This window comes from Mytilus trossulus, chromosome 9 (genome assembly GCF_036588685.1).
Source record: "Mytilus trossulus isolate FHL-02 chromosome 9, PNRI_Mtr1.1.1.hap1, whole genome shotgun sequence".
Lineage (NCBI taxonomy): Eukaryota > Metazoa > Mollusca > Bivalvia > Mytilida > Mytilidae > Mytilus > Mytilus trossulus.
In genome coordinates, this window is record NC_086381.1 from 69,213,640 (window position 1) to 69,285,728 (window position 72,089).

Genomic DNA, 72,089 nt, shown 5'->3' on the forward strand with positions numbered 1-72,089 from the left:
TTAGACCGTTGGTTTTACACTAGTAATTTTTGTGGCCCTTTATAGCTTGCTGTTCGGTGTGAGACTACGCTCCGTGTTGAACACCGTACCTTGACCTATAAAGGTTTATTTATACAAATTGTGACTTGGATGGAGAGTTGTCTCATTGGCACTCATACCACAGCTTCCTATATACCTGGTACCTCAAGAATTCGAAATGTTTTTCATTTTATTTAATTTCAAACATTCATCGACAGTTCAAAATTATTAAATTTAACAGTATACTTTGAGTGCGGATACAACACAATTCCTCGAGTAAAATAAAGTGTTGTTGGTTAATGTCGGTCATATTTTTTTTCGTAAATTGTTTTGTTATGAATGTAGTCTTCTCAATTGAATAGTTTTATATTTTTTCATGTTGGGTCCTTTTATAGCCGATTAAATGGTATGTGTTTCTCATTGCTGAAGGCCGTACGGTTGCCTATAATTAAATACGTCCACTTCATTTGAACTTTGGAGGATAGTTGTCTTATTGGCAATCATACCACATCTCTTTGTTTTTTTTTTAAATATTTTTTGGGATGTGTACTGGTGGATAATTTATCTTCAAATCGGTACTTTAGATCTTTTGTATTCTGTAGATAAGTTTCGTACCAATCTGACATGGAAGCCTTTTCTACTAATTTCAAGTTTGTCGTGTGTTGTGCTTTCATACCACAGATATATTTGAGCACTCACAAACATTTTAACCCCGCTGAATATCACGGTTTCTAGTTCCGTTTTATAAAGCCAGGAACAAATTACTTGTAACTATATATGTGGTTGTCGTTTCTTGAAGTTGCTGTCTGAAATATTTATTTTCTTGGTGTTATTGATTAAGCATATACCTGTTCGTTTAATTGGGCCGTTTCCCCCTATTTTCATTGTTTCGACATTTAACATGAGATCTGTTATATAGCACGTTTCACCCACCGCATTTTTGTGCTTGTCCCAAGTAAGGAACATCTGGCCTTTGTTAGTCTTGTGTGCGTGCGTGCAAGTTTTTTTTTTTTAAACTTTGGTTCATTTATGTTACGGAGTTACATGTGGCGTTCTTTTTGATGAAATATAGTTAACTTTGTGTATAGGGGCAAACTAGCGCACGCGGAATATTCTTGTGTTGCATTTAAGACCAATTTGTGGATTTGGGCTATTTTTTGCTCTTTGGTCGGATTGTTGACTATCTTTTTTACACATTTTTCGTTTCCATTCTCATTGCCAATCATACCACCTCGTCTTATTTTGTAAATTATCGTATTAACTTCTAGGTTAAACCAGAGATATAAATAAGTAGATATACATATATCTATGAATATCTATGGCTCTGTTTATATCATTTATGAAGGAAAAGAAAGTGTTTCATACATTATGACAGCCAAATTATTCAATTAAAGTTTACAGAACCCTATATAGTAGTAGCCTGTGAATTTCGTGGGTGGAGAGTAGGTCATCCCGTTAAAATTACATAATTAATATCTCAATAGAGACGTAAAAAATAATCAGAACAAAGGACGAAACAGATTTTTGTCAAACAACATTTTATATATGTATATGAAATAATTATGTACATTAATAATAGAGTATATATCATGGAGGACAACTTTTCAAAATAAATCATACATGCATTAAGATGATAATTTCATTTACAATGATCTATTAGAATTAAATTGTAAATTTTACGATCCTGATGATTTTTTAAATGAATATCAATACAAAATAAACAAAAAAAAAGTCTAAAATATTTATTGTTAACGTTTAAAAAGCCAACCTCACCACTTCCTTATATATATACAAATATTAAAATCCGAAAATGTCTTTTAAATTTCCAAACGCATTTAATCCCATTAATTAAAAAAAGAAGTGATTGTGTATTGATAATTAAAACAATTCGTTTAGATTACGATTGTATCCTCATACTTTATTTAATATCGGTTATAAGCACGTGAAAACAGACACAGACAAAAACTTTGATTATAAATAACTTCAATTATAAAAACGTGAATTTCATATTATTTAGTGTTTTGTAATTCCTTCAGCCCTAAAAATAGTTAATACAAAACGTCGTTTAAACTATATCACATGAATTATTATGTCTCAGCGTGACTGTATAAATAAGATTGTGTAACAGGCTGTTATCTGTTTACACAAACAATGTATCCTGTTGTCAAATAAAAGTTGATAGAATAAAAACTTAAAATCGCATACTTTTAAATCAAATTTGGTGCAAGTAGACAATAACCAATTTAAAAATAAACTACACCACATTAAACTATAACTTTTCATCTTTCTCTTGGTCTCAACAGGTAAGGAATGTCATCAGTAAAAGTATTTATTTTTATTTTTTCAAAACTAACCACTTTCCCTAAAAATGACATTTTCTGCAAGAATAACGGCAAATGTAAGCCATTTGACATCCCTTTATGAAAAATCTAAATTTGTTGCATTAAGTTTAAACATTAATTTAAAATAATTTATATCATTAAAAAGAAGACACATTAAGGATTATGGTGATCTCAACAGTAAAGAAAAGAACTGAGAAGAAAATCGAATATCGTCTGTTAAAGATTATTTTCCATACAACTTCTATATAACATATACATTGTATCCATGTAGGGCATCTGAATTCACGCATGCGCAATGTCGACCGGACTGATTCTTGACAATGAGAGAATTTAATTTAAACTGTCAAATAATGTGTCATGCCTAGTATGCTAGTTTGTTTGTCGCAATGCGCTTCTTTCAGTCCGGAGAAGATTTCTCTTCCAAATTTGGTGTCCATGCAGCGTCTTATTATAATTAATATTTTAAAAACTTGTGGTATCAGGTTTGCCACTCCCCGAACGTTTCGTGAATGATTCAGGCCTCATCTTGTTGGAAATAGAGCCAAGAGTTTCCAAAAAATAGGACTTACCTAAAGCTAAAGTCATTTATGCTTTAGTGAAAACTGTTGTCGTGTAACTACGATTGGCGTGAACGGCGTCAACAATTTTATATAAAAAAGAAGATGTGGTATGATTGCCAATGAGACAACTCTCCACAAGAGACCAAAATGACACAGAAATTAACAATTATATGTAACCGTACGCTCTAAACGGCCCCGGAATGACAATGTAAAACAATTCAAACAAGGAAACTAACGGCCTTATTTATACAAAAAAATGAACGAAAAACAAATATGTAAAACATAAACAAACGACAGGCTCCTGACTTGGGACAGGCCGCACATTTATACATAATGTGGCGGGGTTAAACATGTTAGCGGGATCCCAGCTATCCCGACCTCTTACCTGGGACAGTGGTATAACAATACATCATAAGAACGAACTATAAAATTCAGTTGAAAAAGGCTTAACTCATCAGATGGACAAAAATACACGAGAACGTGGCCGGGTATTTGTACATCCCAACAACAAAAAGACACTAGGAACAGATCTGAAAGTACTCGCAGTTCACTGACAGGAACAGATCTGAGAGTACTCGCAGTTAACTGACAGCTAGTTCAAAGCCACTAACAAACAATAATCTGTTCATACTTTTAGTATCCGAAACAGAGTATCAAATTTACGGGTATAAAACATTTTTAGGAAAGAACCAGGACTATTTGTCCGGCCAGTTCAATGCGCATGTCACTATTTGTGTGTGCGTGTAATATTATCTTCAGTAGCACCAGGGGGTAGCATATATGTTTGTAATCTTTATTGTAAGGGCCTTATCTTGTTACTGGTAATTGTAATAGTTTTTTCTTTCTTAATTTATATACTAGTACATAGTCCAATCTGGATTACGAATAATAAAAACAAATCATATATATTCCATATTTATTACTTCATCTATTTTATTTCCGTGATGTGGTCGAGGTGACACGGTGTGCTCTTTTTCCCAAATACCTCTTTTCTTTTTTCTCCAAACCCCACCTTTAATGTCCCCTATATGTCATAACCCACTTTTTATAATTATATATCCAACATCCCCACTTTTTGCACATGTATCCTCAAACCCCTCCCCTTAATATATATCCCATTCCAAGGGCTACTTGCAATATTCATTTTTGGAATATAATTATATTTTATTAAGTTAGACATGCCATTGTTAAGGCCTTTCTCAACAACTAGTACTCTTGATTTGAAAATCATTTCCACCATTCATTCGGCTGATTCGAGTCGAATTATTTAGTAAAACTATAGTTCTACGAGCAATTACATTTTATTTCCCATATTCCTTGTGATTTCAATTATTCTTGAGTCTCTCTCTTTTTTTTTTTTATAGATTATATCATTCTTTGAAGTTCATACTTTCGTATGCCGTTGTCAAATTCTGAAAACTGCAAAATTTATCACAAACGTTGATATCGCCGAATTCAGTCGTGATCTTAAAATTGAAAATCAGTGATCGAATTAAGCGCGCCCCTCCTTGTGCTACTGAAGATAATATCACAAATGTCAAACGCACTCCCAAACGCACATAATATGCCATGCGCATTCCAATGGCCGGACAAATAGCCCTGGCATTATTCGTCCGGCTAGCTGGATAAATAGCCACTCCGTTTAGGAAACAATTGCGCTTTTTGGCGCATCTGTTAGTATGATTGACATGAAACTTTACATGAATTGTGGGATTAATATAGTGTTGCGTTATACTTTCTCAAAATGCGCGGAATACGCAAAACAATTTTCTACAAGTGAAAATTCTTCTTATTGTGTACCAAAAAAGGGAAGGGGTATTTTTAGAGATATAGTTTTTAATATTACATCAAATATGAATTTTCTCTACATTAATATCTTCCTTCGTTTATACAACTAATTTTTTGTTTGTATGTTTTTTTTTTTATCGATAAACAATAAAGTGTTATAGATATGATATTAAATTTTCAACTATAACCACCTACATTTGTATGTTTATATACATTAGGTACCTTCGGAAAACCGAAAATTTCATGAAAGTTGTCTTATTACAACATGTACAAATTGTTTACGACCCTCTCTAATAGAAAATATAGACATCTTCAATAGAGTGAGCATAATTTTATCCATATTATTGCGGTACAATACTCCGAATGTATGCATCTTTCCAGACATCATCCAATCAGGTTTGACATAAAACTCTCATATTACTGCAGTGGTGTTCGCATAACACGTGATATTTGTAACATTCAAAGCTACGTTGTTTTGAACACACGACAGTTAATTATTGATATTTGCTTTTTTGTGAGACTTTTATCCGAATATTTCTGAAATTTGTGTGAAAGTTAGAAGAAAAGGTTTTTGTGAATATCCAAAATGTGAGTATTTATTAATTTATCAATCCATTGTTCATTACTCTTCATTGGTTGCATAGTACACTATAAAACTATTTCACGAAATTGGTGAACCAATGTATCCTGAGCTCATAGATCAAACTGTATCACATTTATGCATTTTATTCTCTTTTGAATTTATTTTTCACTTAGACAAATTAGAGATGTTGTTTGTATGTGCCAATAAATAGCAGCACATGACCTACAAATATATGTTTTCGGATAGTTAAACACGATTCCTGCTTTTTAAAAGTTAACTTTTGAGAGAATTATAAGAACGGGTAGAAAAACATTTATTCAACATTTGAACAAAAGAGGCAGATACCTTTGTAAAGCAAGAAAGGTTCGTTCTATTGATACATGTAGTTGTTCTTAGTAGTGAAAATATAATGCGTAGAAATCTTAAAAGCTAGACACAGGACGCTAACACCACTCCTTTGAATTCTATAAACCACCCTCCAAGGGTGATAAAGAGACGTCAAACCTTAGTGATTCATTCACCATTCTACCATCTAAAATGGACACGACAAGGACGCGACTAGTGACCGCCAAAGGTAGACACGAATAGTCACGTCATATGATATCCTATTCATACCCGTAGCCAGGGGGGTTCGGTTCGTTCGGACGAACCCCCCCTTGAAAACAAATAAGCACTGTTAAAGTCGATGTTCTGTTCGAATTGTGACTGTTAAAGTCGAGTTTGTGAGTCAAACGAACCCCCCTTTGGAAATTCCTGGCTACGGGCCTGCTATTGCTGGAACATCCAAGTTGGGTGGACACCTTTGAAAGTTGACGTAAAAAAAACAAGTCATCGGGAATTTAGATAGCAGCTTCGTGGATTTATGAACTCCCTGACGACATCCCAGTGGTACGAGTTAACTTTTTTGGTACGAGTTAACTTGCTTCTGTTTAACATGTGTTCAGGCTCGTTCATTTCATGATCATTAAAATCGGAAAAAATGCCAGTTCGGATCGACCATCCTTCACGACGTTTGGCTCTGAAATTACGTACCAATTCATCATTTCCGACATCTCCTACCCCGTTGATATGCAAAGCCAAAGGGTCTAAGACCCATCACGCAAGTACTAGATTAGGTAGTTCAATATGATGCTCATTAAAACATACGGATCTCCTGTAATTGGTGATCTTCTTCTTCATTTTCTGATATACAGTTACAGCTTCATTATTATTGAAGATTACGAACTGTTGCATGCGCGGAGTATATGATATGAACAAAAAATTATCTTTTACTTAGTAGAATACTTGGTGATATTTACATGAAAGAAAACAACAAGTGATTAAAAATATGTACATTGTTATTTATAGAATTAAATTATGTTGTGGAGAACAGTTGGTGTCAACTGATCTCTGTAAATTTCAATGGTTTGACTTGCTACCACAACTTGTGGCAACATGTTCCATTGAATGATTGTTTGCGGAAAGAATGACCATTTGTAAATGTCTTTAGAGGTGGACATTTGCCGAAATGTTTGAGTATGGAATTTTCTTGTTCTAGTATCTGTAGTCCGAGATTACTCTGACGTCCTACGGCTGTTTAGCCAGACAAGCTGGGGCCGTGGGACGTCAGAGCTTGTACCATATCAAAAAGTGGATATTTGCCCACCCAAAATAGATGCGCTACTTCCTCGTTTCTGGAGCCGACTGAGGGCCTCTGAATTATATAAATCGGGCATCAATCTCTTCAGTTTTCATTTATCTCTTCATTTATGTAAGTTTCACCTACCTGCCAAACCTTTAATTTTCTATATTTTAACATTTTTCAAAGAGACCCATGATTTCTCCATGTTGCCTTTCATTTTCAAAGATTATCACGTGACCACGAGAAAACAATGCAAATGACCATAATGTAACACCTCTCGTTCATTTACGCTGTAAGTTACCTAAATGTCCGATAGTTGCCGATTGTTATCGTGGTCGGAACTAAATGCTAGTTACCGATCTTCTGAAAAGAGGTGAAAAAACGTGGTTGCTTCTAAATGTTATTCATCGATCTCATATAAAGGAGGTAACAAAATATAAATATTTGCATATTTGAGTCTCGAGGCCACGAAATCTCTCGTAACTTGACATCCATTTGAAAGTGAAAGTCAAAAATGGAGAAATCTTGGGTCTCTGTGAAAAATGTTAAAATATAGAAAATTAAAGGTTTGGCAGGTAGGTGAAACTTACATAAATGAAGAGATAAATGAAAACTGAAGAGATTGATGCCCGATTTATATAATTCCAAGGCCCTCAGTCGGCTCCAGGAACGAGGAAGTAGCGCATCTATTTTTGGTGGGCAAATATCCACTTTTTGATATGGGACAAGCTCTGACGTCCCACGGCCCCAGCTTGTCTGGCTAAACAGCCGTAGGACGTCAGAGTAATCTCGGACTATAGTATCTGATGGTATGAGGACTAGTGATGGGATTCAGGGATCTCCATGGATGAAAATTGAACCATGGAGGAACTTTCACCATCATAAATTGTATCTACGCCGTACAGTGTAGCGGTATCGAAAGTATTTCATTCCTCCACATAAGGATAGGTGAACATGCTAATTCATTGCTTATTTAAATTATATTTTCATTATAAATACTATATATAGAAGTATATGTATTTTCCATAATTGCCGTTTGTAACTCTTCAAAGGACAAGCCCTCATGCCCCCTCCCTTTCCCTTAGAATGACAAATAACTATCACAAAGGTCACCATGTAGTTTTCTTGCTATTTTTGGTAATTGGTATGGGGGTTAAAAATCATGTGGAGATTATTTTTCACGGACACTGTCAAATTCAGAAGTCATGAAACCATTACCGGTATGGTTGATTTGCAGCAACGACAAAACGAGTCGTACGGGTTAAAAAAAAATGTATTTTTTAACAAACGTTGTCAAATGAAAAGGTTTTTAATGACTTTATTTAGCAAATCCATGCTATGCAACATGCATCTTTCAAGTCTGAATAGAAACCGGAAATGCGGATGTATCATTTTCATTGTAAACTACGAAATGAATTTGGAATTACGATACGATATTTCTTTACAGGAAATATTAAAAGTTTATAATTTTTAACTTTTAAAGTAATTCTATATTATCGTTACAATACAGCAGTACTTGAGCTATTTGAAATGAAATAATAATTACTGTTTTACGTTTTATTTTGTAAATTTTAAAAAGGGGGATGCTGATTGCGTAAGTCAAAACAAAAGCACGTGTTCGACTTGTTAAAATTTGTAACTGGATTATTAATTTATTTATTTAATCTAAATTATCATAAGCATTTGCAGAAACTTAGTTAAATAATTCGACAAATGAATCGTCTATCTTCAGATAATATTCTCCTTTCTGGTTTGTTGATCTACCTGTACAAGCTCAGGTACAAATGATTAGCAATTTTAATCCGGATATCCCCTAGGCGTGAGAACTGTATTGGATTATACTATAAAAAAAAGCCTGAGTGTTATGCAATTACATGCATTTGATTAAAATTGCTACAAAAATGGCGTGAGGCTATAAAAACGACCACAGTTTCGAACGATGGCGGAAGACAATTGAACGATGGAGCAAGTCATTTGACCATGGCGGAAGACATTTGAACGATGGCGGGGCGCCATCGTTAAACAGGTCATGGAGATCCCTGGGATTGCAATGAGTCCATGGATGACCTTGTACAATGTAGAACATGATAAGTCTGGTTTTGAGACGGCGGTCACTGAGTGAGGGCCATTGTAGTTCATTTAACATGGATGTTACACTACTGGTGTTGTGGTAATTGTTACATACATATCGGGCCGCACACCTGTCCTCTGTACCATTTCTAGCTTATTTTTATAATCTGCTGTGTGTGGATCCTATAGACTACAGGCATATTCAAGTTTTGGTCTCACTATTGATTGGTAAGCACGGGATTTGATACTGGAGTTAGAAATTTTTAAGTTTCGCCTAAGAAAGCCAAGAGATTTATTTGCATTTGATACGATGTTGTTGTAGTGAATGTTCCATTTTAAGTTAGACTGTAGGGTTACGCCAAGATATTTTGCAGATGTTACTAATTCTAAAGTATGGTTATGAAGGATGTTATCGTGTTTAAATGGTTGTTTTTGTTGTGTGATGGTTAAGATAGTGCATTTTCCAGGATGGAAGGCCATGAGCCAATCAGCCTCCCATTTCGCTGCTGCATTAAGATCTTTTTGTAAATTTGTGCAGTCTTGTTGACATGTAATTTCTCGGTATATAATACTGTCATCAGCGAAGAGTCGTAGTTTGCTGTGTTCCAGGTATTCTAGAAAATCATTAATGTATATTAAAAAGAGTATAGGCCCAAGGACAGTTCCTTGGACAGATCACAATACTGGTATACCTTGTATAATGTATATATAATATTGGTGCCAGTATCGTAACTTTAAAAAAACCATCCCAGAGCATTGCCAGACATCATTATTATTTCATGTATTTGGTCTAACTCTATCTGTATTTAATCCATACTGAAAATTGTAGTTTTTGGTAAGTACTATTTCTTGATACATTAAAATACATGTAGGTTTGACAGTGATAAACTAAATACTACAAAATGACAAATGAGTAATTACTTTGTAATTTGTAAGAATAGTACATGTACATGTATATATAATATTGATGAAAGGCAAGTTTTAATTCATGACATTTGTGGCAGGATTGCTTCCCTTAGAAAACGTAGTAGATACTTAGTCAGCCGTAAGCGGTTGAGCTAAGGAAGTACTTCTTTAGCTCAGTCGGTTAGCGCGCTGCCTTGTACCACAGATGTCCCGGGTTCGAGTCCCGATGGAGACAAGCAATTTTGTAATGAAATTCGTGCTCTCCGGTTACACAATCAAAGATGATTTGACAAAGTTATTTTGTCTGTGACATGCTTCAAAAAGATAAGATCTTAATATTGCCTTAGACTATAAAATATATCTTTCAAATTATGAACCAAAGTTTATATTTCCCAGGTATTCATATGTTTTGCACACATTTTTTTTTACCCACCTACACTGTATGATAGAAGAGGGACATTATGTTTTCTCGTCTGTGCGTCTGTTTATCCGTCTATTTGTTTGTCTATCCAGCTTCAGCCAAGTTCAGGTTAAAGTCACTGCTTCATACTTTGTTCATATGATGTCTCATGTTAAGAAGTTTCTGTCAGTCACATGTCCAATGTCCTTGACCTCATTTTCAGGATAACTATATTAGGCATGTGTGTACCTTGCAAGGTCCATGTCCATCAGACAGTTTTCACTTGACCTCAACCTCATTTCATGGAGCAGTGAACAAGGTTAAGTTTTGGTGGTCAAGTCTCATATCTCAGATACTTCAAGCAATATTTATAGTGTATTTGGTGTATGGAAGCACTGTAAGATGTACATGTCCAAATGACAGGTGCCATCTGACCTTGACCTCATTTTCATGGTTCAGTGGAATAATAGTTTTTGTGTTTTGGTCTGTTTTTCCTTTATGCAATAGGTCTACTATATTTGGTGAATGGAATGATGGTAAGGTGTACATGTCTAACTAGCAGTTGTCATCTAATCTTGACCTCATTTTCATGATGAAAGCTAAGTTTTAAAAAAATTGTCTTTTTTATGATACTGAAAATTACTATCATATAAAAAAGAAGATGTGGTATTATTGCCAATGAGACAACTATCCTCAAAAGACCAAAATGACACAAACATTAACAACTATAGGTAACTGTATGGCCTTCAACAATGAGCAAAGCCCATACCACATAGTCAGCTATAAAAGGCCCAGATAAGACAATGTAAAACAATTCAAACAAGAAAACTAACGGCACTTCATACTATATATATATCCAATAGGTCAACTGTATTTGGTGTATGGAAATATTTAAAGATCTCTATGTCCATGATGTCAGTCGTGTAGGTTTTATTTGACCTCGACCCCATTTTCACGGTTCATTGCTCATTGTTAAGTTTTTATAAGACTCCAAAAAAATTTTTGGATTGTATAATGGTATGATGTTGTGTGTCTGACTGTGTGGTCGCTGTCCGGAGACACATTGGTTTAATAACTTTAGTTTGAGTGAATAGATCTTCATGAAATTTTTTCAGAAGATTCAATACCACAAAAATATGTTGGAATTAGGGGCCAAAAAGAAGCATGTTTCTGGTTCCAAAACAATCAAGACAATAACTTGTGTTTTAAGTGTATGGATCTCTCTGAAATTGTACTACAAGGTTCAATCCTGCAATGGATTTTTACCATTTTTGAAGGGCTTCCTTTTTTTAAATTTTTAAAAATTTTGAACTTCGTTTTAAGAAGAAATCTTTAATTGTGCACATAGTTTTTTTTAGATCTTTGACCACATAAATTTTGTGACAAAAACCTATATTATGTCAAAAATTTTATCACAATCCAAATTCAGACAGAATCAAGCTTGAATATTGTGACCAAATTTGCCCCAACTGTACAAGGTTCAACCACTGGGGTCTTATAAAGCTGTGCCCTGCGGAGCACCTGGTTGTCTTTTGGTCTGTTAAACTATAAGTAGTAGGTCAACTATATTTGTTGTTACTTGTATGGAGGAATTGTTAGCTGTAAATGCCTGTCTGGCATGGTTCATTTGACCTTGACCTCATTTTCATGGTTCATTTGTCAATGTTTGATTTTCTTGGTTGATGTTAAGTTTATGTGACAGTTGTAATAAAACCTTTATATTTATGACCATCAACATAATATCAGTGATTAGTTAAGAAGGAGAGACATTTCAATGTGTACATGTGCACTCTTGTATCATTTCATGATGGTCATTTGAGACTTTGAATTACCTATTTTTACAAGAATTGTAAACTTGTACAACACCTGCCCTGGGTGTATTAGTTGCTATAAAAGTCTTCTGAACTTAAAGGTAACTGACAGTGACACTATGTAAAAAGGTAATTGCTGTAAATTGAAACAACAGCTGCTAACATGGCTAATGCAAATATATCAAGAAATTTTCCAGAATTTTTCTTTTGTAATTTACAAAGTTTCATCGTAAGATTAAGCTGGTTATGCTTCATTTGTCATGTTTATATTTCTTTCCTGTAGTCATATAGCATTTAATAGTACCCTTAAGAATTTACTAATCTGTATCAGCTAGAATATTTTCTTTAACCTTTGGTTTAATAGATAAAATACATGACATCTTTTGTTTTGTTGCCATCTAAGACATCGTTCAGCAGGTTTTGAGCTAATTTGGCACAAACTTAAACCCTCTACAACCCTATTAATGGTCAAAAGGCAAAGATGGAAGAGTCAAAATATTTACACTGTGAACAGAACCCACCTCCTCTTTGTTGAAAACTTTTAAACTAGCAATTACTTATTTTAAACATCAGTTAATTTATACCAAATATATAAAAAAAATCTTATACAAAGTTTCCTTATCTTTTGAGCTTCCAGCTTACCAATCGAAAGATTTTGCAATGTTTTATGACCAGTAAATGAAAATAGCACTCTCCATACAAGTCACAATTGTATTTGAAGTAAGGTTACCACAGGAAGATCTTCAACACAGAGCCCTGGCTCACATCAACAGTAATTAAGCTATACCAGGGCCCCAAAATGGAAAGTGTAAAAACTAGCTCTTTATGTCTGCTTACTAACAATTAATATATATACAAAATATGTGCCTATACATGAATATACATTGTAGTATTAAGCCTATCAATTAAATTTGTAGATTATGATAACTTATTGATTATTCCAGGGAAAGAAGAAGTACAAGATTAAATAACACAGCAAATCAGAATACTGTAAGTTTGATCATTTCACAATTTCTTTTCTAACTAAAATTGTGCCCACTTTTTGGCAATTCTTTAATTTTCTTATAATTAAAATTGGTTTTCAGCACACTTCCAGCTGACATTTAAGATTATCTGTGAATGAGTTTTTTGTATTCGTTTCTGGATAAAAGTAATGATTATCAAATGTTAAGTTCATTTTTTTCTGCCATTCTTGTCAGACTTTCTATTTGAAAGATATGCACATTGACAAAAAGTTGAACTTTCAAAATCTTTTAATGAATACTTGAAAGATCACTGACATTATGGAATTTCTGTTGATAAAATTGTGATCATGTAATCTTTTTAATGTAAAATTTGGTGCAAATGTCAAAAATAATTGTATTTATAGCATCTATGTCTAGTTTCAGTGGAAATACCACATCAGAAAATGAAGAAAGATTAATTGGTTTGACAAATATATATGCCTTTCTAAAGGTGGTTTAACTGTATTTAAAATGTATACTGACATCTGATAAGTTTCAGATACTTATGCATGTTATGATAAAATCGAGCAATGGAAAAATTTCTCACCCTTTTCACAGTGTATCCTAAACTCTGTCAGACCGACAAAATGTCATACAAAAATCATTCGAAATTGCTATGAGGATGGATATAAAAAAAATCTTAAAATGCACAAAAGAGCTGCAAGTATTATTATACTTGATAGTACATGTATAGCATTTTCTTGGTTTTCGCACAATGACTTTAGTTTAAGTAAATAGAAATCTATGAAATTTTGACACAAGGTTTATGACCACAAAAGGAAGGTTGGTAGTAATTTGGGGAATTTTTGTCCTAACAGTTTAGGAATAAGGGGCCCAAAGGGTCCAAAATTAGACTTTGTTTGATTTCATCAACATTTGAATAATTTGGGTTGTTTGATATGCCAATTCTAACTGTGTATGTAAAATCTAAATGTTTGGTCCTGTTTTCAAATTGGTCTACATTAAGGTCCAAAGGGTCCAAAATTAAACTTAGTTTGATTTTGACAAAAAATGAAGCCTTGGGGTTCTTTAATATGCTGAATCTAAAAATGTACTTAAATTTTTGATTATTGGCCCAGTTTTCAAGTTGGTCCAAATAGGGGTCCAAAATTAAACTTTGTTTGATTTCTTCAAAAATTGAATAAATGGGGTTCTTTTGATATGCCAAATCTAACTGAGTATGTAGATTCTGAATTTTTGGTCCTGTTATCAAATTGGTCTACATTAAAGTCCAAAGGGTCCAAAATTAAACTTAGTTTGATTTTAACAAAAATTGAAAACTTGGGGTTCTTTGATATGCTGAAATCAAACATGTACTTAGATTTTTGATTATGGGCCCAGTTTTCAAGTTGGTCCAAATCATGATCCAAAATTGTTATATTAAGTATTGTGCAATAGCAAGAAATTTTCAATTGCACAGTATTGCCCAATAGCAAGAAATCTTCAATTGCACAGTATTGTGCAATAGCAAGTATTTTCAATTGCACAGTATTGCGCAATAGCAAGAAATATCTAATTGCACAATATTGTGCAATAACAAGAAACTTCAAATTGAGTTATCTTTCTTTGTCCAGAATAGTAGTTGAATCAACTTAAATCATTGTTTTATACAATATACAATGTATATTCACTTTTACTACCAAATGATAAATTCAAACAATCTTTACCATTCAGTGATAACAAGCACTTTCTTTTACATTTTAATATTTTATGATGTATTTAAATGAGTAATTATTGTTGCAAACTCCATTAGAAATTTGAATTGAGATTGGTTTTGGAATAAAGGAAAGGGGGATGTAAAAAAAAATGGGGGGTCAATTTTACTCATTTGAAATTTCATAAATAAAAAGAAAATTTCTTCAAACATTTTTTTGAAAAGATTAATATTCAACAGCATAGTGAATTGCTCAAAGGTAAAACGAAAATTTTAAGTTCATTAGACCACATTCATTTTGTGTCAGAAACCTATGCTGTGTCAACTATTTAATCACAATCCAAATTTAGAGCTGAAACCTCTTTATTCTAGTGGACCAGTCTATTATGTTTTTTACATAAATGCATGTTAAAAATTATTTCTGTACAACATGTTTGCATTTTTTATCAGTTTTTGTTCTTGAATATTATTACTCACTTTAGTTTCCTGAAATTGACAATGAGCAACCTCAGTCTGATCTGTTTAGGAAATAATGGTTTAATTTCTTCTTTGTCCGTGGACACGATGTAATGCAATGTTTATGATAGCTGAGCAATAATATTTCATCTAAATAAAAATTTAAGAAATGTCATGAATTCAGAATAGCATATCAAACATTTTGTTAGAAAGGTGAAATATATATTTTTTGGAAGATTTTTTTTTCTTTTCTTTTTTGAACTGACCAACCTGAGTTTTTCATAGGAAAAATCCGTAAACCAAAAAGTTTAAAAACCCTGGCCTTATTGTGCATTTACATTTTGGACCCTGAATTGAAATTAGTCCATATGAAGCTTTGAAGAGTTAAAAATTAAACTTTGTTTGAATTCAACTAAATTTCAGGGCTGTAACTAGCCCCTTTTATTACTGAGGCAAAATATATTTGCCAAGCATGGTGAGGCGAAATTTTTTTGGTAAGGGGAAGCTCTGAGAAAAATAACTCAAAATCGTGTATTCTAAGCGTTTCCCTGACTCCTTCTTAAATAGAAATGCAAATCATTTTTAGTAATTTTTTCGACAATATTATGGTCTCAAAGCAAATAAAATAGATTCATTGTTATTCAAGACTTTAAAGTTTTACAGAAATTAAAAAAACATTAAAAGACTGATATGTAGGATAAAGCAAAAATCGTAATTTTCATAATCATTAATACTTTAATTTTATAGAATATTTGTTTTTATTTGAAGGTTGAGGAACAGCTTTGTAGAAATTTCTATTTCTAAACTATTTGATGAATAAAAAGCTTTTAATTCTCTATCTTTTTATAGGAAACATTTCCTGAAAATCAGGCTGAACAATACATCAGGTTGAAGAAAGACAAAGACGGTTTTGTTGTAAGATATATAGATGATACAATTGGTAAGGATATATATTTTCATTGGTTGTAGTTATTAGCTCACCTTTCGTGAAAGGACTTGTGAGCTTTTTCAATCACTTGGTGTCCGTTGCCCTTGTCCATCATCCGTCCAGTGTTAACAATTTTAAAGACTTTCTCCTTTAAAAACTTCTGAACCAATTTTAACCAAACTTTAGTTAAATGATTCTTAGGGTATCTAGTTTAACTGTTTTGTCAAAAAGCATGGCAGTTATGGCTAAAAATAGAAGATAGGGGTAAAACTGATTTTTTTGGGGTATTGCCTTTGAATTGATAATTTTAGAAAGTTTTGCAGTTTTTAGTTATAATCTTGAATATTATTATAGATAAAGATGAACTGTAAACACCAAACATGTTCAGCAAAGTTAAGATCTACAAATAAGTCAGTATGAAACAAAATTGTTGATTAACATCTTAAGGAGTTATTGTACTTTTAAAGTAGATTATTTTTATGTTGCCTTAATGGAGTCTAAAAGTGAGACATAGGTATGCTGTTTCCAGCGTCAGCGGCGACGTAATGGTGTCAACAATGTATAAGTTTGTGATTTTAGTTTAGTTTATGAAGAACGGCAAGGGTTAGGTCAACCAAATTTGGTATGCAGTTGTATAAGCATTGGCACATCTCATTTCCATGGAGATTATTTGACCCTGCCCCCTCAGTTATGGTTTATTGACTTCAAAACTTTTGCTTATTTTACATGTACAAATGTATTAGTTAGTGATAAGGTCAGTTTATGGGGAACCACAAATGGTAGGTCAATGATATTTGGTATGCAGTTGTATACGCTTTGGCACATCTCATTTCCATGGAGAATATATGGCCTTGCCCCTTAGTCCAAGAATTTTGGAACTTATCTTAGTTTACATGTATTAGTTTGTGATTAGATCAGTTTAAGATACACTGCTGATGGATTTTTTTGCACCAAAGGGAGATAATTTAGAGCTTTTATCATGTTATAACATTTTAAAAGTCATCTAGGTCCAATTGATTCTTTTGGTTAATATTTGTTCCATATCATAAAGTTATTACTGATGGTGTAATAGATAAAATTTGTAATGAAAAAGAAATGTTTAGCTTTTTGCTGCAATTTTTGCACCCGCAAACCTCCTTAAGACAATTTTTCTTAATTTGAAAAAAAATGATGGAGTATAAGAAGGAAAATTAAATGTGAGCAATTCAGGCTCTTGAGAGCCTCTTGATTTCTTTTTACTGTAAGGTTGGTAAAGGTTGAGATTTTATATATATTTTGTTAAACACTTGTTACCACTTAGTCATATTACCACCTTTACCTTATTTATCCTGTGTCAGAAACTATGCTGTGTAACTATATTCAGAGATATATCAAGCTTGGACAATTATTAGAGTCTGTACATTTTCTTTTTGTTCATCTATACCCCTAATGCTTAATCATTAAGGAACCTTTTGGATTTCCCTTTCTTAACACCTTTTCAATTCTATGGTTTTTAAACAGGAAAAGGGGTGTTTGCTGAAAGATCTTTTAGCAAAGGTGAATTTCTTTTGGAATATGATGGGGATCTTGTTTCGAACAAAGAGGGAACTAGGAGATTGGAGGAACACAGCAATACCTTTGGCTGCTATGTGTTTTTTTTCAAGTATGGAGGCAAAAGTTTAAGGTAGGTGTTTAGCCTTTTTTACTTTTAGCTTTCCTGAAAGGAAATGTGAGCTTTTGCCATCACTTGGCGTCCATGGAATATACCTGTCGTCTGTCGAGTGTCAAACATCTCCTCTGCTACATGTGAGTCTACCATGATGAGTTACAGATAAAGTTTATGTTTTGTTCTGCTCTGATGAATTTTGCCAAATATGTAGGCTTTGTTTTGCTTTGAAGATTTTAACAGAAACTACGGGATTTAGACTGAAGTATATTTTGAAAAAATAGTTGTACATACTTTTCCTGTAGGCCAACATAATTTAATTTGTATAAAGAATATTTCATTACATATTAAAGAAATAGTGTTTATCTGTTAGGTTTATTATTTAGCTAACAATTTGTTTCAATATGCAGTGATCATGGCAATCAGAAAACATAAAAAAACAGTATTTGAATAATGATACTCAGACACTTTATGCATGAAACTAGGGGTAAAAATGAGATTGAAATATTCACAATTTTACCGCAACCATTGTTAATCATGCATATATTTAGGAGCAGTGAAGACACCTTTATTTGAATTTGTTTTTGATTAGTCAGCAGGTCAAATGGTCATGGTCACACTTACTGGATGAAATACAATGTTTCTTTTGAAAATTTGTTTCAGATGCATAAGTTCTTTAAGCCTTTGTTACACAGCAAAATTGTTCTTGAATATTATGACATAAAGAAAACATCCCACTTACTATCATTCTTTTTCTATATAGTTCTTTTATGATATCACTGAATAAACTATGAATTACTTTGGGAAAGTTTAAGTAAACTACATGTAGTATGCTTTGTTCTGAATTCTTGCAATTGTTTTACTAGTCATTTAAGTTCATTCTCTTCATTAAAATGTTAAGCAGTCATAATTTTTTGCTTATATAAATCTTATTAGAAATGATTTTAGATACAAAAGTAGAATAGTTTAATTTTCAGTTCTAACAGTCTTCATCATGTTCATGGCTAATAAGAAAATTACATAGGCATGATAGGTGAGGACTTTTAGGTAGGGAAGAGGACTGTTGATTTTTGGATTTTGGTGTCAGTAGTTATATATAGGTCAAAGGTCAATGTCACCCATACTGACATACAAGTAGTCATCTGAAAATTTTGAATTTTACCTTGAAACAAACATTGTCATTTTTGTATCTCAATCATTATTTTAGCATAGATGCTACTTTTTCTAAACAAATGGGAAGGTTTGTTAATGATGGAGTTGGAGCAGATGAGAATGCTTTAATGAAAAGAATTGTTGTGGATGGGAGCCCACATTTAGTTTTATTTGCCAGAAGGGATATATATATAGGAGATGAAATCAGATATGACTATGGTGATGTTAGTCGAAACCTCCCATGGAGAAAGAGACCACTAACAGATGAAAAAAAAAATACGGTAATTTCAATTTGAATTGAAAAAAACGGTCCCATATAAATATGTTTCTGTTACCGCCAAACAAAGATGAAGACTTACAGTCCTTTTATAATCATTTGTCATTCTTTTTTACATCATAAGTGGTGTAGATATTATATACAAATTGGTACTTAGGTTTCAGTTATAACAGACACACAGTTTTTGTCTACCCTGCAACTGTAGTTGCAAAAGCAAGACATAGCCATCCTACATTCCATTGTTGTCCACAAATATTCACTCTGTGGTGAAAGTTTTTTAAATTAAAATAACTTTTTTCAACTATCCCAGATTTCTACAAATCTTGCAGTAGGTGAGACACAGGGTTCACGGAACCCTTGTGGAACCCTTGTGATTTTTTTTATGAATTTATCTTTCTTTAAGTGTTTACTCTTAGATCGATTGTGATTTTTCTGAGAGTGAAAGTGTTATACTTAGATATAAAAATAAATCTACATACGGTTGCGTTGGTATATATATTCTCTGAAATGACGGCCTTTTGGGGTTTCATCCATATTCTCAAATAATTTGGCAGAACTTGAAGATAAAAAACAAAGAAATATATTCCATGTTTTCATGTCATTTTTCTGAAAAGATAAATCCTGTTTCCCTTGTCTTCAATCAAAATTTTATTTTCACATTTCTTTGGTTAATGACTTGTGACATGTGGGTATTATGTTTTCTGGTCTGTACGTCCGTTCCTCTGTCTGTCTGTTTGTCTGTTTCAGGTTAAAGTTTTTGGTTGAGGTAGTTTTTTATGTAGTTTAAGTCCAATCAACTTGAAACTTAGTACACATGCTCCCTATGATATGATCTTGCTAATGTTAATGCCAAATAAGAAATTTTCCCCTATTTTCACAGTCTGCTGAATATAGAAAATGATAGTGTGGATGGGACATCCTTGTACTGGGGACACATTCTTGTTTGTTATTGAAATTGTTAAACCTATCATTTTAAGATAAAATTGCAATGTTAAGGCACTAGTTCCCGATCTATCTTGATTGTTCAAATTTAAACGCAAGCTGTTTTTTTTAAAGATCAATTTAATTCAGAGCAAGTGATAACAGGCTCTAACATTTCTCCAATATGAATGTGTGTTAAGCAATCATCCATTTATTTATCTGCATTTGCTGTGTGGCAGAGTGATTTCATGTGTATTACAAAGTTACTTAAGTAAGACATAGTTCAATTCTTTACTTATACTCTCAGTTCTGCACTGTTAACAGGATTCTGAAAATGTGTGTTTACATTTTATTATTTCCCTATAATATGTGTCATTCTCATGCAAGCTGGGCTTTTTCAAAGTATGCAGGTATTCACTTGTATGAATTGTGTTATATCCCAACAAATGATACTTTGTTGATATTTACTTTATTTATGTGTAAACTTTGTAAACTTTGTAAAATTAAATGTATATCTTACAGACATTGAAAGAATGTTGTGTTTCAATAAGAAGACTGGAGATTAAAGATGATAGTCATAAAGTGGCATGTATGTTATATGAATTTGTATAGAAGTTCTGAGCTAAAGAATGTACTTGGGTGAAATTTAAAAAGTCTAGAATTTAGAATTGATAATATAAAGCAGAAGAGCATTAAACAAGGAACAAGACAATAGCAATCAAAACCAAGGAGTAAACAAAGACTCACAAAACCAAAGGACATTAAATAATAATTAAGAAAAAACATGATCTCCACTAAAAACCGAGAGTGAAATCAGGTGCTCTGGAAGGGTAGGCATTTCCTGTACCGTACATGGCACCTGTCATGTTATTTCTTTGTTCAGTTCGGTTATGATTGAAGGTTATTATGAAACATTACAATATAACAATATCAATATTTTTTTCCGAAGTACTGGCTACAAGGGTACTGGTGATAAATATTACAAAATGTAAAATTCTAACATACAAGTTTCACTGATGAGAAATCTAAAAGTTAATGAGTTACACATAACACATATTTTGCACATATTATTTATTTTGTTCTTAAAAAGATTGAGTTTGGTTAGGTTAAATTGATATGTTGAGTAAAACAGCATGCATATATTGTTAATTCTTTCATAATCTCAATTATTCATAGGCAATAGAGAGGCATATTCTGACAGTGATAGTGATATTGAGAACTTGACAAGGAAACATAGAGGTATGTCTTTTATTATCATATACTTAGACTAAATAACATATGATTTTTACTGTATGATAATATCATTGAATTACCGTAAATTCCATATTTTTCGAATTGGTCCTTAGCGGGCTGATATGAAAAGTTCCGGAAAATACACTTCAATGCTACGTTTTTTTGTGAAAACTATTACAAAGTAGTGTACAAAACAATCATTTGGATACTGGAAAGTATATTTTGTGAAATAATAAAAACAAAAATAAAAAAACCCAACAAATTATTAAATAAATGCATTGTTTAAAAGTTTCAAACATAATTTAGAAAGTTACTTTAAAAAGTTGCCAAACAGTCTTCATTATGTGTATTGTTAATTTTTGTTTGTTTTTGTCGATTCGTCCATATTAAAATGTTTTTCTTCTCTATTGAGGCAAATGATAGAAAAATTTCATATCAAATTTACTAAATTTGGGGTCTGACGTCCGTGAACTTTTCAATCTTTAAACTTCTATTACAGAACCATGTAAAAGGATCAATATACGAATCAGTTATTTTTTCTCCATGGTTGAAGCATATGATAAAAAGATCATAACATGTCATTTTGCCAATCGCATGTATTATCAGCCATCGGTCAATATCAGCCCTCGAGCCATGCAACTCTTGGGCTGATATTGAACCTAGGGCTGATAATACATGCGATATGAAAAATGCCATGTGATAATCTGATAATACCACATTCCTTTTGAAATTGTATTCAATATCAATGCGCTATAGGTCCAGGTTGAATCCACCATTTTTTTACATTTGAAAATGTCTGTACAAAGTCAGGAATATGACAGTTCTTGTCCATTCGTTTTTGATGTGTTTTTTTTTTTGTGATTTTACTTTTTGGTATTGGACCTAGTTAGAAGCATAGTAATTGTATGCCCCAGTGAAAGTTATTTAGTAATAACCTTTTGCATTTGTACACATAACACTGAATGTTTAAGGAATAATTAATCCAAGAATTAAAATTAAGAAAAACATTCAATATGTGACCAACCAACACATAAATGCATGAATGTGCCTACCACATGAGTTAATCATCAGAGTTTTTCAGTCAAGCTTTTATTTTTATGCCCCACCTAGGATAGTAGAGGGGCATTATGTTTTCTGGTCTGTGTGCCTGTTTGTTCATTCGTTCAGTCTGTCTGTTTACATGTCTTTATAGCTTGTTGTTCTGTGTGAGCCAATGCTCGATTTTGAAGGCTGTTCCTTGACCTATAATAGTTTACTTTTATAAATTGTTATTTGGATGGAGAGTTGTCTCATTGGCACTCATACTACATCTTCCTACATCTTGCTAATGACTTGAGTTACTTTCATATGAAAGAGTATATTATATATTGTTAATATCAAGTTTTTAGCTTACCTGGTTAAAATCTCCAGGTGGCAATTGAGATAAATAGAGGTGGATTTAGAGGGGGCCGCTCCTCCTTTTCTAGGAAAATTTTGGTTGACTATATTGAAAATCACTGAAGCATGACTGTAGACTGTAGCACTTATGAAAACTTCTGGATCTGCCACTAATGAATTTTTCAGATAACTTGAAAATACTTACATAAAGGAAAAAAAAAAAAAAAAGAAAATACTTACATGTAGATAGCAAATGGAATATTATCTTCCATAGTACTATAAAAATCAAGTAACTCATGCAACTAGTTGATTTCATTTAAGAATATAAATATTCAAAATATAAAACCTTAACCTTAAAAGCTTTAAATTTTCTTTCATGTGAAAAGCGTATCATAAGATTGGAATAAAGCTTTGACATTGGGATGTCTCCTATTTTCAAACTGCCAGACCCCATATTTATTTTTGATTAGTTTTAATTGAGATAAACCCTTAGCAAAACATTGCATACACTCTTGTTTTTTAGTTTTGAAACTACCATCTGATGATGAAGATGAGGAGAAACAAGAATTAGACCTAAGTAATGAGAATAAACAAGGTAACTTTGAATAATTAAGTGTATCCATACATCTTTCCTACATGGTTCAATTAATTCACGAAATCTAGAGAACATTTCATAGAATATTTACAGAATTCGTTCGAAGCAATAGCATCATTTGCTGAGCTTGTTTAAGATGTTTTACTATATCATATATATGCATGTTCTTCCTGTTAATTGAGTGTAAAGTTTGAATTTTTGTGTTCTTTTTTTGTATCATTTTCAATCATCTACATCCTAAAAATCATTATCACACTGCAGGTTAATTATCATGTTGTGATTGGTTAAACACTGTCACATGGTTACCCCCTATGGATTTGTAGGGGGTTAGCTACGTTGTAACTTCTGTCAATGGTGACTTCATCTATTGATGTTGTTGGGTTTCATTGTTTATTTTTCTTTGGAACCCAGCAGGAAAAGTCCTGTTTGCAATATTTTCTTCATACAGTTTACTACTGACCTGTACAAAACCATAGAGGGATATTAAATCCGCCTGCCTCATCACCTATGTATTTTACTAACCCTCTTTGGATCAGTAGGGAGTCAGTAACAAACCATATAACTTATAATATTGGGACTGATAAGTGTGCTATCCTTGTTCAAGGCCACATTTATATTTGAATCTGGAGCCATGATTTATCATATGTCATTATATTTCTCCTGTTTAATTTTAGTATTGAATCAACCACCAGAAGATGAGGAAGTTGGTAGTAATATTGGGGTTAGAGAAGGTAATGTGAACTTTGTAAAAATCATGCTCAAATTTTATTTTGGGAACAATGAATTTTGTATTGCTATGCAATACTCTCAGTGTGCTGGATACTATCCATGCCATTCTGTTTCCACCCTTATTATCTTAAACATTATCATAGATGTAGATAAACTGTAAAACGCAAAAATGTTCAGCAAAGTATGATTTACAATTCAGTCAATATAACTTAAATTGTTAATTTGCCTTAAAGAGTTATTAGCGTTTAAAGACAATTTTAAACAATTTGTTCATCATGTTTGTTAACTTTAGATAATCTTCTCCTCTGAAACTACTGAACATTTTGCAGCCAAACTTATTTTAAATGATCCTTAGGATGTTTCCTGTTTTATTTTAGTTTTGATACAACCATTAGAAGATGAGGAAGAGGGCAGTAATATTGAGGTTGAAGAAGGTAATGTGAACTGTTGTTCAGGTATATTTCCGATTGTGAATGGGTTTCGGACATTAATTGTCTAAATCAAGCCAGAGCTTTGTCCTTAGTATAAATTTGCTTGGCTGTATTTACTTTTTTTATGACCCTGTCACAAAGTGGTTTGGGCCATATAGTTTACCCTTGTCTGTCTTTCTGTCATTCAAACAGCAAACCATTATACTGGCTTTTAAGCTCAGGGGGGCCATAATTTGACATCTGTCGTCTTTGTCGTCTGTCATCGTAAACTATTTAAAAAATCTTCTTCTCTGGAACTACTGGGCCAAATACCTTCAAACCTTAACTAAATATTCTTAGGGTATCTTGTTTATAAATTGTATCCAAAGTTTTGATCCATCGACAAACATGGTTGTCATGGCTAAAAATAGAACATAAGTGTAAAATGCAGTTTTTGGCTTATATCTAAAAAAAATCGATTTCACAGGCTGATATATTTTTATGCCCCACCAACGATAGTAGAGGGGCATTATGTTTTCTGGTCTGTGCCTCCGTTCGTCTGTTCGTCCATTCGTTCATTCGTCCTGCTTCAGGTTAAAGTTTTTGGTCGAGGTAGTTTTTGATGAAGTTGAGGTCCAATCAATTTGAAACTTAATACACATGTTCCCTATGATATGATCTTTCTAATTTTAATGTCAAATTAAAGTATTGACCCCAATTTCATGGTCCACTGAACAAAGAAAAAGATAGTGTGAAGCTCAGGTTAAAGTTTTTGGTCAAGGTAGTTTTTGATGAAGTTGAAGTCCAATCAACTTGAAACTTAGTACACATGTTCCTTATGATATGATCTTTCTAATTTTAATGCCAAATTAAAGTATTGACCCCAATTTCACGGTCCAAGGAACATGTAAAATGATAGTGCGAGTGGGGCATCCGTGTACTATGGACACATTCTTGTTTTGGGTTTATTTGAAGGAAAGATAAAGTTGGGTATTAAGAGTTGCAGCTCATATATATGGATAACAATAAAAAAAAATATACTGGAAGACATGTACTCAAATTCATATGAAAATCAAACTTCAGATAAATTTAACTGCTAGTATACTGTTGACAATATATGCCAAAATTTCAGAACCTCACTTAAAAAACAATGATTGGTACATGAAGAGTTGTAAAGCCAGACTGTACAAAACATCACTTTAATGATCAATTGACATGGTAAAGGACATATGCATGATGTTAGGTACTCACACTTCAAAGGCACATGTTATTTTACAGAGTCATTTTACTATGTTTGATTTGTTCTTCATGAATTGAGATTATTCTAAGTGGCATTCCTTATTTTGTTTTCCAAAATTTTGTAAAACAATTATAGAAGCATTATTTATTTTTTCTTTTGTTATTTATTGCAGAAAAATCTGAAGGGGAAACTGAAAAGCTATTTGTATGTGCCCTATGTGATAAAAAACTAAGAAGTAGAGAATCATTTCTGAGCCATATGGGTGTGCATTTCACTGGTAAGAATTTGGTGTATTTAGATTTTTTTATGCCCCACCTACAATAGTAGAGGGGTCATTATGTTTTCTGGTCTGTGCCTCCATTCGTTCGTCCGTCTGTGCGTCTGTCCATCTGTCCCGCTTCAGGTTAAAGTTTTTGGTCAAGGTAGTTTTTGATGAAGTTGAAGTCCAATCAACTCGAAACTTAGTATACATGTGCCTTATGATATGATCTTTCTTATTTAAATGCCAAATTAGAGTCTTAACCCCAATTTTACGGTTCACTGAACATAGAAAATGATAGTGCAAATTTCAGGTTAAAGTTTTTGGTCAAGGTAGTTTTTGATAAAGTAGAAGTCCAATCAACTTGAAACTTAGTGTACATGTTCCTTTGATAACATCAGTCAAATTTTAATGCCAAATTAGAGAATTTTTCCAATTTCATGGTCCACTAAACATATAAAATGATAGTGCAAGTGGGGCATACGTGTACTGTGGACACATTCTTGTTTAATGTGAAATGAATTAAGAATTTAACGCTAGGTTTACTTTAAGTTGCAACTTACACTGTCATTGATTTAATGTGAGAGTGGGACATTTATGATTTGAAAAATAAGAATAACTGTATTTTGCAAATTGGAACAAAAATGTATTTGATATTTGAGGTATGTGTGAAAGTGTAATATTTTATTAGAAAAATCAACATATGTTGACACTGGTGACAAAATGGAGGTCAAGATCAGTATTGATGATTTTCACTATTACTGTTCAGCAGTTTTGGTTCTTGTGTTATTGAAAAATTTGGGGACTCAAATAAATGTTATAAAAGCCAGTTTATTGTCAGACAGCTCTTGTTTGAACTGTATACAAAATGTTATTCTTTAAAGTTTTTACATCAATAGGTATGAAGTTTTAGCCACTTTTACAAAAGTCTTTAATTTTAGACTTTTGTAAAAGTGACTCAATTAGATAATATTTCATTATGATAAACTAATTTAATACTGCTCATATAGGATATTTTACATTTCTTTGAAGCCCCTGAGGCCAATCTTGGTAAGGGTATAGAGTTAATTAAAGTTTGTAATATTCTTCTGAACATTAAGTCAATTGATATGTTGTGTAATGTCATGGTAACACAAATATTTCACTTTGAAAGCACCAACAAAAATGTCTTATTTCCAATATTTGCACTGTTTTTAAAGATACCCAATTTAGAGGGCCATGTCAGGAACCTTTAGTTGTATATTGGTATCATGTTGGCGGCGTCCTCGTCCGAAAACATTTGGTTTTCACACTCTAACTTTAGTTAAAGAAAATAGAAATCTATGAAATGTTAACACAAGGTTTATGACCATAAAAGGAAGGTTAGGATTGATTTTGGGTGTTTTGGTCCCAACAGTTTAGGAATTAGAGGCCAAAAACAGGTCCCAAATAAGCATTTTTCTTCGTTTTTGCACAATAACTTTAGTATAAGTCAATAGAAATCTATGAAACTTTAACACAAGGTTTATGACCATAGAAGGAAAGTTTGGATTGATTTTGGGAGTTTTGGTCCCAACGAATTAGGGGCCCAAAGGGTCCAAAATTAAACTTTTTTGTTTGATTTCATCAAAAAAATGAATTATTGGGGTTCTTTGATATGCCAAATTTAACTGTGTGTTCAGATTGTTAATTTTTGGGGTTCTTTGTTATGCTAAATCTAAACATGTACTTAGATTTTTGATTATGGGCCCAGTTTTCAAGTTGGTCCAAATCATGGTCCAAAACTAATATGTTAAGTATTGTGCAATAGCAAAAAAATTTCAAATGCACAGTACTCAGCAATAACAAGAAATCTTCAATTGCACAGTATTCCGCAACAGCAAGTAATCTTCAATTGCACAGTATTGCGCAATAGCAAGAAATATCTAATTGCACAATATTGCGCAATAGCAAGAAATTTCTAAGAGCACAGTTTTGCTATATAGTAAGAAATATTCAATTGCACAGTATTGTCTCATTTTCAAATTGGTCTGCATAAGGTCCAAAGGGTAAAAAATTAAACTTTGTTGGATTTCAACAAAAATTGAATATATGGGGTTCTTCAATGTGCTTAATCTAACCATGTATTTAGATTTTTAATATTTGGGCCCAGATCAAATTGGTCCACATTGAGGACCTCAATTTGAGATCATTAGGGTCTAAAATAGAACATTATTTGATTTCATTAAAATTGAATTCTTAGGGTTTTATAATATGCTGAATCTAACCATGTGTTTAGATTTTGGATATTGGACTTAATAGGTAAATATCTAATTTAAATTTTTTAAGTTTTTAAGTTTAAAGTTCTCAGACCACACTCATTTTGTGTCAGAAACCTATGTTGTGTCAACTTTTTAATCACAATCCAAATTCAGAGCTGTATCAAGCTTAAATGTTATGTTCATACATGCCCAAACTGTTCAGGGTTTCGACCTCTATGGTCGTATCAAGCTGTGCCCTGTGAAGCATCTGAATACTGTTTAGATTAGAGATGTTGTGTTTTTGAAACATTTATCTGATTTCACTTTTTATTCTAAAGATAATAGTTTGTATGACAGCCGCTATCCTGGAAATAAGGCATTCAGCTTAAATCCTTAGCAATAAAGTAGCACCTAGGCAGTGAGTTTATTGCCTACATAATGTTAGGCATTAGTCTTAAATCCTGAAAAATATGTGCAGGCATATAACTCAATTCCTAGGTGTTAGCTTATTGACTACGATTTAGGCTTCATACTTAAGATCACTTTTTGCCACTACCATATACATGTACAAAACAATAAATAACAATAGCTATTGATTTTATATTTCTATAGATAATGTAAAGAGAATGCTACCCAAATCAAATGATACTACAGAACACATACCTGCTCAAATTGAAATGAATAGTCAAGAGAAAGCCAGTTGCAGTGAAGGACCAAAAAAGGATAGAGGCCCACCACTTAAATCCTCTATGGGTATATTTATTTGAATCATTTTTTATGTAGGGTTTGTAGAACATTAAGAGTAGATTTTAGTAATTATCTAAACTAGGCTTTTTTATGAAGTTAAGAATGTATTTTTTTCAGTGATCTGAATTTATGAATTTATTTAATGAATAATGTAAACAAGTCCAAATCTTTGTGTTCTTGAAATTTCATAACAAATTGACAACATATTGTTGGGTTACCGACCCTGTAATGATGATTATTTTACAGTTTCAATTATTGTCTTGAATTTATCTACAGGAAAAGTGAAATTGAAAAAAGTAAAAAAAAAATAAGCAATTAAAATCTACAAAAAAGTAAGAATGACTGAAATTGTCAACCATCTTTTATAAGAGTTATTGCCCTTTTAAGAAGATATTTAGACAATTTTTGGGTGTAATCCTAGTTTTTACAATTATTTGTGTAGCTTATTTGCAAAATTTCAGTGATTTATAATATTTTTTTTTTTATGGCAGTTGGTTTAGATGCAGGAGATGCCAGTCAAAATGAAAGTTACAGTAAAGATGGAGGTAAACAAATTTATGCTTTTTTGTCAATTTTGCAGTGATTTCAATTGTATTGATTAATATTAACAGAGTTCCTTGAAAGCTTTTTAGCTCACCTTTCCCTTAATATAATTAGACCGTTGGTTTTCCCTTTTGAATGGTTTTACATCAGTAATTTTAGGGCCCTATATAGCTTGTTGTTTATGTGAGCCAAGGCTCCATGTTGAAGGCCGTACATTGACCTATAATGGTTTATTTTTTTTATGAATTGTTATTTGGATGGAGAGTTGTCTCATTGGCACTCACACCACATCATCCTATATCTATTAAGTTTTTGCAATAACTTGGTGTCTTTTGTCGCTTCTGTTGTCCGTCCTTCAGTGTAGACTATTTCAAAGATCTTTTACTCTCAAACTACTTTACCAATTAAAGCTGAATAGTTTTTAATTGATTCGCTAATAGGGTCTTTGCATCGGAACTTAACACTTTTACTATAATATACCAGTTGTTGGCATGACACGGGTTATGTTCTTCTCATATATGTTATGATGGTATAATTGTGTGCAGTGGAAATGCACAAGTTCTTTCAAACTGACATAACATTTATTTTTTATTTTATAGAACATAGAATAAAAAACTGTTCTACTTATTCCAAGCAATCATATTTTCTTTTCTTTTAACTTTGATGTCACATCTATCTCTGAAACAATTTTAAATTGAATAAATCTATTGTTACAAAAAAGAATAGATTTTTACCACAGGGTGTGAAGAGCAGGGTTTCTCGAAACACTTGCTTCTACATCCAGAAAGTACAGTCCATTGTTATTCATAACAATAAATTTTTTTTAATAGCATAAACAGAAGTGATTACTAGGATAGTGTTCATTACAATTGCATAAAACATTCAACAGCTATTTAGATTTGGATATTGGGCTCTGTTTTTAAGTTGATCCACATTAGGGTCCAAAGGGTCAAAATTAATATTGTGAGAGGCTATTTAATTTTGGGCCTGTTTTCAAATTGTCATCTTTGAGGTCCAACATACAAATGTCTTCTTTTAGAGAATCACTGAATGGAATTAAACCAAACATAGCAGGAATGTGCCTTATGAGGGTGACCAGATTATTTTTTTTTATCTAGGACAATTAAAGTACATCTTCCCCAAGTCACTTATTCTTAAAAATGTCAAATTGTTTTAAATGACAGTCAATGTCCAAAATATCTGTTTGATATATTTTTATTTTCATACAGATAATATTGAAAGAATATCACCTGCATTCAATGATACTTCAATACGCATACCTGCACAAAATAAGATGAATTGTCAGGAGACAGCCAGTTGCAGTGAAGGACCAAAGAAAGCTAGAGGCAGACCAGTGAAATCATCTACTGGTATATTTATTTCATTAGATTGGATGGTCTGTTTGCGAAGCAATAAATTTGAGATATTTGATATACTACAGAAATGAATTTGAAATTGATAACATATACTTTTATAGCCTATAATATGAACACAAAAAATATGTTGTAATGATGAAAGAACCCTCCATCCAAGATCCAAAAGTAGTGAATATAAGCAATATAGATCATACTGACTTGGGACAGGTATAAAAAACCGCTCAACAATACGCACAATATGCACAGTAAAACTAGTAAGAGAGGTCTGAATTTGATGTCAGAATATGAAACAAAAGAAAATAAACAAAATGACTTTAATATTTTTCCTTAATCTGTAGACTATCTGCCTTGTGAAATTAGCTTTCGTAATGATGATTTTACTTATCATTTTTTGGACCACAAGGGTTGTCCTGCCATTTTTGAAGTTATAAATGAATACTGTACGCAATTGAGTAATTCACTTACAGAAAAAAGAGGGGGGTGTCATGAACCATCATTCCAAATTTATATGTTGGGTCATAGTATGATAATTTGAAGTATGTATGTAATCTTTTATAAAAAAATCTTCTTCTCTGAAACATATGTGTCAAATTTATCCACAATTCTCATTAGGTTATTTGGTTTTAAAAATGTGTCGAATGACCCCACCTGCCAACAATAATGGTGGCCATAGCTAAGATCAGAACATAGGGGGAAAATGTAGATTTTAGTTTATCTCCAAAGCATTTGGAGTAAACACTGACCAGTTCTACAACACATTGTTTGGTTGCTGCCCCTGAGCTAGTAATTAACAGTAATTTTGTAGTTTTTTTTAGCTCACCTGGCCCAAAATAATCTATGGTAATCTTTTCCTGAAGGTAGAAAATCCTAAGTTAAACCTATCTTACTGTTAAGTGCAATGTCTTTGTTTTTGGTAAAAAAGCACATGCTCAACAATTATTTTTAAGCTTAGAAACAGTTTTATTTTTGTAGGCGGAATACAGTCCTCAGCACATCTCCTGCTTTCATTATTCCCTAAACAGAAAAATTAAATTAAAGTCATGAGTGGCTCTCTTTTATTGAATGAGTTTTTATTAACTTGATTCTTTTAAATGTTTCTTTCAGGAGAAAAAAGCAAATCAACAAGGTCAAAACCTTACAGACCCTGCCCTTTCTGTGGTCTCCTTATGGCTAGATTGTCCAATCACATCCTTCGCAAACACAAAGATATTCCTGAGGTCAAAGTTTTAAAAAGGCTGCCCCATCAAGATCAAGTAAAGCAAATGGCTAACCTGAGGAAAGAAGGTATTTGGAAAGCTAATTTAGACCAGGTGAAAAAAATGGAGGATGAAGGATCTCAAGCAGAAGTAAAATATTTTAAAGAGAGGGAGCATGGAGCAGGTCAACTTGCTTACTGTTCTTTATGTAAAGGTTTTTTAACAAAGTCTTACTATAAGAGACACAGATCCACATGCACTGCAGTTGAATCTACAACAACTACAGCGAAAGCCTTAGATCCAGTGCATATTGCATCTCCAAAGTTTACTTCTTCATTTAACTTTGATGTTCTAGCAAAATTCCATAATTCTGAGGTAGGAAATTTATGTAGAACAGACAATCTTATAACATCATTTGGGCTGCAGATGTATAGAAATGTGGAGGCTAAGAAAAGTAAAAAAGAAGAAAAAAGAAAATCAGTTATGTCAGATATGAGGAGACTGGCACATTTATTGTTAGAATTTAGAAAACAATGTGAGATAAATGGTGATGCTGAGGCTAAATCAGCTGTAAACATGTTTGACAGAGGCAATTTTCATTCGTTGGAGTCATCCATTTTAGCCCTAACAATAAATGAAGAAACTGGGCACACAAAAGCAGGGCTAAAAATCGGATATGGCTATCTCATAAAGAGAGTTATCAAATATCTCACTGGAGAATTTCTCATCCAAAAAAAAGATGCTGAAGTTGATGAGATTAAGCGCTTCGGAGATCTATTGGAATTTTGCTGGCCAGGTATATTTGGGGATGCAGAATATAAAATAACTGTACTAAGACAGAAAGAATTGAGGATGCCATCTCGCCTTCCAGATGAGGATGATGTTAAGATGTTGAAAGAATGGCTGGAAAATAAAATTAAAGACATTAAAACGAAATTCCAATTTATAACTTCTAATGAATATGCTGAGATTAGAGATTTACTTGTATGCAGATTAACACTATTTAATGCTCGAAGAGGAGGCGAACCTGCTAGGCTTTTACTATCAGAATGGGATGATGCAGAAAATGGGGTCTGGTTTTCGCAAGATTCAGTGGAAAAGGTGGAGGACCCCATTGAGCAAAAATTATTATGTGAATTAAAGATTGCATACCAAGCAGGAAAAAGAAAGCTTGTGTCACTGTTAATACCCCAGGATTGTTGGGATGCCATTAGAATCCTTGCAGATGAAAAAGTTCGAGATGATGCCGGCATTGGGAAAGGAAATAAATTTTTATTTCCCACAACTGCTGGTAAAGATGAACATGTAATTGGATGGAGTTGTGTAAAAAAATGTTGCAAAAAAGCCAGACTTAGCAAGGACATCACTGCTACTGATATGCGACACAGGGCTGCAACTTTATATGCTGCAATGGACATCCCAGAAAAAGAGCGCCGATTATTTTATTTACACATGGGGCACAGTGCAGACATGAATAGAGATGTATACCAGTGCCCTGAATCCGTGAGGATAACAACATCTGTTGGGAAAGCTCTTCAATGTTTAGACAGGGGTAAGTACATTGTTAAGGATCATAACCCTTGGCTAGCAAAGATGTAGTTGAGTTTTTGATGTCATATAATTACAATAGTTTTTATAATAACTCCCCTCCTTCATAAAATCAGTCTTGTCATTCATTCTATCCATGCACTCCATGAAACTTTGCATACAAGATTAGGCGTCGTATGTATAGATATAAGAAGCAAGACAATAATGGGGGTAAGTCCCAACATTAGAGTTTTACATGTTCATAAAAATAAAATGTGATATATTGTCAGTGAGACAACTCTCCATCCAACAGTAAGTAGTAAATATAAACAATTAAAAGTCACAGTACAACCTTCAGCATGAGTCCTTGACTCACTTTGCTACAAATGGCCCTAAAATAACTTTTATAAAACAATTCAGGCAATACAAACACACAGTCAGATTTATTTAAAACGCCATAATGAAATATTATATGACACAATTAAACATAAGATATATATATATACATAAACTATAAAGGTCTAAAAATCAGAATTAAGAGATACAATATAACTGAAGATGCTGGAGCCAAAACAATCAATTTTAATGAAAACCTACTAGTTACACTTGTCAAATGATGAAGACAAATATATATCCTGAACCAAATTAAACCTATAGATGAAAAATAAGTGTCTTAAGATTTTTGCAAGCAGATGTGGTTCTCAACTCTGATTGAGGTTTGCCTTTGCGTTAAATGTTAATGCTGAAAGTTCAATTTTTTTTGCAGGAAACATGAAAGCTTCCTCATCAAAAGTTGCAGAGACTGGTCCAAAAAATACAGAAATTACCTTCTCTCTTAAAGGTTAGTCAAATTTAATTAGTTAAATGGTTAGGTACATACAGTACTGTGAAAGTACTTTAATTCTTGTGGTTTGAGCAACATTTACATCTTCATTGGTTTTTAGATTCATTGATTTTAGTTTTTCAAAAAAAAAAATTGAAAAATTTAAGCCATTACATATGAAGATTACAAATTGTTTGAATTGACAGAAACTGCAAAGTAACCATTGACCCATGTAAGTTATAACAAACTCACTTAAACCCTGAGATCATGTGATCAACAGATTAAAGACCATCAAAGGTGTTAATTAGGTCACCTAAAGAAAACAGTAACATGAACTTTTGATATAAATGTATCTTGAATTTTAAAATAATTCTTATCAAAATCAAGCCCAGGATAAAATTACTATTTCCCATATGTACGAGAACTATGAGGATATAAAATTAACACTTTATCGTACTAGCATCTCACTACCAGAAATCTGACTTTCATTTATCAAAATTTTGTTTTTATAATAATTAAAAGATTAAAAGTTGCAGTTTAGATTATTAAATATTAAATGGGTATCATTCTGCATGCAGTTGTAGTTCATAGTGTGTTTGCCCTGTGACTTTTTTTTTTTATAATATTCTGTACTTTCACAGTTTACTAATTATATATGACCAAAAGTGATTAAGTTATAGTGTAAAGTGGTTTCCTTGCGTTGTGCTGACTGGTCTTTTCCATTTAGTTGCTCTCTAATATATCCTATTATGTCTTTTACTACTTATTATATATGAATTTCATTCAGTCTGCCTGTAGATGGATGTCTATCTGTTGGTCAATACATTTTTTTAGTGCAACTCTTTCTCACATTAACAATGTTTTGATGAAACTTAACCTTGGTACTGGCATTAAAATACAGATATTGTTTTAATTAATTTGCTGTTAGTCTGATATATGATTTGGAATTTATCTTAAAGGGACATTAGCTGTAAAATTGAATTCATGTTCTCTGATTTGAATCAAATTCTCATTTGGGATTTATAACTATGTAAAACATTTATCCAAATTATAAAAAGTCTAAAATTAACACTTTACCGTACATTTGCTCAAAATATGTAGCTTTATTTTTAGGCAGTTTAACTGCCTTATACAAGCACCCTGGATTTGTGTTCTACCCAATAATTGCTGAAATACTTGCCATTGTTATTATCTAGCTGGATTTTATGTTATTTATAACTTATTGGACAGTTTTTCATACTTTTAATTCTGATTTACAAAAAATATGACAAGAAACACCTTAAATGATCGTCGATTTTTCCAAAAGTTTTGAAGTTGCACATAGGAAGTAGAGCACATATGTAGTTTATTATCCCCTGAGCTTTTGGCTAAGATGTCAAAAACAAATGTATGAAATATTTAATCGCTGAAAATCTCTAAAGACAAATAGTTTAGATTTCCCTAATGGCAAAAGTTGAAGGAATCAAATGAATTATAAGGGGGTCTCTAGGGTAACTGTATACCATCCTGTTTAAGAACTTGAAAACATTTGAGATCCTCAACCCTAAACCATAATTATTCATGTATTGGACAATATACTAGTAACTAATCAAATGAAATATAGGGGGGTCCCTGGGGGTCACCCACTCCTCCTGTTTGAGAACTTCATAACCATCAAGATCCCCACCCCTACACCATATATATTCATGTATGGAACAATATAACAAATCATATTAAATATAGGGGAAGTCCCTGTGGTCACCCCATCCTTCCTGTTTGAGAACTTTGAAACAGTGGGGATCCCAACCTCTAAATTAAATAAAATATAGGGGGAGTCAATGCAGTCACCCCACCCCTCCTGATGGAGTTATTGGAAACAGTCAAGATCCCCAACTTTAAATTAAACCATATATATTCATGTATGAGAACTTATCAAATGAAATATAGGGAGAGTTCTTAGGGTCACCTTACCCTCTTCTGTTTGATAACTTAGAAACAGATGAGATCCCCATCCCATAACCATATATATTCATGCATTGGACAATATAACAAATCAATTGAAATATAGGGGAAGTCACTAGGATCACCCACTCATTCCTGTTTGAAAACTTGATAACAGTTGAGATCCCCACCCCAAACCATATTAATTCATATGACAAGATAAAAAAATAATTGAAATATAGGCGTAGTCCCTAGGATCACCCCACCCCCTATTGTGTGTGTTTTGAGAACTTGTAAAAGATTGAAATACCAACTCCTAAACCATATTCATTCCTGTTTTTCATTTAAAAAAAGACTGAATGACATACAAATGATAGTGCAAGTGGGGCATTCGTGTACTTTGGACACAATCTCGTTATAATTACCTGTCATTTTATTCCAAACTTAGACATCATAGACTTGGGGTGAAGGTGGGGGTCATTTACATTTACTATGAACTGGTCAGTCAGACCTCACCTTTGATCCCTGTAGTAGTAAACATTTGTCTGATTTGTGTCTCATACCTTTTGTACTGTAGAACACAAACTCAGTTTTCTTTTCAGGAAAGCAAGTCCATTCATACTTTTACAAGCTCGTACTAAAGTCAAATTGAAATACTAACAGTCAACTTATATGGACATTAACTATAAACTAGAAGAACTGCAATCATTGCGAATTTGTACCACTGCAGACTCATGACAGCGAAAAAAATATACTTGATATATGTGTTGCTTTTGAAAACCTTGATAAACTATGAATTATTTGCATAAATGTACAATTATATATGAATGTTTAATGTTTGTTCTTTTAAATCTTTGAAAATAAATTGAAGCAATATTACCACAGTTTTCATAATTATGTTTGCCTTGGTTTTTGGTTATCTGCCTACAGTGCTTACAGCGGTTTTATTTGTGTACATAAGCCTAGATGCCACCTAAATAATTAACTGTTGAGTTGATCTTCAAATTATTCAAAATCAGTTGTATTAGTGTTTTGGTTTAAATATTTCAGCCTTGAACATCACTGAAGAGACATAATTTGTTGAAATGCACATATGTTGCAATAAATTTGGTAGTTTATGTTATTTATATTATGCATTGTAAGTGATTATAATACTTAATGAGATGATCAACAGAAGTCACAAAAAAAAAAAGATCAGCAACCTTTAAATGTAAACAGTCAATTGTTGTAAATCTTTATACATTAATAAATAATGTGGTTTAAACAGAATTTTTTTTCTTAACCACTGAATATGTACCCGTTTTTACAAACTGATTAGGTTGAGGAATGATAAAATAATAGTTTTTGTGACTGTCCTTAACATGATTAATGCTTGTAGTAATTGCCAGATTGCAATATCAGGTTCATTCATTGTCCATAGACAATAAGATCAAAAATATTATGTTGTTAATGAATAACAGAAATATTTAAATGTTGATTACTTTTGATTTCAGACTTTTTGAATGAACTGGTGGATGATAATGTTGCAGTAAGGGCAATATCAGGAAAAGGATTGATAGAGGAAGATGAAGTAGAACAAAGACCAGAAAAAATAAGAGCTGCAAGCTGCATGAAAGATCTGATGCTACAAGATGCAGCAAAAGAATACTTCACAGATGATGCTTGGCTGGCAGCTGAATCAGTTTTTGATTTACTTCCAGGTATGAAGAATGAAAATAATATGTTTCATGCAAAAATCTATTTTAAGCGCCTTCTATCCAATAGGTCAAGTTTCTTTTAATTTGGCGTCATCTTCTATATAAACATCCATAATTTTTTTTGTCCTCTCAAACTGGATAGTGGGACCTACTGAAAATTTGTATACTTCAATGTCAGGAGCTTCAGGACGTTTAATTTTGGTGCTTTTGGTGATTTTTTTTAAATGGGCCTGTTTTTAATTGGAATATGCATTATCTCCGTGATATGACATCTGTATTTATGTAGTCACCCTAGTAGTGCACATTTTTTGGGATGATCATGCATGCATAAATTTTTTCCATTTAATTCCATTTGGGTAGTGTATAAGTCAATGGAGTGGTTAATCGTGCATGTGAATTTTGTGAGTGGGATTTGGAAGGTTAAACATTTCAAAAGGTGTAAGAGTCAATACTTTCTTTAAAAATCCATACCTGTAAGTTGACATAAAAATGTTAACTTTGCTTGGTAATTTGTATGCCCAAACTATAGCAGGGGGACATTTGATTTTACCCTTGTCTGAATGTACCTACGTACCTCTCAAAATTTGTTTCTGTTCTCTAACTTAAGTTTGCCTCAATCAAATGTTATGTAACTTGTACACAAGGTGTATTATCACAAAATACAGATCAAGTTTGAATGATGGTAGTGTCACTCTAACCATTATAGAGTTCTGTCCCTTTATAAATGGGAAAATTACAAAATTTTAAACATAACTTTGCCTCTACCAAATGTTATGTACAATGTTTATTACACAAAACACAGATCAAGTATGACTTTTGGTGGTGTCACTTTTACCGTTCACAGTTATGGCCTTTATAAATAGAAAAATAGCAAAAATTTTAGTTTCTGTTTTCTGACTTGAGTTTGCTTAAACCAAACATTAGAAAACTTATACACAATACTTTTTACCACAAACACAGATGAAATTTGGTTGCATCATTTGAATCATAATCTGGTTAAAAATGGAAAAATTGCATAATTTTTAGTTTCTGTTCTATTACTTAAGTTTGTCCCTACCAAACATTATGAGACCTATACACAATTTACAATACTTGTTTGCCAAAAAAAACCAGAACAAGTACATGTTTGGGTAGTGTCACTTTTCAAGTTCTTGAGCTATGTCCCTTTATAATTTTTAAACAGGGGCTTCATTTATGGACACAACATGACAATCTCCATTTATTTGTGTTTATCTCCAATATGTTATTCTGAACATTTAGATATCAAACTGTTGGTGGTTTTTTTCAGACTGTAGTGATGATGAATCTGAGAGATCCCACATGGTAAATATCACCCTATAGCTAGTTAATAATACATGTTGTATTTTTGTCAGTACTTGATATTTACAAGGTACATAAATGTTTTATAGTGATTTTGAAAAAAAGATGGATCATACATAAACTGAGGAACCTTTTAAAAAAGCTTGTAGAATTTTAAAATATTTTTACTCATTAGATGACAAAATGGAGGTCATGCTTGATATGAAGGATTTTCACTTTCACTGTTCATGAGCTATGGTTCTTGAAAGATTGAAAAATGGCATATCCAGTTGTATTTGTGCATTTATTCATAAATCCTTCAAAGCAAAGCTTTTCAAATTTTAATATGTTGTTAGTAATGATAAAATGGAGGTCAATATAAAAATGAAGATGTGGTATGAGTGCCAATGGGACAACTGTCCACAAGAGACCAAATGACACAGACATCAACAAATATAGGTCACCATATGGCTATCAAAAATGAGCAAAGCCCCATACTTGATAGTCAGCTATAAAAGGGCTTGATAAGACAATGTAAAACAACTGTTTTGTATTGATGATTGTCACTATTCCTGTGCAGGATTTTGGTCCTTGTGATATTGAAAAATGCTGGGACCCAAATAGATGTAAAAAAAGTCTGGTTTCTTGTCATTCTGACAGCTGTTGTTTAAACATTCTTTCTTACATTTTATGTCAAGTTCAAAAGTATTAAGTATATTTGGATGTCTTGTATGCTATGAATCTTGAAAGTGGAGGCTTTACTGCAATTGCTATGTTTCAGAATACATACGCACTTTCATAACAGATTTTGCAGGTTCTTCCATAAAATATTTTATACATCTTAAACAGGAAAGTTTTGAGAGTATTTAGATATTGGGAGATGTGATGTGAGTGCCAATAAGACAAATCCCCATCCAAATAACAATTTATAAAAGTAAACCGTTATAGGTCAATGTACATCCTTTAAAAAGTAAAATCACAAAAATACTGAACTCAGAGGAAAATCAATTTGGAAAGTCCATAATCACATGGCAAAATCAAAAAACAAAACGCATCAAAAACGAATGGACAAGAACTGTCATATTCCTGACTTGGTACAGGCATTTTCAAATGTAGAAAATGGTGGATTAAACCTGGTTCTATAGCGCTAACCCTCTCACTTTAATAACAGTCTCATCAAATTCCGCTACATTTACATGATGCGTTAAATAAACAGTCACAATTAATAAAATAGTCAACAAGTCTTATGGTCACTTGAAAAACACCAGTATCACTCAGATTACATTTCTACCTTGACAGGTAAGTTTGTATTTAGCCTATGAAATACTTATTTAGCCTTGAGAATTGAAAGGTCAGTTTATCCCTTTCATACAATAGAAGTTTACCTATGAGGGTCAGAATGGGGTTTACAGAATAGAGAATACATGTAATATAGCAACAAAAAATGAAAATGAACAATAAAATAAAATATAGAGAATACTGCAGTGCAAAAATATAAATAATAAATGTGCAAAATAACTTGAAAAGGTAACTTTAGTAACTGTAATGCAATACTGATAATATAATGATCAATGTACATAATTGAAAAATAATCTTGTAACTAAAAGACTATATGGTAAAATCGTTTTCATGAACATTTTACAGAATGAGCGTTATTTTTATGGCTATTAAACATGTTAAAAGGAAAATGCCATAAAAATTTAAAGAATACAGATATTAAAAAACCCATGCAGGTCCTCATGTCATAAAATTTACATTGTCAATATATAGGACACATCTAGTCAAACTGGTTTTAAACTAAACATATGGTCAAACTGGTTTGATATAACTGATAGTTTCTTGCCCTAGTTGTATATTTCACAGTGACCTTATGTGTTTGTGCTAAGAGTACATTGTAATGTCATATTTATTGATTTTCTGTTGGGACATGACCTAGATTGTTAACATAAAAAACAGTGGCTTGATATTTCAACTGATATTAGTATAATAAACAATGATAAATTAATATTTGGAATTTTATATCCTGGTTTTTAATTATTTTTTGGGGGGACCAAGATGTTTTCTTCGTTCTAGTTTATATGATTATTTTAACCTTCAACATTGTTCAATGCACATTTAAAATTTCAGGTCTCATTTAAAATATTTTGCAACTAAATAATAATTTGTCAGATTTGGTGTAAACTAAAAACAAGACAGTGTAAGAGATAACCTGCAAGCATAGTCTATTTCTATAACTGTCAAGCCAATTTTTTTTTTTATATCTGAAAAAAAACTACCATGTAAAGAAATATGCAATTTAAAGGCCTTAGATAACCCCTAAAACTCAACATTAACAGATTTTAAACAATTAAATCAAGATGCACAAAGTTTTAAGTATTGGTCAGAATATAGGGTTCTTTTGTACTTTAACAATATCACAATAACAATAAAGTGACCCTTATTTTGGACAAGGTAAATGGCAAGAAGCCAAATTTATTGTATGAATGGGAAACTGACCTTTCAATTCTCAAGGCTAAATAAGTATTTTACAGGCTAAATACAAACTTACCTGTCAAGGTAGAATTGTAATCTGAGTGATACTGGTGTTATTCAACTCACCATAAGTTTGTTTTCTGTTTAGATTTTAAATACAACAGATGTAAGTGATATAAGAGATTGTGAAGATGAACCATGTTCTTCAAATGATTCTATGATATCTGGTGATACAGAGGAGCAAGTAGAGAGAAGAACAAACAAAAGTAAGTTTAAACTTAGAACAATGGCTGTCTTGTATAACTTGTTATTAATTTTTTTTAAATGAATGGGTAAATAATGTGATAGTGAGTCAAGCTGTGTTCTTGTAATCAATTTTGCTACTTTTCAATGTTGCACATCTAATTGGCCTATTTAAAGAACAAGTCCCTTGAACATCAGGTGCCAATGTTTTTAAATCCTGTCAGGTTGAACATCCGAAATACAAACTTTCCATGCAGCTCAACAGTTGTTTTGTTAAGTGTTTTGAAGTTTTACTTACACATGTATGTTCTAAATGGAAGTTAAACTAATTAACACTAATGAATTTGGAATAAGTTGCTAGGGACAAAATAGATCGTTGCTATATGGTAACTCAAATAAAGTTCTCCGACCACATTTATTGTGTCACGAGTCTATAGTAATGTATAACTAACTTGATCATATTCCAAATTCACACCATTTCAAGCTTGAAAATTTTGTCCAATCTTGCTCCAACTGTTTAGAGTTTGACCTCAGCAGTAATATAAAAAACCTCCAGATGGAGCTTATTTCTTAAACATAGATAAGAAAGGAAGACAATAACAATCAAAACCAAGGAGTAAACAAAGACTCACAAAACCAAAGGACATTTACATCAACAATTATAAATAATAATTAAGAAACAACATGAACTCCACTTTAAACCGGGAGTGAAATCAGGTGCTCTGGAAGGGTATGCATTTCCTGCACCGTATACAACACCCATCGTGTTATTTCTTTGTTCAGTTCGGTAATGATGGAAAGTTCTTATGACTGAGAAAGAGTATTATAGATTGCATCATACTATATAGTTGAGTTATTGTTATTGTTCGGGAAAAGTTCAATATATGATGCAAAACTTCAGAAAGTTCCAACTGAACCTGAGGCAGAAAAAGGTAACTTTCTATAACTTTGACACTAAAGCTGCAATAATAATTTTATCTCATACAGTCAAACCTTAGTAAACTGACCATGAATAAACTGGTTTCCTGTTCATTCAGCTAAAACTAAAGTCCTATTTTTTTTACTTCAAAGTCTTTCTTAAAATACCCTTTGTAAATTGGACCCTGTGTATTCCAAATTCCTGTCTAATGATTTAGTCTCAATACTCTTATTTACATCAATTATTACTTGTCAAAACTAATCTCTTGTGTCACAACTCAGATAACACAAGGATTCTAATGCAAAAAGAAACAATGAACACAAAGGGAAAGTGTCAAATCAGAGACTGATGTTACAGAGGTCTATTTGACAAATTGATCACATTCCAAATTCACACCATTTCAAGCTTGAAAATTTTGTCCAATCTTGGTCCAATTGTTTAGGGTTTGACCTCAGCAGTAATATGAAAAACCTCAAGGCGGAGCTTATTTCTTAAACATAGATAAGAAAGGAAGACAATAACAATCAAAACCAAGGAGTAAACAAAGACTCACAAAACCAAAGGACATTTACATCAACAGTTATAAATAATAATTAAGAAACAACATGAACTCCACTATAAACCGGGAGTGAAATCAGGTGCTCTAGAAGGGTAAGCATTTCCTGCACCGTATACGACACCCATCGTGTTATTTCTTTGTTCAGTTCGGTAATAATGGAAAGTTCTTATGACTGAGAAAGAGTATTATAGATTGCATCATACTATATAGTTGAGTTATTGTTATTTTTAGGGAAAAGTTCAACATATGATGATAACAAGGCTACAAAACTTCAGAAAGTTCCAACTGAACCTGAGGCAGAAAAAGGTAACTTTCTATAACTTTGACACTAAAGCTGCAATAATAATTTTATCTCATACAGTCAAACCTTAGTAAACTGACCATGAATAAACTGGTTTCCTGTTCATTCAGCTAAAACTAAAGTCCTATTTTTTTTACTTCAAAGTCTTTCTTAAAATACCCTTTGTAAAATGGACCCTGTGTATTCCAAATTCCTGTCTAATGATTTAGTCTCAATACTCTTATTTACATCAATTATTACTTGTCAAAACTAATCTCTTGTGTCACAACTCAGATAACACAAGGATTCTAATGCAAAAAGAAACAATGAACACAAAGGGAAAGTGTCAAATCAGAGACTGATGTTACAGAGGTCTATTTGACAAATTGATCACATTCCAAATTCACACCATTTCAAGCTTGAAAATTTTGTCCAATCTTGGTCCAATTGTTTAGGGTTTGACCTCAGCAGTAATATGAAAAACCTCAAGGCGGAGCTTATTTCTTAAACATAGATAAGAAAGGAAGACAATAACAATCAAAACCAAGGAGTAAACAAAGACTCACAAAACCAAAGGACATTTACATCAACAGTTATAAATAATAATTAAGAAACAACATGAACTCCACTATAAACCGGGAGTGAAATCAGGTGCTCTGGAAGGGTAAGCATTTCCTGCACCGTATACGACACCCATCGTGTTATTTCTTTGTTCAGTTCGGTAATAATGGAAAGTTCTTATGACTGAGAAAGAGTATTATAGATTGCATCATACTATATAGTTGAGTTATTGTTATTTTTAGGGAAAAGTTCAACATATGATGATAACAAGGCTACAAAACTTCAGAAAGTTCCAACTGAACCTGAGGCAGAAAAAGGTAACTTTCTATAACTTTGACACTAAAGCTGCAATAATAATTTTATCTCATACAGTCAAACCTTAGTAAACTGACCATGAATAAACTGGTTTCCTGTTCATTCAGCTAAAACTAAAGTCCTATTTTTTTTACTTCAAAGTCTTTCTTAAAATACCCTTTGTAAAATGGACCCTGTGTATTCCAAATTCCTGTCTAATGATTTAGTCTCAATACTCTTATTTACATCAATTATTACTTGTCAAAACTAATCTCTTGTGTCACAACTCAGATAACACAAGGATTCTAATGCAAAAAGAAACAATGAACACAAAGGGAAAGTGTCAAATCAGAGACTGATGTTACAGAGGTCTATTTGACAAATTGATCACATTCCAAATTCACACCATTTCAAGCTTGAAAATTTTGTCCAATCTTGCTCCAACTGTTTAGAGTTTGACCTCAGCAGTAATATAAAAAACCTCCAGATGGAGCTTATTTCTTAAATATAGATAGAAAGAAAGGAAGACAATAACAATCAAAACCAAGGAGTAAACAAAGACTCACAAAACCAAAGGACATTTACATCAACAATTATAAATAATAATTAAGAAACAACATGAACTCCACTATAAACCGGGAGTGAAATCAGGTGCTCTAGAAGGGTAAGCATTTCCTGCAACGTATACGACACCCATCGTGTTATTTCTTTGTTCAGTTCGGTAATGATGGAAAGTTCTTATGACTGAGAAAGAGTATTATAGATTGCATCATACTATATAGTTGAGTTATTGTTATTTTTAGGGAAAAGTTCAACATATGATGATAACAAGGCTGCAAAACTTCAGAAAGTTCCAACTAAACCTGAGGCAGAAAAAGGTAACTTTCTATAACATTGACACTAAAGCTGCAATAATAATTTTATCTCAAACAGTCAAACCTTAGTAAACTGACACTGAATAAACTGGTTTCCTCTTCATTCAGCTAAAACTAAAGTCCTATTTTTTTCACTTCAAAGTCTTTCTTAAAATACCCTTTGTAAAATGGACCCTGTGTATTCCAAATTCCTGTCAAATGATTCAGAAGAAGAAATCTTCAATTGCACAATATTGTGCAGTAGATTTGCAAGATCTTGACATTTGTTTTGTGGCAAAAACGCGTACTGTGGATTCATTTATTTTCGTTGGTATCAATTTTTGTGGATTGCTGAAAACTTGCAATTTCGTGGATATTTAATTTCTTGGTTTTGCCAATCTCTGTATACAGAGCCTAATGATAATATGAACATTGAAATTTGTGGTTCACCTGTACCCACAAAACCCACGAAAATTGGTATCTAACGAATAATAATGAATCCACAGTATTATGTTAACAATTTGACAAGTTTCCCTCTGTTTTAAACTTTTAAATTTTTCCTGTCAAATTTATTCAATTAGAACTTCTGTGGATGCATTATTATTTGTTGGATACAAATCATTGTGAATTTGGTGGGTACAGGTAATCCACAAAATCAAATGTTCAACAAATAAAAAAAAAATCCATAAGTGTGAATGCAGACTTTGGCAAAACCATGAAATTAAATATCCATGAACATGTTAGTTTTCCTATTGGTTTCATCATTATTCATAGCAATTTTACAATTTTTCTGTTGATGCAATTTTTGAATAGCTGACCCATCTGATTTTCTATATATTACAATATCATTGATCTATGTTTCCCCCACACCAAATGATGTTGCAAGTTTCCCTGAACTGTTGAATTTACAATCATACACAAATTTTTTATCAAACTATAGGAAGTATCTTTCTTGTCAATGTTATGTGCCTGTACAAAATACCAAAGCCTGTTTTACATGAGAACATTAGCTGGCCTAATTTTTTCAAATCTAGCATGAAAACACCTAGCCACTGGCCAGATAAAGGAATTGGCTATACATGGGAGGTACTTCTGCATATAATTGCAGAATTATAAGCCTAACGTGGACCAATAAGGGAGGTGGCAGTTCTAGGGTGGGGCTGTTTCATAGAGGGACTACTGTAGTGATAATTAATATTGTATTGGAATTTGTCTATGCAACTGATGAACGATATGGATATACATTAGAATTTGAACATCAACATTTAATTATAAATTAGAATAAATATTTTGCAGGTTTTCAGAATTTATATTCATGGAAATTAAAAGGTTGATGTCCAAATTGTTATTTATTTCAAACCCAAAATCTATGGAGATTTTAGGTAACTTGATTTATGAGTGATTACAATTATTAAACAAGTAGCTTTGTAATTGAATATTTTATAGGAACAAAAAGAAAATATAAATTATGGACTGAAGAGAATACTAAAGTAGTGGATGTTTATTTTAAGAGATACATTACAGATACATCTAGCTTGGACAACAAAGGGTCATTGCCAGGTAAACTTTTGCATTATCGATTATCAAATACAAAACCTATACAGAAAAATGATCACTAAGCCAACTGCATTGCTCAACTGGACCAGGGCTCGACAATAACGCTTGTCCGATTGCCCGGTACCAGAGGTGAAAAAAGTCGGACAAGTAAAAGCTGTATCGAAGGACAAGCACAATTATTCAGCAGAAAATAAATGTAATCCAACTTTGAAGAACAAAGTTATTATAAACAAAAAACACGAAAACAAATATTAATTTGACATGTTTCTGCATTCTGTTTATTTAAATGCAAAACTTTTTTCTTCAACATGTTTACTTGCAATTGATTATTTTCAACTGGTTCTTTGTCAGATACTTTTTAACAGGTGAAAGGTATTTACTGATCCGAATCAATGATGCGTTTTGTAGATCAGGTAACTTAACAGGACAGTTCGTCACCTCAAGTTTTAATAGACAGTTTGGCACTGAGAAAACATATTTAGTAGACATGATTGATAGACAGTTTGGCAAGGCAGGAGATATTTTGGGATCAAGACAAATCAGTACCTCATTTTGCTACATTATTCTGTTCCTTATAAGAAATACCATACCAGTAATTTTTTCACAAAAATATTTTTTTTAATTTACCATTAAATTCACAAACTCATATTTGATCATAAGTAGAAAAAAAAACCAATACTGACAATATGGTGACCTATAGTTTTCTGTGTCATTTGGTCTCTTGCAGAGAGTTGTCTCATTGGCAATCAGACCTTATCTTCTTTTTATTGATTGCATTTCAATAAACTTTTTTCAACTTAAAAAAAAAGCAGGATACAAATCCAATGAGTGTACAGGCCTATCAGATGGTGCCTCTTGTTTAGAGTCTGATGAGACTCACATTGATGAAAAACTAGAACCTTAGTCCCGTGACATGACTAGATTTAGTTGTACTTGACTCGTATTTTTGAAAAGTATTTCAAATCAAAAGAAATACATCAAATCCTGTCTATTGTTTAAATTCGTTTTGTTCCTTTTATCAACTAAAAATGTAAAAAGGTTATTTTTTAATAGAAATTTTTTGGACAAGTAACAATATCATTGGGACAAGTAAATTTTGGTAGGACAAGTTGAAAAAAGGGTATCGTAGAGGCCTGCTGACCCCAGTTGAACTAAGAGTTGAGGGCTAGCTGGCTATCAGTTGAGCAAATAGTTGAGGGCCAGTTGAGGGCTACCTGGATTCAAAACATGCCTCTTTTGGGGAGATCTTGAATACTTGTAGAAAATTAATTTTACTTACATACTGGTTCCCAGTTGTGTTCTCTGTGATCCACCTCACAGAGACATAACTTGGGAATGTTAGCAGTAAATAAACTTGTGCATATTGTTTACATTAAAATCTGTTGTAACCTTTCATTTGAGGTGGGGGTAGTTAAGAAAATTAGTGTTAGTTAAGACTCTGAAAAGTTCAGGGCAAAGAAAAGTTGAAAATATGCCGCACAGCTCTATATCTTGACCTTTGAAAAAAAATTTGGTGAATATTAACTTTCAATTCTAGGATAAACAAAACTTCATAGTAAAAGTAGTACAGTTTTAGCCGTAAAAGGAGTTCCTATGGGAAATTGCATTGTCAATATTTACAGAAATGCAACCTATAACAGCTAACCCTCAACTGTCCACCACATGGCCATCAACTGGCCCTCAACTTTTTTTTCTACAGGGGAAAGGCATGGATACCTTAGAACTAAATTACAACACTAAGAGATTGTAAAAGTAGCCCAAAGAATAAAAAAATAAAAATAAAGCAAAAAGGAGAAAAAAGTAAACAAATATAACATCAAATATAAAAGTCAGCCACATTTCAATAGACACTGCCTTGTCAAATGCACATTATGGGTAACTCTGTAAAATAAATTCCAACAATTTTTTTTTCTGTATGCTTAATGAATAACTATGCCAATGAACAAGATTGTTGTTTTTTTCAGGATCAAAAGATGTAAGAGAGTTTCTTCAGAAGCATCCAATCCTTCAAGATATTGAAATTAAAAAAAGGATAACAGCCATCAAGACAAAAATCTTCAATGATAGAAAAGTTTACAGAGAAAAAATTTCAAAGAAACTTAAGAAAACCCTCCAAAGTATGTGAGCATTCTGAATATCATGCATTCCATATAATAGATTGACTTGTAATAGGCCTCTTAATCTGTAATCATCCTCATCTCTCCACCAACAGCCAGTATCATGTAAACTTAATCTGCGTCATCATCTCTCCACCAACAGCCAGTCTTATGTAAACTGAATCGGCATCAACATCTCTCCACCAACAGCTAGTCTTATGTAAACTGAATCGGCATCATCATCTATCTACCAACAGTCAGTCTTATGTTAACTGAATCGGCATTCTCATCTCTCCACCAACAGCCAGTCTTATGTTAACTGAATCGGCATCAACATCTCTCCACCAACAGCTAGTCTTATGTTAACTGAAACAGCATCAACATCTCTCCACCAACAGCCAGTCTTATGTAAACTGAAACAGCATCCTCATCTCTCCACCAACAGCCAGTCTTATGTAAACTGAATCGGCATCAACATCTCTCCACCAAAAGCCAGTCTTATGTAAACTGAATCGACATCAACATCTGTCCTCCAACAGCCAGTCTTATGTAAACTGAAACAGCATCCTCATCTCTCCACCAACAGCCAGTCTTATGTAAACTGAATCGGCATCATCATCTCTCCACCAACAGCCAGTCTTATGTAAACTGAATCAGCATCATCATCTATCCACCAAAAGCCAGTCTTATGTCAACTGAATCGGCATCAACATCTCTCTACCAACAGTCAGTCTTATGTAAACTGAAACAGCATCCTCATCTCTCTACCAACAGTCAGTCTCATGTAAACTGAATCGACATCAAAATCTATCCACCAACAGCCAGTCTTATGTAAACTGAATCATCATCAACATCTCTCGAACAACAGCCAGTCTCATGTAAACTGAATCAGCATCATCATCTCTCTACCAACAGTCAGTCTTATGTAAACTGAATGGACATCAACATCTCTCCACCAACAGCCAGTCTTATGTAAACTGAATCGCCATCAACATCTCTCTACCAACAGCCAGTCTCATGTAAACTGAATCAGCATCATCATCTCTCTACCAACAGTCAGTCTTATGTAAACTGAATCGACATCAACATCTCTCTACCAACAGTCAGTCTTATGTAAACTGAATTGGCATCAACATCTCTCCACCAACAGCCAGTCTCATGTAAACTGAATCAGCATCATCATCTCTCCACCAACAGTCAGTGTCATGTAAACTGAATCAGCATCATCATCTCTCTACCAACAGCCAGTCTCATGTAAACTGAATCGACATCAACATCTCTCCACCAACAGCCAGTCTCATGTAAACTGAATCGACATCAACATCTCTCCACCAACAGTCAGTCTCATGTTAACTGAATCAGCTTTCTCATCTCCTCACCAACAGCCAGTCTTATGTAAACTGAATCATCATCAACATCTCTCCACCAACAGTCAGTCTTATGTAAACTGAATCAGCATCAACATCTCTCCACCAACAGTCAGTCTTATGTTAACTGAATCAGCATCAACATCTCTCCACCAACAGCCAGTCTTATGTAAACTGAATCAGCATCATCATCTATCCACCAACAGCCAGTCTTATGTAAACTGAATCGGCATCATCATCTATTCACCAACAGCCAGTCTTATGTAAACTGAATGAGCATCCTCATCTATTCACCAACAGCCACTCTTATGTAAACTGAATCTGCATCATCATATTTCCACCAACAGCAAGTCTTATGTTAACTGAATCGGCATCATCATCTCTCCACCAACAGCCAGCCATATGTAAACTGAATCAGCATCATCATCTCTCTACCAACAGCCAGTCTTATGTTAACTGAATCGGCATTCTCATCTATTCACCAACAGCCAGTCTTATGTAAACTGAATCATCATCAACATCTCTCCACCAACAGCCAGTCTTATGTAAACTGAATCAGCATCATCATCTCTCCACCAACAGCCAGTCTTATGTAAACTGAATCGGCATCATCATCTCTCCACCAACAGCCAGTCTTATGTAAACTGAATCGGCATTCTCATCTATCCACCAACAGCCAGTCTTATGTAAACTGAATCGGCATCATCATCTATCCACCAACAGCCAGTCTTATGTTAACTGAATCGGCATCAACATATTTCTACTAACATCCAGTCTTATGTAAACTGAATCAGCATCAACATCTCTCCACCAACAGCCAGTCTTATGTAAACTGAATCGGCATCATCATCTCTCCACCAACAGCCAGTCTTATGTAAATTGAATCAGCATCATCATATCCCCTTCAACAGACAGTCTTCTGTAAACTGAATTGCCACAACATCTCTCAACCAACCTGCTGGCTTATTCTGAATTATTATCCTCATCTCATAACCAACAAACAGTCTGGCATATATTAAATAAGCATCATCACCTCTTTACCAACAAACAGTCTGGCATACACTGAATAAGCATCATCTTCTTTCATCCAATCATGAGCCTAGTGTGTCCTGAATAACCATCTCTCTACCAACAAACAGTCTGGCGTATATTGAATTAGCATCATCATCTCTCAACCAACAAACTGTCTGGCATATTCTGAATAAGCATCATCATATCTCAGCCAACAAACGTCTGGCATATATTGAACTAGCATAATCATCTTTCTACCAGCAAACAGTCTGGCATATATACTGAATGAGCATCGTAATCTCTCTACCAACAAACAGTCTGGCATATACTGAATAAGGAATATCATCTCTCAACCAACGAACATCCTAGTTGTACTGCACTACAATCCTCATCTCTAAACCAACAGTCTGGCATTAACTGAATCAGCATCACCATCTCTCTACCAACAAACAGTTTAGAATATACTGAATAAGCATCATCATATATTAAGGAACAAACAGTATGGCATATCCTGAATTACCATCATCATCTCTCAACCAACCAACAGTCTAGCATATCCTGAATAAGCATCATCATATATCAAGGAACAAACAGTATGGCATATCCTGAATTATAATCATCATCTCTCTACCAACCAACAGACTAGCATATACTGAATTATCATCATTATCTCTCAACAAACAACAGTCTGGAATATACTGAATAAGCATCAGCATCTCCCAACCAACAAAAACTCTGGCATATTCTGAATTACCATCATCATCTCTCAACAAACAACAGTCTGGCATATACTAAATTAGCATGATCATCTCTCAACAAACAACAGTCTGGCATATACTGAATTAGCATCATCATCTCTCAACCAACAAACAGCATAGTATGTACTGAATTAGCATCCTCATCTTTAAACCAACTAGCAGTCTGGCATATATTGAACTAGCATCGTCATAATCCTACAAACAAACAGTCTGGCATATACTGAATTAGCATAATCATCTCTCTACAAACAGACAGTCTGGCTTCTACTGAATTACCATTCTCAACTCTCATGCACCAAACAGTCTAGCATATACTGAATTAGCACCATTATCTTTCAACCAACAACCAGTATGGCATATACTGAATAAGCATCATTATCTTTCAACCAACAAACAGTCTGGCATAAATTGAATAAGGAACATTATCTCTTAACCAAGTAACAGTCTGGCATATATTCCATTAGCATTATCTTCTATACCAACAAACAGTCTGAGATGTACTAAATGACAATCCTCATGTCTCAACCAACAAACAGTCATATACTGAATAACCATCATCATGTTTCAACAAATAAAACATTTGGCATATACTGAATTAGCATCATCATCTTTCAACCAACAGTCTGGCATAAACTGAAGAAACAGCATCATCTTTCAACCAACAAACAGTCTGGTATATACTGAATAAGCATCATCATCTCTCAACCAACAGACCGTCTGGCATATTTTTATTCAGCATCATCATCTTTCTACCAACAAACAGTCTGGCTTATACTGAATTACAATTTCATCTCTCAACCAACAGACAGTCTTCCATATATACTGAATAAGCATCATACTCTTTCAACCAACTAGAAGTCTGGCTTATACCGAATTAGCATTATCATCTGTCAACCAACAAACACTCTGGCATATACTGAATTAGCATAATCATCTCTCTACCAACAAACAGCCTGGCTTATACTGAATTAGCATCATTTTCTCTCAACATACAATAGTCTGGCATATACTGAATTAGCATCATCATCTCTCAACTAACAAACAGCATAGTGTGTACAGAATTAGCATCTTCGACTCTAAACCAACTAGCAGTCTGGCATATATTGAACAAGCCTCATCATCTCTCTACCAACAAACAGTCTGGCATATACTGAATAAGCAAAATCATCTCTCAACCAACAAACAGTATGGCATATACTGAAATAGTTAAATCATCTCTCAACCAACAAACAGTATGGCATATACTGAATTAGTATCATCTTTCAACCAACAAACACTCTGGCATATACTGAATAAGCATCATCATCTTTCAACCAACAAACAGTCTGGCATATACCTAATTAGCATCATCATCTTTCAACCAACAAACAGTTTGGCATAAACTAAACAAGGAACATTATCTCTTAACCAACAAACAGTCTGGCATATATTCCATTAGCATTATCTTCTATACCAACAAACAGTCTGGGATGTACTAAATGACAATCCTCATGTCTCAACCAACAAACAGTCAGGTATATATAAATTCAGCATCTTCATCTCTCAACCAACAAATATTCTGGAACTTACTGAATTAGTATCATCATCTCTTTACCAACAAACAGTCTGGCATATACCGAATTACCATCCTGATGTCTCAACAAGTCACCAGTCTAGCATATACTGAATAAGCATCATCATCTCTCCACCAACAGTCAGTCATATACTGAATAACCATCATCATGTTTCAACAAATAAAACGTTTGGCATATATTGAATAAGCATCACCATCCTTCAACTAACAGTCTGGCATAAACTGAAGAAACAGCATCATCTTTCAACCAACAAACAGTCTGGTATAAACTGAATAAGCATCATCATCTCTCAACCAACAGACCGTCTGGCATATATTGAATAAGCATCATCATCTTTAAACCAACAAACAGTCTGGCATATACCTAATTAGCATCATCATCTTTCAACCAACAACAGTCTTGCATATATACTGAATAAGCATCATACTCTTTCAACCAACGAGAAGTCTGGCTTATACCGAATTTAGCATCATCATCTGTCAACCAACAAACACTCTGGCATATACTGAATTAGCATAATCATCTCTCTACCAACAAACAGCCTGGCTTATACTGAATAAGCACCATTTCTCTTAACATACAATAGTCTGGCATATACTGAATTAGCATCATCATCTCTCAACTAACAAACAGCATAGTGTGTACTGAATTAGCATCTTCATCTCTAAACCAACTAGCAGTCTGGCATATATTGAACAAGCCTCATCATCTCTCTACCAACAAACAGTCTGGCATATACTGAAATAGCAAAATCATCTCTCAACCAACAAACAGTCTGGCATATACTGAATTAGTATCATCTTTCAACCAACAAACAGTCTGACATATACTGAATAAGCATCATCATCTTTCAACCAGCAAACAGTCAGGCATATACCTAATTAGCATCATCATCTTTCAACCAACAAACAGTCTGGCATATACATAATTAGCATCATCATCTTTCAACCAACAAACAGTCTGGCATAAACTAAACAAGGAACATTATCTCTTAACCAAGTAACAGTCTGGCATATATTCCATTAGCATTATCTTCTATACCAACAAACAGTCTGGGATGTACTAAATGACTATCCTCATGTCTCAACCAACAAACAGTCTGGTATATATAAATTCAGCATCTTCATCTCTCAACCAACAAACAATCTGGTACATACTGAATTAACATCATCATCTCTTTACGAACAAACAGTCTGGCATATACCGAATTACCAGCCTGGTGGGTACTGAATCAACATCATGATCTCTTAAGCTAAAAACAGCCTAATGTGTACTGAACTAGCATCATCATATCTCCAACTACTGACAGCATGGTGTGATCTGAATCAACATTAGCACATCTCATTATTAGACATACTTGTGTGAACTGAATCAGCCTTCTCATCTCTCCATGACAGATAACCATGTTTAAATTTCATCAGCATCATCATCTCTCAGCCAACAGACAATCTAGTATCGACTTAATAAGCCTACACATCTCTCCACCAACAGACAGCCTGGTCTAAACTGGAACAGCCTTTTAATCTAAAAACTAACAGCCAGCCTGGTCTGTACGGAATCAGCATCCTCATCGCTCCATTTACAGATAGCCTGGTGTGTACTGATACAGACCTCCATATCTCGTGATCAACAGATATCATGGTTTGTACTGAAACAGCTTTTCATCTATCAACCAACAAACAACCTGGTGTGTTATTAATCAGCATCATCATCCCTCCACCAACAGAAAAAACAGGTGTGTATTTAATCAGACTACTGATTTCTCAACCAACAGACAGTTTTAATTTAAAGTATCCGAGTTGTTGGGTTTTATTCAATTAAAAAAGGGTTATTTTCCAGTTTAGGAACAATTTCTCAAAAATGCCTTAAGCAGTTCTCATTAAACTTGGTTGAATTGATTATTCTATTGATTAACGCTCCTTTTTGATTTTCACCAATTGACATTGAGAAGTAATCAAACGTTATTCTTTGAAAATGAGACAGATGTATCATATGCTTACGGGGCAGCTGTTTATTTAACGTTCTTAATTAATCAGATTTTTCCTAGGTTTTGTGGTTTCTGAGCTATTAAGGGGGCTCATGGGTCTAAATCTATTTTTGTTTATCTAATATAGGATTTGGATATATTTTTCTTTAAAATGAACTTTGTCTTATACTTAATAGACAAATGAAATAAAAAAAATGGGGTCACCATTCATTTACACTCACAATCTCCCTTCGAAAGAAGCATACATTTTTGTAAATGTCCTTTTTTTCTGTTGAACTAATAGGAGAAATAGTGGTAATATCGAAATAAAAAAAAGAAGTAAATTACAGAAATCTCTTAAATTTTACAATTATTAAGTTTATGTACAGCATATTCGAAAACAAACAATAAAAAATAAAGGTCAGCGATGAGTTAAAAAAGATAATTCAATTTTGGCATTTTTGCACCAAAGGGAGATAATTTGGAGCTTTTTTTAATGATATCTACATTTTAAATTTCAGCTGAAGCCAACAAGAATTGACTTTTAGGAATGATGTTTGTGCCATATGATAAGTAACAACTACTTAAGGTAATAAATAAAACTTGTAATGAAGATCTTATACACCAAAGATGTGGTATGATTGCCAATTTAGACAAGGCTCCACAGCAGACCAATTGGCACATAAATTAACACTGTACAGCCTTTACCAATGAGCAAATCCCACACTGCCTAGCCAGCTATAAAAGGCCAAGACATGACAATGTAAAACAATTCAAACAATAAAACTAACTGCCTAATTAATGTACAGAAAGTGACAAGAAAACAAATATGTAATACATAAACAAAAGACAGCCACTGAATTACAGGCTCCTGTACTAGAGTAATAATTTTGTTTAAGTCAAAATCATATTTTTAATGATTCATAATTCAACTTTTTTTCATTGCAGTTTATTTTTCCTACACTTTTAGTTGTGACCTGCAGCAGATATTTTAGTCAATATTTCACCATTGTAAAGCCCTGCAGCTGAAGAGTCTCAGAAAATGCTAAGTATTTTACTGCTTTACCATAGCTTATAATATATATGATTAAAGGTTTACCACAGCTTATATAAAATTTTGTTTAAAGGTACTATAATTGACGCTTAAATGTTGGCGTAAAATGCAAGTTTTGTTTTAATTAGCTTTAAGGATTATTGTTAAAATAGTACATACAAAAAATTTGAAACCCTATTTTTATATGACCATAAATTTTGGCGGTCTTGCTGCTGTTCAACATTATCGGCCACAAATATAGTTTCCTGACTAAAACTGAAGTATTTGCTCAATTGTTAATAATTTTAACTTAACGTAAATGAATGTGTGTATCGTGAGTTTCTCTCACTGACAACACTGGATAATAGCTAAGTGCTATATGCTAATGACTAAAAAATTAACCTTGTTAAACTTATATTTTGTGACTTCAATAACTTGTATTTACAAGGGAAGTTACAAACATATGTTAAATAAAAATATAGATTCTATATCAATGAAACTGGAATGTTAAATATATTTCTGTTTGATTTTGGTTTTATTATCTCAAGATGATCTAGGCTTCCCCCCCCCCCCCCCCCCCCCCCCTACAATGCAGAAATTAGAATATTGTTTAAACATAGCTCTTGTCAGAAAACTACCATTCACCAATTGGCCTTTAGGAAGATATATAAGCATATATGTTCTTTTAGCAATATAAATGATATTTTCTTTAATAATTGAGCTTTGTTAATGGTCTTTTTGGCATTTTAACTTTCATTGCTTATCTCCCTTTTTATACGACCGCAAATTTTGAAAAAATTTTCGTCGTATATTGCTATCACGTTGGCGTCGTCGTCGTCGTCGTCGTCGTCGTCGTCGTCCGAATACTTTTAGTTTTCGCACTCTAACTTTAGTAAAAGTGAATAGAAATCTATGAAATTTTAACACAAGGTTAATGACCATAAAAGGAAGGCTGGTATTGATTTTGGGAGTTTTGGTCCCAACATTTTAGGAATTAGGGGCCAAAAAGGGCCCAAATAAGCATTTTCTTGGTTTTCGCACTATAACTTTAGTTTAAGTGAATAGAAATCTATGAAATTTTGACACAAGGTTTATAACCACAAAATAAAGGTTGGGATTGATTTTGGGAGTTTTATTTTCAACAGTTTAGGAATTAGGGGCCAAAAAAGGGCCCAAATAAGCATTATTCTTGGTTTTCGCACAATAACTTTAGTTAAAGTAAATAGAAATCAATGAAATTTATACACAATGTTTATGACCACAAAAGGAAGGTTGGTATTGATTTTGGGAGTTTCGGTCCCAACAGTTTAGGAATTAAGGGCCAAAAAGGGACCCAAATAAGCATTTTTCTTGGTTTTCGCACCAAAGCGTTAGTATAAGTAAATAGAAATCTATGAAATTTAAACACAAGGTTTATGACTATAAAAGGAAGGTTGGTATTGATTTTGGAAGTTTTGGTCCCAACAGTTAAGGAAAAAGGGGCCCAAAGGGTCCAAAATTAAACTTTGTTTGATTTCATCAAAATTGAATAATTGGGGTTCTTTAATATGCTGAATCTAACTGTGTATGTAGATTCTCAATTTTTGGTCCCGTTTTCAAATTGGTCTACATTAAGGTCCAAAGGGTCCAAAATTAAACTTAGTTTGATTTTAACAAAAATTGAAACCTTGGGGTTCTTTGATATGCTGAATCTAAAAATGTACTTAGATTTTTGATTATTGGCCCAGTTTTCAAGTTGGCCCAAATCGGGGTCCAAAATTAAACATTGTTTGATTTCATCAAAAATTGAATAATTGGGGTTCTTTGATATGCCAAATCTAACTGTGTATGTAGATTCTTAATTTTTGGTCCAGTTTTAAAATTGGTCTAAATTAAAGTGCAAAGGGTCCAAAATTAAACTAAGTTTGATTTTAACAAAAATTAAATTCTTGGGCCTCTTTGATATGCTGAATCTAAACATGTACTTAGATTTTTGATTATGGGCCCAGTTTTCAAGTTGGTCCAAATCAGGATCTAAAATTATTATATTAAGTATTGTGCAATAGCAAGTCTTTTCAATTGCACAGTATTGTGCAATGGCAAGAAATATCTAATTTCACAATATTGTGAAATAGCAAATTTTTTTTTAATTAAGAGTTATCTTTCTTTGTCCAGTATAGTAAGCAAGAAATATCTGCAAGAATTTTTTTTAATTGGAGTTATCTTTCTTTGTCCAGAATCAACTTAAATCTTTGTTATATACAATATACAATGTATATTCACTTTTTACTACCAACTGATAAATTTAAATAATCTTTACCATTCAGTGATAACAAGCAGTTTTTTTACATCATGTATTTAAATGAGTAGTAATTGTTGCAAACTCCATTAGAATATTTTAATTGAAATTAGTTTTGGAATAAGGGAAAGGGGGATGTGAATAGAAAATTGGGTTAAATTTTTCTCATTTGAAATTTCATAAATAAAAAGAAAATTTCTTCAAACATTTTTTTGAGAGGATTAATATTCAACAGCATAGTGAATTGCTCTAAGAGAAAACAAAAATTTTAAGTTCATTTGAATACATTCATTCTGTGTCAGAAACCTATGCTGTGTCAACTATTTAATCACAATCCAAATTTAGAGCGGAATCCAGCTTGAATGTTGTGTCCATACTTGCCCCAACCGTTCAGTGTTCAACCTCTGCGGTCGTATAAAGCTACGCCCTGCGGAGCATCTGGTTATGAAAGGTATATTAAGTCCACGCAATGTTGCTCTCTTTTGAAGCTTTTGTTGTTGGATAGATTAATTGACTAATTGTTTTGCTTATTCATTCATAGAACAAGTACAGTACAGTTGATCAAAATAAACAAACAAATGACAAATTTATGTTATAACATATACAGTAATTTTATGTACATGGTGTTTGGTCAATTTTTTAAAGTAGACATTTTTTTGTGATCATTGTTTTAATTTTATTACCTTAGTAAGTTCTCCTTCGTCATCTTCAGTTCTATTTAATCAGCTTTTCTATTACAGCTGTTATCTGGTGCTCTCCTCCTTTTCTTGGACTTTGGTTCCTCAACATCTTAATGAACAAATAATGTAAAAAAATTTAGTTAATCCTTATATCTATCTTTCTTATGGATTGTAAAAAAAAATAATTGTAAATGTATAAAATCAAAACTCAATGTTTCAATATTAATTGTAAAATGGTAAATGGGTCATATTATATTTTAAAGTCAATGGCGATTGCCATCTTATTAAAATATCAAAATTTTGTAAGTAGGTATGAAGGACGCCTCTAGTAGTCAATCCTTATATCCAACTTTTTTATGAATTGTAGAAAAATAATGGTTAATGTATAAATCAAAACTCAATGTATTAATACAGATTGTTAAATAAGTCAGATCAGATTTTACTGTCAATGACATTTTTCATCTTATTTAAAATATCAAAATTTTGTAAGTAGGTAAACTAATCATTGAATTTATGTTGTAAGTCTTTAAGTTTCACACAAAATGCCCTGATAATTCAGATGTTGTTGAAATCATATAAAAGTTTAATTTTGGATCCTTTGGCTTTCAAAATGACTCAAGGTTTTAATGAAATATCTGCTATATATATATTTGATATGACTTTAACATTAATCTTAGTATACCCATCACAAACAAAGTATTAGAGGGGAATATAGGAATCACCCTGTCCATCTGTCTGTTTGTCCATTTTCTTGTAAGCACAACTCCTTCTAAGCAGTCAGATGGATTGAATTTTCATTTGGTTTCTTGTGCCTCTTAATTATTTTGATCTGCCTTGATTAACAAAAAAATATTGACAAATTATGTATTGTTGCATGCTAAGAAAAAATAAACAAAAATACCATGCTTTTGATAACAATATATTTCCAGGAGGCATGCATGACTAATTTTTTATATAGTCTTAAAAATAGTTTGAAATTTCTTTAGATGAAATTGTTGGTAATATCAACCTACCAGATGCTATGTATAAGTTTATAATATATATCAAAATGAAGGTACAAAATATTAACAATTCTAAGTCCAATAACTACAATGACTGTCTTATATATTTTTTTTAACATTTAGGTTTAATGAATTAAGTCTTATAAATTTGTGTTGTAACTATTAACATATGGTTAATGAATTGTGGTATTAAAATATATTTGAAAAAGGTTATTTTCTGTATTGATATATTTTGCTTTGGCAAGATATTGAAGTCTTTGTGCTATAATCTCAAGAGATATTCTTATAACTTCAGGTTTTATCAGTCTTGTATCTAGTCTTTTCGTACCATTTAATTGCATTCTACACAGATCACTAAAATTAAGTTGAGCAATACAAATTCAAGCCTTTGTCAGATTGTTGCACATGCCTTCTATTGATTTTTACAAATCTGATACTGATACTTTTATCTGACAGATCTGGGACTTTTTGGGATCTTCGAAATTTCTATTCAAAGTTACATCTTCTAACAATTGTAAACTTATTATTTGTGATTTTATTCCTATCAATTTGTGACTTTCTGATATCTGTGAAATAATATTGTTTGTAGTTTATAAAACTATGTTTAGCAACACGATGAATAATCATCATCAGATCTCAGGAAATAAGCTCAATGACTAAAAATTCAGGCAATAACTTAATGCCTAGGCGTTAGCTTATTGTCTAGGATTCAAGCTTTAAATGGCTAATTTCACTTATTGTCACTAACATATATATTTATTGCAAATCTTTTCCCACATATGTTACAATCATATTGCTTTTGGTTGGATTGCTTTATTTGCTTGTGGGTGTTCAGAAATAGTGACTGTGAGAAAGCTGTGTTACAAATATCACGATTATATAGGTTTTCTTCAGTGTGTGTCCTCTAGTGGCTTTTCAGGAATGAAGTCGTTTAAAACATATTTCCACACAAATTACATATGATGTTTCTTCATCTTACAATTGAAGCTTTCTTCTTCATTCTAGTATTCATCCTTTGCATAGTGTCTATTGTAACACTAGATCTTAAGCTTGTCAATTCGCAGTTTATGTATATCTTTTCTACACTGTTGGCAAAGAAAAGCTGCTTATAAATTAAGCACAAATCATTCCCATGATTTGGAGGAGATGATTCAAACATTCGTATTGCTGATTCTTACATTGAACTCAGGGTTTTACCTTGAAAAACTCTTTTAAATTCAGTACCTTTTCAATCAAAAACAAAAAGAAAGGTCATCTGTATGAGGTGTCCATGCGACGATGGCCCTACACACTGCCTCTCTATGGTCCTAGTTTCTCTCTGGTCCTCTACAATAATGCCTAGGATGCAAGAGTGTAGTTAAAATATGCTGTTGCAGGGAGCATTATAGAGGTCTTGAATAGTGTAAGAGGCTATGTACTGGCAGAAAGACTTACACGCTCGTCTTCTTGTTCACCTACAAAGCAAACTACATCTTACAATTTAAGCTTTCTTCTTCATTCTAGTATTCATCAGTTAGCATAGTGTCTATTGTAACACTAGATCCTAAGCTTGTCAATTCGCAGTTTATGTATATCTTTTCTACACTGATGGCAAAGAAAAGCTGCTTACAAATTGCCATGATTTGGAGATGATTTCAACATTCGCATTACATGATCCTTCCCTTGAACTGAGGGTTTTGCCTTGAAAAGCTCTTTCAAATTCAGTACCTTTTTAAGCAAAAACAAAAAGAAAGGTCATCTGTATGACGTAATAAGTATGTCCTCATTCACACAAATTAGTGTTGTATTTTGTGTTGTGTCCGTATTCAGCTTCTGTTAGATTTGCCTGCCAATAAGCCATGCATGAAACCTATCTGTTAAATTAGATTTTACTGTCTGTGTTTTACTTCCCATAAACTATTCCTACGATGGCTGACAATCTCTGTCTTACTGTCTTTTCTTTTTGGGTCTGCTTCCATAGCCTTAGATATTCCAAGATCTTACATCAAGGCAGTGGTACTATTTATTAAAGCAGGGACAAGGTTGATGAATGCAAAGAGATGTCCATGCGACGATGGCACTACAGACTGCATTCCTAGGGTCATAGTTGCTCTGCGATCCTCTATTATAATGCCTAGGATGCAAGATCGTACACAATCCTGTGGTACAATCCACCATGCAGCAAACAAAAAAGCAAAAAAATAATATACTGTACATGTTTTTCTTTCTCTGCATTTGCTCTGTGTATTGATGATTGGATTTCAGATTATTTTGCAAAATTCACTTCTCTTTTGCCAAGGCATGAGTTCCTCCTTTCTGTAGCATGAATTTAAAGTCTGTTTTTCTGTTTTTTTTCATAGTTGTCTCAAATCTTATATTAATCACTGAAGGCTTGCATCCGAGGCGAATGTCTGTCTCTGTTTTCAAAGAGTACTACACCACTTTTGAAACTTAGAGTTATTAAATTCAATCCAACAATGTAAATCATCTAAATTAAGTTTTTACTATTAATAGAATAAGTCATAGAAAGCTGATAAATGATGAATTATAGATTATATTTGAATTGCATTCCAGTCTTAAAGTTTGCATATTTATTTACTAAAAGATTTAGAAAGCGTTGAGATCAAAATAATTCATCAAACATACTAGACTTATAAGTTTGTGTTGAATCAGTTATACTGAAAGTTAAGCATTTTTAACAAATACTATCATAATATATTTCATTAGTGCTTAAAATCAAGTTTTTTAATGTAATTATTGTTTTTACAATTTAGTTCTAGTACTCATTGAATGATCATTACAGCAGTTTGTGTGGTATTTTGCATGGCATGCAATTAAAACTATCTGGCAGGTCGAAACTTTTCTGGTTCAGATCAAAATTACATTTTTGGACCCTGATTAAGAAAGATAAAACATGTAATTATGTTGTGGATTATTTTCTACAATGTAATATCACTATAAATTTTGAATATGCTGTTTAGATTAAAACACGATCTTTGGCTTATTTTCTTTTAAAAAAAATCTATGATGATTTTTCAGAAGTGCTGTATATAAAAACATTTACAAGCATATAGAACCAGGAAGGTCTCAGGGAAAAGTCAGATTAGTATGTTATGTTCCTCACAAATTGTAAATTTGATGCATTCCCTGACTGATGAGACCAAATATGCAATCAAATTTATGGTTTTTTCAGATAGTTATATAAAAGCACATATCTAATTGCCCTGCTATTTTTATGCCCCACCTATGATAGGAGAGGGAGATGATGTTTTCTAGTCTGTGTGTCCATTTATACGTCCATCCGTCCGTTTTCTCAAATGGGATTCATGAGCTTTAAAAACTTGTTTTTTAAGAGGAGTTGCTATCCTGTTTAAAAATAATTTTGAAGAATTAATCATAGTCATCTGATAAATGATGAATTATAGATTATATTTGAATTACATTCCCGTCTTAAAGTTATATATTTATTTACTTTAAGATTTAGATAGTGTTCTGCTATTTTACAATCAAGATAACAAAAGATAATTGAGATCAAAATAATTCATCAAACATACTAGGCTTATAAGTTTGTGTTGAATCAGTTATACTAAAAGTTAAGCATTTTTAACATATGCTATCATAAAATATTTTATCAGTGCTTAAAATCAAAAGATTTTGAATGTAATTATTGTTTGTACAATTTAGTTCGAGTACTCATTGACTGATCATTACAGCAGTTTGTGTGGTATTTTGCATGGAATGCATTTAAAACTATCTGGTAGGTCGAAACTTTTCTGATTCAGTTCAAAATTACGTTTTGTTGGACCCTGATTAAGAAAGAGAAAAAATAAAATAATGTGGTGGGTTGTTTTCTACTTTGTAATATCACTCTAAATTTTGAATATGCTGTTTAGATAAAAACACGATCATTGGCTTGTTATTTTCTTTTAAAAAAATCTATGATGATTTTTTGGAAGTGCTGTATATAATCACATTTACAAGCATATAGAACCAGGAAGGTCTCAGGGAAAAGTCAGATTAGTATGTTATGTTCCTCACAAATTGTAAACTTGATGCATTCCCTGACTGATGAGACCAAATATGCAATCAAATTTATGGTTTTTTCAGATAGTTATATAAAAGCACATATCAAATTGCCCTGCTATTTTTATGCCCAACCTACGATAGGAGAGGGAGATGATGTTTTCTGGTCTGTGCGTCCATTTATACGTCCGTCCGTCCGTTTTCTCAAATGGGATTCATGAGCTTTAAAAACTTGTTTTTTAAGAGGAGTTGCTATCCTGTTTAAAAATAATTTTGAAGAATTAATCATAGTCATCTGATAAATGATGAATTATAGATTATATTTGAATTGCATTCCCGTCTTAAAGTTATATATTTATTTACGTTAAGATTTAGATAGTGTTCTGCTTTTTTACAATCAAGATAACAAAAGATAATTGAGATCAAAATAATTCATCAAACATACTAGGCTTATAAGTTTGTGTTGAATCAGTTATACTAAAAGTTAAGCATTTTTAACATATGCTATCATAATATATTTTATCAGTGCTTAAAATCAAAAGATTTTGAATGTAATTATTGTTTGTACAATTTAGTTCGAGTACTCATTGACTGATCATTACAGCAGTTTGTGTGGTATTTTGCATGGAATTCAATTAAAACTATCTGGTAGGTCGAAACTTTTCTGGTTCAGTTCAAAATTACGTTTTGTTGGACCCTGATTAAGAAAGACAAAAAATAAAATAATGTGGTGGGTTGTTTTCTACTTTGTAATATCACTCTAAATTTTGAATATGCTGTTTAGATAAAAACACGATCATTGGCTTGTTATTTTCTTTTAAAAAAATCTATGATGATTTTTTGGAAGTGCTGTATATAATCACATTTACAAGCATATAGAACCAGGAAGGTCTCAGGGAAAAGTCAGATTAGTATGTTATGTTCCTCACAAATTGTAAACTTGATGCATTCCCTGACTGATGAGACCAAATATGCAATCAAATTTATGGTTTTTTCAGATAGTTATATAAAAGCACATATCAAATTGCCCTGCTATTTTTATGCCCAACCTACGATAGGAGAGGGAGATGATGTTTTCTGGTCTGTGCATCCATTTATATGTCCGTCCGTCCGTTTTCTCAAATGGGATTCATGAGCTTTAAAAACTTGTTTTTTAAGAGGAGTTGCTATCCTGTTTAAAAAAAGTTTTGAAGAATTAATCATAGTCATCTGATAAATGATGAATTATAGATTATATTTGAATTGCATTCCCGTCTTAAAGTTATATATTTATTTATGTTAAGATTTAGATAGTGTTCTGCTTTTTTACAATCAAGATAACAAAAGATAATTGAGATCAAAATAATTCATCAAACATACTCAGTGATACTAGGCTTATAAGTTTGTGTTGAATCAGTTATACTAAAAGTTAAGCATTTTTAACATATGCTATCATAATATATTTTATCAGTGCTTAAAATCAAAAGATTTTGAATGTAATTATTGTTTGTACAATTTAGTTCGAGTACTCATTGACTGATCATTATAGTAGTTTGTGTGGTATTTTGCATGGAATTCAATTAAAACTACCTGGTAGGTCGAAACTTTTCTGGTTCAGTTCAAAATTACGTTTTGTTGGACCCTGATTAAGAAAGAGAAAAAATAAAATAATGTGGTGGGTTGTTATCTACTTTGTAATATCACTCTAAATTTTGAATATGCTGTTTAGATAAAAACACGATCATTGGCTTGTTATTTTCTTTTAAAAAAATCTATGATGATTTTTTGGAAGTGCTGTATATAATCACATTTACAAGCATATAGAACCAGGAAGGTCTCAGGGAAAAGTCAGATTAGTATGTTATGTTCCTCACAAATTGTAAACTTGATGCATTCCCTGACTGATGAGACCAAATATGCAATCAAATTTATGTTTTTTTTCAGATAGTTATATAAAAGCACATATCAACTTGCCCGGCTATTTTTATGCCCAACCTACGATAGGAGAGGGAGATGATGTTTTCTGGTCTGTGCGTCCATTTATACGTCCGTCCGTCCGTTTTCTCAAATGGGATTCATGAGCTTTAAAAACTTGTTTTTTAAGAGGAGTTGCTATCCTGTTTAAAAATAATTTTGAAGAATTAATCATAGTCATCTGATAAATGATGAATTATAGATTATATTTGAATTGCATTCCCGTCTTAAAGTTATATATTTATGAACGTTAAGATTTAGATAGTGTTCTGCTTTTTTACAATCAAGATAACAAAAGATAATTGAGATCAAAATAATTCATCAAACATACTAGGCTTATAAGTTTGTGTTGAATCAGTTATACTAAAAGTTAAGCATTTTTAACATATGCTATCATAATATATTTTATCAGTGCTTAAAATCAAAAGATTTTGAATGTAATTATTGTTTGTACAATTTAGTTCGAGTACTCATTGACTGATCATTACAGCAGTTTGTGTGGTATTTTGCATGGAATTCAATTAAAACTATCTGGTAGGTCGAAACTTTTCTGGTTCAGTTCAAAATTACGTTTTGTTGGACCCTGATTAAGAAAGAGAAAAAATAAAATAATGTGGTGGGTTGTTTTCTACTTTGTAATATCACTCTAAATTTTGAATATGCTGTTTAGATAAAAACACAATCATTGGCTTGTTATTTTCTTTTAGAAAAATCTATGATGATTTTTTAGAAGTGCTGTATATAATCACATTTACACGCATATAGAACCAGGAAGGTCTCAGGGAAAAGTCAGATTAGTATTTTGTGTTCCTCACAAATTGTAAATTTGATGCATTCCCTGACTGATGAGACCAAATATGCAATCAAATTTATGTTTTTTTTCAGATAGTTATATAAAAGCACATATCAACTTGCCCTGCTATTTTTATGCCCTACCTACGATAGTAGAGGGACATTAGTTTTTCTGGTCTGTGAGTCCGTTCAACTGTCCGTCCGTCCGTCCATTTATTCAAATGGGATTTATGAGCTTTTAAAATTTGTTTTCACGAGGAGTTGCAATCCTGTTTAAAAATCATTTTGAAAAGATGAGGATGGCAATTGGTTAGGGTTCGATATAAATATTGAAGACAAGAGATTTACTCTGATAAATGTGTATGGGCCCAATACTGATAATCCTTGCTTCTATGACAAAGTAACACAAATCATAGACTTCAACTGTGTCTGATCTGTGGGGACTTTAATCTTGTTAAGAATTTTGACATAGATACCCATAACTGTAAACATATAAATAATCCAAATTCAAGGGATACAATTTTAGAGAGAGATACTCTGATCTTAAAAGATTTACATGGAGAAAAAAATCCATTTAAACAATCACAGTTAGATTTCTTTGATCTCTGAAAGCCTTGTAGATGACATATGTGATATAAACATTGACAATAGCTACAGATCAGACCATTCACCAGTAATTTCGACTTTGAAAATGAATGAGTTTATAAGTCTCCTTCAAGATACTGAATATGTAAAATTTATTAAAAAAACAATTATTAGCACAGTGCAGTGCTAGGTTATTGCAGAGATGCTTTAAACAGTAAAATTGATGATTTTGATATACAATTTACAATCAGTGACCATTTTTTTTTTTTTTTTGAAACACTTCTCAATGAGGTCAGAGGTAAGACTATTTCTTATTTGACATTTGAATGTCTGCTTGATAATGTACTTTAATTTCCCGTTAACGGTACGGTCACAGGGTTGAAGCTCTTCTGTTGTACTTGGGGGAACAAACACTGTACGAATACGGTTTTTGTGAAGCAGTGCAAGAAAGTCCTTGTCTTGATGTGCCTTAAAGACATCGAATATGGCTAATGTATGTGCCTTGCTTCTCCCGGAACGTTTAATTTCTTTACAAACTTTGTAAAAGTAATGTATCAATACGGATTTTGCGTATTCTATCATCGTATCACTTGTAGACCAGTGATTCTCAGAATGCGTTATGTTCCAGTCTTTAGGAAATGTGTATGAAGGATGACATCTATCAGTTGGACCCTTGTAAATTATTTGAAACGGAAGTAATGCACCTGTCAGGGAAATTCCTACTACACCCGTTATTTCTCTTTTATTATCTAATGCAACGATACTACATTCTTTTGATCCCTTTTCTTCTAATGTCCATTCACTTGTAAGAACCATTTTAAGACCTGTCTGGTCAAAGTTTATAAACAGTTCATGTGGAATGTTATACTCGTCAACACATTTTGTAATTTTCTTCAAATATTCCGCCTTTAAGTTTTCAAAATCAACCGGTAACTTTCTTGCCGTTTTTGTCCCTTTCCTTTTGACTAATTTTGTTCTACTCATAAGTGATCTTGCATATTCGCGGCTTACATCTAAATGTCCTCCGTTTTCAACAAGTAAAGCACGGTTTTCAGCTCTAACTATACCACGGGTGTATACGTAGTAAGATAGTACTATAATGTTAGATGTTCTATCTATTGAAACATGCTTGGTATAATTGTTTTTTATTGCATAGTAAGATAGTACTATGATATTAGATGTTCTATCTATTGAAAAATGCTTGGTATAATTGGTTTTTATTGTGTAGGAAGATAGAACTATAATGTTAGATGGTCTATCTATAGAAACATGCTTGGTATAATTGGTTTTTATTGTGTAGTAAGATAGTACTATGATGTTAGATGTTCTATCTATTGAAACATGCTTGGTATACATGGTTTGTATTGCATAGTAAGATAGTACTATAATGTTAGATGGTCTATCTATTGAAACATGCTTGGTATACTTGGTTTTTATTGTGTAGTAAGATAGTACTATGATGTTAGATGGTCTATCTATAGAAACATGCTTGGTATAATTGGTTTTTATTGTGTAGTAAGATAGTACTATAATGTTAGATGTTTTATCTATTGAAACATGCTTGGTATAATTGGTTTTTATTGTGTAGTAAGATAGTACTATAATGTTAGATGTTCTATCTATTGCAACATGTTTGGTATAATTGGTTTGTATTGCATAGTAAGATAGTACTATAATGTTAGATGGTCTATCTATTGAAACATGCTTGGTATAATTGGTTTTTATGGTGTAGTAAGATAGTACTATAATGTTAGGTGTTCTATCTATTGAAACTTGCTTGGTATAATTGGTTTTTATTGTGTAGTAAGATAGTACTATAATGTTAGATGGTCTATCTATAGAAACATGCTTGGTATAATTGGTTTTTATTGCATAGTCAGATAGTACTGTGATGTTAGATGGTCTATCTCTTGAAACATGTTTGATATAATTGGTTTTTATTGTGTAGTAAGACAGTACTATAATGTTAGATGGTCTATCTATAGAAACATGATTGGTTTTATTGTGTAGTAAGATAGTACTATGATGTTAGATGGTCTATCTATAGAAACATGCTTGGTATAATTGGTTTTTATTGTGTAGTAAGATAGTACTATAATGTTAGATGTTTTATCTATTGAAACATGCTTGGTATAATTGGTTTTTATTGTGTAGTAAGATAGTACTATAATGTTAGATGTTCTATCTATTGCAACATGTTTGGTATAATTGGTTTGTATTGCATAGTAAGATAGTACTATAATGTTAGATGGTCTATCTATTGAAACATGCTTGGTATACTTGGTTTTTATTGTGTAGTAAGATAGTACTATAATGTTATATGGTCTATCTATTGAAACATGCTTGGTATAATTGGTTTTTATGGTGTAGTAAGATAGTACTATAATGTTAGGTGTTCTATCTATTGAAACTTGCTTGGTATAATTGGTTTTTATTGTGTAGTAAGATAGTACTATAATGTTAGATGGTCTATCTATAGAAACATGCTTGGTATAATTGGTTTTTATTGCATAGTCAGCTAGTACTGTGATGTTAGATGGTCTATCTCTTGAAACATGTTTGATATAATTGGTTTTTATTGTGTAGTTAGATAGTACTATAATGTTAGATGGTCTATCTATAGAAACATGATTGGTTTTATTGTGTAGTAAGATAGTACTATGATGTTAGATGGTCTATCTATAGAAACATGCTTGGTATAATTGGTTTTTATTGTGTAGTAAGATAGTACTATCATGTTAGATGTTCTATCTATTGAAACATGTTTGGTATAATTGGTTTTTATTGTGTAGTAAGATAGTACTATAATGTTAGATGTTCTATCTATTGAAACATGTTTGGTATAATTGGTTTTTATTGTGTAGTAAGATAGTACTATAATGTTAGATGGTCTATCTATAGAAACATGCTTGGTATAATTGGTTTTTATTGTGTAGTAAGATAGTACTATAATGTTATATGGTCTATCTATTGAAACATGCTTGGTATAATTGGTTTTTATGGTGTAGTAAGATAGTACTATAATGTTAGGTGTTCTATCTATTGAAACTTGCTTGGTATAATTGGTTTTTATTGCATAGTCAGATAGTACTGTGGTGTTAGATGGTCTATCTCTTGAAACATGTTTGATAAAATTGGTTTTTATTGTGAAGTAAGATAGTACTATAATGTTAGATGGTCTATCTATAGAAACATGATTGGTTTTATTGTGTAGTAAGATAGTACTATGATGTTAGATGGTCTATCTATAGAAACATGCTTGGTATAATTGGTTTTTATTGTGTAGTAAGATAGTACTATAATGTTAGATGTTTTATCTATTGAAACATGCTTGGTATAATTGGTTTTTATTGTGTAGTAAGATAGTACTATAATGTTAGATGGTCTATCTATTGAAACATGTTTGGTATAATTGGTTTTTATTGTGTGGTAATATAGTACTATAATGTTATATGGTCTATCTATTGAAACATGCTTGGTATAATTGGTTTTTATGGTGTAGTAAGATAGTACTATAATGTTAGGTGTTCTATCTATTGAAACCTCCTTGGTATAATTGGTTTTTATTGTGTAGTAAGATAGTACTATAATGTTAGTAGTAAGATAGTACCATAATGTTAGATGGTCTATCTATAGAAACATGATTGGTATTATTGTGTAGTAAGATAGTACTATGATGTTAGATGGTCTATCTATAGAAACATGCTTGGTATAATTGGTTTTTATTGTGTAGTAAGATAGTACTATAATGTTAGATGTTTTATCTATTGAAACATGCTTGGTATAATTGGTTTTTATTGTGTAGTAAGATAGTACTATAATGTTAGATGGTCTATCTATTGAAACATAATTGGTATAATTGGTTTTTATTGTGTAGTAAGATAGTACTATAATGTTATATGGTCTATCTATTGAAACATGCTTGGTA

General features: G+C 32.5%; 1 protein-coding gene and 2 long non-coding RNA genes across 3 annotated transcripts; all 3 read left to right on the forward strand.

The window, feature by feature from the left end:
• Window positions 1-6,235: 6,235 nt before the first annotated feature.
• LOC134683315 (uncharacterized) lies at window positions 6,236-16,094 on the forward strand. The gene is made up of 3 exons (XR_010100993.1): window positions 6,236-6,406; window positions 13,044-13,089; window positions 16,063-16,094. It is a non-coding gene; the product is annotated as an uncharacterized LOC134683315 (long non-coding RNA).
• A 7-nt stretch (window positions 16,095-16,101) lies between these two features.
• On the forward strand, window positions 16,102-49,646 carry LOC134683316 (uncharacterized). Its single transcript, XM_063542522.1, has 22 exons — window positions 16,102-16,153; window positions 17,642-17,804; window positions 18,994-19,219; window positions 20,659-20,725; window positions 21,313-21,375; window positions 23,270-23,341; window positions 24,016-24,072; window positions 24,448-24,504; window positions 25,893-25,997; window positions 28,811-28,951; window positions 29,437-29,490; window positions 30,718-30,858; window positions 31,969-33,612; window positions 34,354-34,428; window positions 37,824-38,030; window positions 39,316-39,350; window positions 41,947-42,064; window positions 43,751-43,825; window positions 44,603-44,677; window positions 45,458-45,532; window positions 46,955-47,068; window positions 49,030-49,646. Exons 3-22 carry the CDS (start codon window positions 19,019-19,021, stop codon window positions 49,188-49,190), a joined length of 3,537 nt encoding a protein of 1,178 aa, XP_063398592.1. The 5' UTR covers window positions 16,102-16,153; window positions 17,642-17,804; window positions 18,994-19,018; the 3' UTR covers window positions 49,191-49,646.
• Window positions 49,647-54,081: 4,435 nt separating this feature from the next.
• LOC134683318 (uncharacterized) lies at window positions 54,082-57,353 on the forward strand. Its single transcript, XR_010100994.1, has 3 exons — window positions 54,082-55,606; window positions 56,359-56,426; window positions 56,786-57,353. It is a non-coding gene; the product is annotated as an uncharacterized LOC134683318 (long non-coding RNA).
• Window positions 57,354-72,089: the final 14,736 nt, after the last annotated feature.

What these genes read in the sequence shown, in the direction of transcription:
- LOC134683316 (XM_063542522.1), top strand. Translation starts at nt 19,019, where the DNA reads ATGGGAAGGTTTGTTAATGATGGAGTTGGAGCAGATGAGAATGCTTTA. An exon ending in CTTGACAAGGAAACATAGAG is followed by an intron (nt 21,376 to 23,269) that starts GTATGTCTTTTA and finishes CTTGTTTTTTAG; the next exon opens with TTTTGAAACTACCATCTGAT. An exon ending in AAGTAATGAGAATAAACAAG is followed by an intron (nt 23,342 to 24,015) that starts GTAACTTTGAAT and finishes GTTTAATTTTAG; the next exon opens with TATTGAATCAACCACCAGAA.